Source organism: Vigna umbellata, chromosome 1, assembly GCF_029865625.1.
Source record: "Vigna umbellata cultivar VRB3 chromosome 1, Vumbellata_1.0, whole genome shotgun sequence".
NCBI classification, from domain to species: domain Eukaryota; kingdom Viridiplantae; phylum Streptophyta; class Magnoliopsida; order Fabales; family Fabaceae; genus Vigna; species Vigna umbellata.
The window spans coordinates 5,694,978-5,767,066 of NC_142165.1; the positions used below are offsets into that span (position 1 = coordinate 5,694,978).

The 72,089-nt window shown below is 32.9% G+C and overlaps 2 protein-coding genes and 3 pseudogenes across 3 annotated transcripts; 4 read left to right on the forward strand and 1 right to left on the reverse strand.

Annotated features, from left to right (window-relative positions):
- The first annotated feature begins 5,416 nt into the window (after nucleotides 1–5,416).
- On the forward strand, nucleotides 5,417–10,392 carry LOC124830238 (disease resistance protein At4g27190-like; annotated as a pseudogene).
- Nucleotides 10,393–16,924: 6,532 nt separating this feature from the next.
- On the forward strand, nucleotides 16,925–18,496 carry LOC148204472 (uncharacterized; annotated as a pseudogene). Its single transcript, XR_015784889.1, has 4 exons — nucleotides 16,925–17,704; nucleotides 17,817–17,937; nucleotides 18,048–18,128; nucleotides 18,357–18,496. The product of XR_015784889.1 is annotated as an uncharacterized LOC148204472 (transcript).
- Nucleotides 18,302–20,824, forward strand: LOC148204473 (uncharacterized). Its single transcript, XM_088109099.1, has 7 exons — nucleotides 18,302–18,512; nucleotides 18,615–18,652; nucleotides 19,245–19,340; nucleotides 19,501–19,545; nucleotides 19,624–19,713; nucleotides 19,792–19,836; nucleotides 20,520–20,824. Exons 1-7 carry the CDS (start codon nucleotides 18,302–18,304, stop codon nucleotides 20,763–20,765), a joined length of 771 nt encoding a protein of 256 aa, XP_087965225.1. The 3' UTR covers nucleotides 20,766–20,824.
- A 1,152-nt stretch (nucleotides 20,825–21,976) lies between these two features.
- Nucleotides 21,977–29,824, forward strand: LOC124830241 (disease resistance protein At4g27190-like; annotated as a pseudogene).
- Nucleotides 29,825–37,256: 7,432 nt separating this feature from the next.
- Nucleotides 37,257–40,926, reverse strand: LOC124830235 (trans-cinnamate 4-monooxygenase). The gene is made up of 3 exons (XM_047303890.2): nucleotides 40,029–40,926; nucleotides 38,971–39,104; nucleotides 37,257–38,078 (listed from the first exon to the last, which is right to left on the reverse strand). The coding sequence occupies exons 1-3, from the start codon at nucleotides 40,811–40,813 to the stop codon at nucleotides 37,480–37,482; spliced, it is 1,518 nt and encodes a 505-aa protein (XP_047159846.1). The 5' UTR covers nucleotides 40,814–40,926; the 3' UTR covers nucleotides 37,257–37,479.
- Between the last annotated feature and the right edge of the window lie 31,163 nt (nucleotides 40,927–72,089).

Sequence of the window (72,089 nt, forward strand, 5' to 3'; positions counted from 1 at the left end):
TAGAGGAAAAATTAGTAAATATATGAGGATCACAAGTCACATGATCAGTAGCACCTGAATCAATTATCCAATCACTAGCCTTAGTAACAGCAAAAAGATTAAGGGTAGAGTTAGATATACCTGACTTGGTCACAAATCCGACAGTAGTAGAAATATAACTCTTGGAAGTCACGGAAGTTCCAGAATCATGTTTCTCCGATTGATTTTTATCGGAAGAAGCCATCAGAAATATTCAATGAAAAAAAACACTGATTCCTATTTTGTATAGACACACAAGGATCCTATAATTCTTCATCTATTAAAAGAATGACAAGTGTACAAATCTACGCAAAATATAATAATATCTAAATTATAACTAACATAATATTTAATTGCCTAATATCCGTTAATAGAATATTTGGCATATCTTAACACGAAGTTGATAATTAAATCCATGATGTTGTTGACTTTTGCCAAATTCCAATGCACATATTCAAGTGTAGGAAACAAATATTGTATTCATTTATTTATCAATAACTTTGAATTTGTAAAAGAAACAGTAATGTGGTAGTTTTAACTTTTAATTTGTAAAAGAAACAATGATGTGGTAGTTTTAACGAGGATGAGCATGTTGGATTGAATTTTACTAATCTTTTTATAGCGATATTGATTTACTAAATATCAAATCATTATTCAATGTTTATAAAAGTATTAATTTATTTTTAAATCAAATCTTAGACTTTAAAACCTAAGAAATTCAAACTTAGTGTGATTCCTTACTTCTAATTGAATGAATTCTTGCATTAAGAATTTTATAATCAACTAAAGTATCTATTCATAGCATCTAATAACATTAAATGATCTGATTGAATCTCAACTTAGATCAACTTCTTAACTCAATCTTAGTTGATGAAATACGATGAGTGATCAGTTGATCCAAACATTTAACATAAATCAAATCATTAACATATAAATAAAACATTTAAATAAATATAAATCAATATCTATATAGAGAATTCAGAGGAGGTACATTTAATCCCAACAGAAAAGAATTCAACTTCTCATGATAAATCTAACAAAAAAATTATAAGTTGTTGTTCCTCCCTCGTGTCTCTTTAAAAGACATTTAATTTTTAAAAGAAAAATGTCATAAAGGAGTCTTATGAAAGGAGCTAAGAAAATTGAACATAATAAATAGAGCAACACTAGTAAAAAAACGTCTTTTTAACGCGCTATATACGCCTCGGTTTTACTAAAACTGAAGTGTATAAAAGCACGGTGGCATTTTTGTAGTTTTAGGGAAGTTATATGCCTCGGTTTAAAAGAAACCGAAGTGCAAGATGTCTACTACCTCGGTTAAGCCAGAAACCAAAGCATAAAGTTTTGCCATTGTACCCTCTGCTCCTCTGCAAATCATCTGACAAACTGAAAAACTTTTTGAAAAACACATACTGCCTCGGTTGTAATCAGAACCGAGGCATAAAGGTCATCGGTTTGGCACCAACTGAGTCATATAGGTTCAATATATTTTCAAAATTGCCATTATAATTTTCATTTTTTATTATTTTATGATATAATAGGCATTGGTTAAGTTGAAGAACCGAAACCGTATAGTTATATTACCTGTTATATTTTGAACCGAGGCAGTATAGGCCTAGATCCTCTTCTCTTTCTGATTCCAAGTGGGCTTGAACTAGTGACCTAATTAAGGGTTCAACTTTTTTTCCTTTCGGAGCAAGCCCAGATCCTCCTCTTTCCCTTGAACGCGCACGAGCAGCGAGGCAGTATAGGTTGAAGCTTCTTCCCTTTCTCTTCTTCCCTTGAACGCGGACGAGCAGCGAGAGTGCTGTGATGGAGGTGAGTGGCCAGCGAAGACGTAGAGAGACGCAGCGAGGCGCGACGAGGTCGCGTCTAATAGCGGCGAGACGCGGCGAGGTCGCGTCTGATAGCGGCGAGGCGCGTCGAGTCGCATCTGATAGCGGCGAGATTGCGTTTGATAGCGGTAGCGCTTCCGCGAAGGTTCCAACTTCGACTTCTTTGATGGTGACGACTACTCGAGGACGTTGGCCGTTCTGATTCGCGGCGCAAGTTTCTTTCTTCTCCTTCTTCCTCTGTTTTCGTTTGAGTTTTAGGGGTTTCCTGTTTCGTATAAGAACGCGTGTTGGGTGCGAATGAGGATGCGATGACGGACGAAGGCAGCGGTGGCGCGTTGCGAGGAAGGCGACAGCGGAGTGAATCATTTTTCGATTTGGTATTTTAGGGTTTTTGAAATTGAGAATTGAGGAATTAGGTTTTTCATTTTTAGATTTGGGGTTTCTGTTCTTGTTTCTGCGACTTAGGGTTTCAGGTATTCATCTAATTTTGGGGTTCCATTTTTGTTATCTGAGTTTGTGAAACAACGTGGTTATGTCCTGAAACAAAATTCCTAGCTTGGGAAAATCAGGTATAACTCGGATTGTAGAGGAGATTCTCTCCAAGCGCGGGTCTTGTTCATCTTTAACGTTTTTCATAGCCATTCTGGTCACTCGTTTAGCGGAAGAAGTGGAATGGCGGAGGACGGTGGACGGAGGGTTGAAAGAAGGGCGTGAGAAAGGGAGGAGCGTAGGGAATCTAGAAGAAGGGCGTGAGACAGGGATTGTCTTTGCAATCTTGATTTTTTTCAGTTTGGGGGTTTGAAATTAGAATCTGGAATTGAAATCAGAACCGAAGCACAAAGGTGGCTAAAGAAAAAAAAAGATCCTATTGCCTCGGTTTAGGTCCCAACTGAGGCAGTAGAGGGAGACAAAGTAACTCAGTTCGGAACTGAGGCAAAGAGTCTACCACATTTTGCCTCGCCTGAATATGCCTCGGTTCAGGAACCGCTGCCTATGGACGAAAATAATCGGTGTCATTTTCTCTGAGTGCAGTAGTGCAACTTTGTTGTCCAAACTCACATTTTTTTAGCCGGGCTGATCGTTTTTGTCATCCTCACTAAAAATAATTAATTATTATACTAATCAATTTAGATACAAATTTATAAACTAAAAGTTATTGATAACTAGAATAATTTCTATTATGAATAAAAGTTTATAATTAGTTTTTAAATTGGTAACTAAAGTAATTTCTGTCATGAATTGATATCTAAATTAGTCACACTAATTTCTAATTAAAAAAATAGTTTTTAACATATTTTTTGTCACTAAAATTAATTATTATTTAAGAATTTTCTTATAATGAATTAATTTAAATGAACAATGTAACATCCCAAAATATAGTAATTACCATAAATCAGAATTAATTACAATTAACAGTAAAACCATGCAATCTTTACATTAATAGATTAAGGTTCAAAAGTCGAACGGCTTGGATACAAAATAACGAGCGTAACACAAAAACAGGAAAATAAACTAGAACGAACGGTTTTACAAAAGAAATAACCGAACGTCCAAAACAGAAGAACAAAACGAAACGAACGTCTAATCAAAATGAAAGACGGACGTCCTACTGCTCCGCTTTCACTTCCACTTCAACTAAGTTTTCTTCTTGAATGACGTCCTCCAGAGTGGCCTCACCTTCTGCTCACATCCACACGGATGATCATTGCAAAACAGGACGAACGTACATAACAGTGGACAACACAAGGAAAAACGAAAGGGTAAGCTTATATAATTTAAGATATACATCAACACATACAATGGACATATCATTCCACACAATCACATAGTTTAACATATAACATCATGTAACATTGTATATATATATATATATATATAAGACGACCGTCCGGACTGTATGAAACCGTGTAGCTACAGGCGTCCTCGCACCCGAGTGATGTAATAGCCGGGATATACCTAATCAGCTGTCACTCGAGGTTAGTCCGTTCTTACGTCGCCCATGTTAACTTATGGACTAAGGACCTCCTGCCATTCCCACACATGAACTACTCCCCTCTACGTGAAGATGAGTGTCACGGAATATCAGGATGGACCAAGCCTGGCGTAGCTTATCCACAGTCATACTTTACCAAATTTAATATTCAAATATATATATAAGAGACGTTCCTCCATGGAACGCTCGTTCAGATTCCATCATCATAAAATCACTCAATATAGTGTTCGCTCTGTAATTTATTATCATTTATCATCATTCTCATCTTTAACTTTAAGAGCATAAAAGGACGAACGTTCAGTCCTTTGAAGGATTAGGACGAACATTCAAATAAGGCACTGGATGGACGAACGTGACTATCTGTTTGGTCAGTTAAATGAAACGACTCAATTTGAAGGAGTACTGATACTTAGAAAATTTCATAATAAAGATTTTGAACCAGATTCAATATAAGAAGGATGGTTAATAATACTTAGAAATTTTCTTTGAAGAAATTTGCACATGGAAGACCGATACTAGTATTAGAACGAACGTAAGAATGTGAATATTCAAATACTTGAACGAACGCTATTTTATCCAAGTGGTTATTCAATAATACGAGCGCTTAGTATGTGACCGAGCACTGACTATGACGAACGCTAGGTAGATGACCGAGCATCAATTGAGACGAACGCTTGGTAGAAGACCGAGCGCTACTCAGGACGAACGTTCGATATAAGACCGAACGCTATTTAGGACGAACGTTTGGTATCAGACCGAACGCTATTAAGGACGAACGTTTGGTATCAGACCGAACGCTATTAAGGACGAACGTTCGGTATCAGACCGAACGCTATTAAGGACGAACGTTCGATATAAGACCGAACGCTATTTAGGACGAACGTTACTTATTTTAGTATTGTTTAATTTAAGGCGTGCGATAACTTTATGCTGAGCCGAACGCTCAAACATAGTAATTCAAATAAGGACGCTCGTTCTCCAACCTAATTCTTCCCAAATGAAAGAATTCTACTCTAAGTCTTTTTCAGGGAAAAACCGAACGGTATAAGACCGTACGATTGACGAACGTAATTTATCATAGGGAGAGTTTATCATATCCAGATTTTCCAACTTTCTTAACTTTACATTTTTCATAAGATTCATACTCCATAACTTCACATCCAATATTAATCTACAGATCTTATAGAATTTATCACATTAATAACTCATACATTACATTAATCATCCATCTTCCATACATATCAAACCAACATGCGGATCAACCAAATAAGAATTCATATTCATCCATACAATCAGTATTCGTTCATGCATACTCAAACAGCCCACATACATATCTTCATAACATTCTTTCATACAACACACAAGTATAAATTAAACATATAAGCTTCCCTTACCTGGATAGCAGTGTACGTCTAACAGTATAACTTGAATTTGCCCAACTATGGCTTTCTACTCTCCAAGATCTTTCTTACGCTCCTTAACTAAGTCTAACCAAAGAAAACTCAGAGAACTCAGTTTATATCCTTGCATGCAACTGAAATAGGGTTCGCAGGAACTCCAGAACGAGCGTATGGTTTGGAAACTTACCGGTTACAGAATCGGAAGAGGTTTGGTTCAAAATGAAGCTCACTGGTCCGTGTCCCTACAGTCTCTGAAAGTTGATCGGAGTAGAAAGGAATGAGTAATAATAGAGAGAAGTAGAAGGGTTTCTAGAGAGAAGTTGGAGAAGAAGAAAGGTCAGAGTCTTGGTGGAGAAGAAGGTGTTTGCAGAGAGTGGGAGAAGTATTTTAAGAAAAATTTGTTTTCTTCCCAAGGTCAACCGGACGTGCACTCTCATGTGGACACCTGTTTTCCACTGCAGACTCAGAAGGTTCCAGCGTGACACTTGGCGGACGGGTGGCAGAGAATGTGAATGGATTTTAATGGTCTGAGTAATAACATGGGTACGTCTTTCAATGCACGGCAGAGTGGTTTAATTGCATTAAATCTGATTGGACAGGTGTTTTGTAGAGATAATTATCTAGGGTCTTACAAACAAGGTTGTGAAGAAAATTAACTTCTATGCTGAAGGTCTTATAGCGGAAGATGAAAAGAATGAAGTTTTTTATTAATGAAATCATCATAACTGCAATAGTTTTAGTAAATTGAATATTAGATATTTATTTTATTTTATCTGACCAATATCAATCTCATATCCCATAAATACACGTGTATATTACACACACACACACACACATATATATATATATATATATATATATATATAATATTATTAAAGAAGTAAGATTAAAATATTTTATTTTTGGAATAAATTTTTTCATACATATTTTCTTGACTTAAAAGAAAATTAGAGTTTTTTTATACTATGATAAACGTACAAGATTGGAATCAAATCAATTCAAATTTTCAGTCCTTCAATTTTTTGAGATTTCACTAACACAATTTAATCCCAAAATGTAAAGAAGAAACTTCTTGCACATATGTTAATCCTGTTCATATTATATAATATTATAAACACAATCCTATCGCAAAGGACTCAGTACATATCCGGGCTCGATGCCTTAGTGACCCAGTTTGAGATGCCAAAGTACAATTGAACTTAATCTGAAGCTTGGACTTTGTTCAGACATCATGCAAACATAACTGATGACTCCTCAGAAGCTTTGAAAGGTGTGGCAAGAAAAATTGTTAATGAATGTAAGGGATTGCCCATTGCAATTGTGACCGTGGGAAGCACGCTAAAGGATAAAACTATTATAAATTTTGAGTTAGCATTATCAAGACTAGAAATTTCAGAGCCACTAGATATTCCACAAGGCTTTAGAAGTCCTTATGTTTGTCTTGAATTAAATTACAATAATTTGACAAACCCATTTGCTCAATCCTTATTATTGTTGTGTTCTATGTTTCCAGAGGATTGTGAAATAGATTTGGAAGATTTGTTTCGATTTGGAAGGGGATTTGGCACAATTGGGACGATGTTTGGAACGATGGAGAAAGCAAGGAGAGAGATGGATGCAGCTATTGACATGCTCAAGAATTGTTTTTTGTTAATGCATGCAAAAGAAAAATACAAGGTAAAAATGCATGATTTGGTTCGTGATGTAGCGTTGTGGATTGCGTCTAAAAGTGGTCAAGCAATTTTCACTCGTACTGAAGTGGATCCAAGAGTGTTGGCAGATGATGAAGTCATGAAGGATATGAAAGCAATAACTCTATGGGGTTTGAAAAATGACCATCTTCTCAATTATAAAATCAACTGTTCAATACTTGAAATTCTCCTTCTTTCTTTTAATGTGAGTGGTAGCGTAAAAGTATCAGATGGGTGTTTTCAAAGTTTGGAAAAGCTTAAAACCTTAGCAATCTTAGAGTCAGCTTTATGGAATAGAGGTGCTTTGCCTTTGCAAGAGTCATTGAAGTCAATAAGAAACCTTCGTACACTATGCTTGAGGGGTTATGATTTAGGTGACATATCTTTTGTGGAACGACTGCAAGCACTTGAGATTCTTGATTTACGTTTCTCTTCTTTTGATGATTTGCCTCTTGGGATTGTAGATTTAAAAAAGTTGAAGCTTTTGGATTTGTACCAATGTTGGATTCAAAAAAAAGAAAATGTTAAACCTTACGAAGTGGTGGGGAAATGTTTGCAGCTTGAGGAACTGTATATGCATTTGATCAATTATGAAGCCTTTCCACATGATGTCTCTTTCTCCAGATTACAAAGGTATGTTATAGAAAGGGGTTATTATCAATCTTTTGAAGATAATACTTCGATTAAGAAAAAATATGCACAATCTAGAAGTTTATCAATGAATAGATTTGATGTTGCTGCACAAAGTTTTATATCATTACCAATCAAGGATCTTTTTATAAGAGCAGAGTTCCTTTGTTTGATAGACCTTGAGGGAGATTATAAAAATATAATCCCATCCATGGATCCACATGGAATGAATCAGTTGATTGCTCTTAAACTCCAAGATTGTTCAAAGATAGAATGTCTCGTTGATAGCACTATCAATACCAGCACCAGTTTTGGTTTTCTTCAAACTGAAGTAATTGCGTTCTCCATGCTTGTTTACTTAAGTTTGGAAGACTTACATAAACTTCGAGAGGTGTTTTGTGATCCCTCTTCGCGATGTTCTCTTAAAAATTTAGAAGAGCTCGAAATAAAAAATTGTGGTGAATTATATAGTATATCCTTTCCAAGGAACTCAAAACTATGCAATCGGAAAGTCCTTTCAATATAAAAATGCCCGATGCTAACTTCTCTCTTCTCCTCATCCGTTGCCCAAACTCTAGAGCTGTTAGAGGATCTAACAATAAATAAATGCATATCATTGAGACACATAATTGAAGAAGATAATGATTTCCTTTCAAGCACTCAAAGTCATTCTTCTTTGATGCTCCCAAAATTAAGGAATCTTTTCATTCAAGAATGTGACAATTTGGAGTATATTTTCTGTGTTTTTAGTCGAAGGGCTTTTAAGTTTGAAAAGTGTGAAGATATTTTGCAACCCAAAGTTGAAGTATGTATTCGATAGTGCAAAGGAACATAATGTTTCAGGGTACCCAAGTTTCCCGCAGACTAATACGAGAAGAAATTTGTTTAATTTGAATACTTTGAGGTTGAGTTTTTTACCAAATCTAATTGCCATTTGGCCTGAATATTGTCGAGCACATCCCAAGTCTTAATGATTTATATTGTCATCGTTGTCCAAAATTGTCCATACATAAGGTGATGAATGCTTCAGATATCCAACAACAGACAACTCCAGCGGTAATATATTAATTATTATTTCATTAAATTGATTAAAAATAATGTTTTAAACATAAATTAACCTTTTTAATATATGTGATTAGAAATCGGTATAGTTTCTCGAGTTATGTTGTTGAAATACATTAAGTATAACAATCATATCGCAGTACTGTTTCTTTATCATTACTTTTAATCTGATCAAGATTATAATTTATTTTCTTATTATGTTTGAGTTGAAAAATATATTTATAAAGTGAATTAGTCATAACTATGTGAAAGATATTATGTCTTTCAGTAAACAAGTATTTATCTATTTGATCAATTATTTTTTATGAGTTGTATTCAGACTCACTGATAAATAAATTATGTTGAGTTGAGTGATGAAGTTAAAAATATTAACAGTGAATTGTGTTGAGTATATAGGAGAATGAAATACTATGGTTGATTACCAACGCACTCAACCAATTGGAGGATGATCCATTGTCTCACCCCCAACTCAAAGTTGTCCTCAAATTTAGAATACTACAGTTGAGTGATTTTAGAATAAAAGGTATCTTCCAATTCCAAATGGGAGAACAAGGGGGCACTACAGAATTGGTTCCCCTAAACTTGGATATAGAGTATCTAAGATTGTGGTGTCTACCTGAGCTCAACTTCATATGGAAAGGCCCCACAACTTTTCTAAACCTCCAAAACCTTTATGAAATTCGCATCCTGAAATGTCCAAAATTGAAAACCGTCTTCTCCACCACAGTTGTTACAAGTTTACCACGGCTGACACATATGGAAATACGTATCAGTGATGAATTGGAACATATATTTCATTTGAGTGATGCACATCAACTCAAGAGCCCATATTCTTCCCAACAAGTCTGCTTCCCAACACTCAAAACAATTTTTGTTGAAAATTGCAATAAGTTGAAATGTCTATTTTATAATCTCTTGGCTAGTCATTTTACCGGTATGAGATATTTGGATATAAAAGAGTGTTCTCAATTACACAAGGCTTTTGGTTTTGAACATGAATCTGATGATGGTGGTTTAGAAGATATGGGTAAGGATGAAAAACAAGTACTATTACATAACTTGAAAGATATAAGACTCATAAATTTGCCAAACTTCGAAGAGATTCACCACAGATTTAAGTTAAATGAAGATGCTAAACAATTCATTGAAGAATGTTCTAGGTATTCTCCAAGTTTATATCTACATCCAGGTAAATTGATGTCTTTTTTCTAGACGCAAATACAATGTCTTTGGATTATTATGATGTTGTCAAGTGAAATATTTTTTTTATTAGGAAGGTTTTGGTTACACTTTGATCTATGATGAAATCCTGTCAGGCACGCACGTACTTAATAAAAATAATCCTGTTTTATTTCCTTACTATTTTCCTTTTTTACCGTAACTATTGCAATTTTCATCTATCCTTATATCTTTTATCATTTGTGTATGAATATGCAAGTTTTATCATATCTGACTAAAGAAGAGTACAAAGATATGTAACAGTCTTGCACTTGATAAACATGCTCCTCAACTACTTGGCACCAGTTTCAACTCTTACTCATTTTTTTTCAAATAATATAATGACCTTTCTGTCATCTTGCTTTATTTTCCAAATCTCCAAAACTAGAAAAGTAATGAAACTCTTGAATTTCAGGTGACACTTGAGACAGATTAAAGTATAAATCAAATGTTACATTCATTCTGGAAACAGGTGTCTACAATACGATGTATAAACAATTGCTGGAGGGAAGCAGAGTGTAGTGACGAGTTGGGTGTGGGGGTAATGTTGAAATCTTTACATAAATAATCAATAATACAAAGACAGAAATACAGGTGATCTGCTATCATATATATTTATATGAGTGTTTATTGTCTTGTTTATGGATCCAAGAATTTGATAGGGAATTGGATATTACGAGATGTCTTAAGTCTTATATCATGTATTGTTAATATGATATGTTTAGTGATGTATTTAAGTATTTGATTCTTTCCTCTTTGAATAATTTTTTAGTGTGATTCTCCAAATATTTAGATATTTATAAATTCGTATCATAGCTAGTTAGCAATTCTATGTAATGATCACGGAAGTCAAGAACTTGAAATCCTGATTGCCTAAAAGCCATATGATTGGTACTTCAAAAATACGTGCAATGCATAGGTTGAAATCTAAACGTGACTCTAAATCTCATGATAGATAGAAATGAGAAAGTAAAATTTATTAACCCATTGTTTTAAGATTTTGGGTAAAGAGTGATATCGATTTCTTATATGGTTGGGTTCAGATGTCATTGGTGTTTGTGTCTCTATGGTAAACTTCCTCCTCAATAAACCCAACACCATGTTTTATATAAAATTACACTACAATATATAGAAAACTACGTAACTTCTTCGTGTGTTGATGGCTTTAACAATCAAATATTAATATGTTTAACAAATATTAGAATACTTTTGTTTGATATTGCATTTGTGGTTCTGTAGACTCAAAACTAAGCAAATATTAATATCTTCTTCGTGTGTCAATTTGTGGTTCTGTAGACTCAAAACTAAGCATATACTGCATCAATCAAATTAATATATTAATTAAGTAGACATCTAACAATACATCTCTTACCTTCAAGAACCACTAAAAAAGAAGATATATATTTTCTTTCATCTTATAAGCTCTGAACTAACTTTTGAGTATATATAGTATAATTGTCTGATAAATTGAAACTTTTTTTTCCTTAAATCAAATTATCATGGCCAAGGTTTTACTTTCATCATGAACTCATTTTCTAAGGTAGATAAGATGATCCTTTTCTTATAACAATCAATTATAATCAATATTCATTCAGCTAAAGTTCTATAACATAAACTCTCCCGAATTAAAACAAATAACTTATTAATTAGTATGATAATTTCATGTTAAAGAAAAGATCTATTTTTTTTTCTTGAGAGTTTTCTATTAACAAACTAAGATAATATATAATCATTGAAAAATCTCCTTTAAATTAGGATTCAATGATCACATGCAAATGTTTAGTGTTTATATATGTAAATTATTGAATACTTAACATTCATCAAATAAATGCTATCACATTGGTCAAGATTGAATCATTATTATCCTATTTATTATAATCTTGATAAAGAACTTATTAAATTACAATCATAATAAAAATCGTTTCTCATTGTCGTAATCTCTATTATGATAATAAAATTCAAAATTATAATTAAGATCTTTATAAAAAGTTATTATATTAAATAATATAACCATGATTAAGAAATACAGTGAAAAATGAATTATCTTATCTGAATTAAGAATTTTAAGTTTAAAGAAAATTGGATTTTTATGTTGAAAAACGTAGAAGATTGAAATCAAATCCATACTTTTTGAAATTTTAAAATATGTAATAGTAACACGATTTGATCCAGAATCTGAAGAAGCTATTTTGACAAATGTTGAGCGTGCCAATGAAAATCTCAGTGGTCTACTGAAAATCTCATCTCTTTTATAAGTTTTATGATATAAGAAAACTTATATTTTATAAGTTTTAATAATATGATTTCAAGTAATGAAACATCTTGTCCTGATTTGTTGTATATTCCTAACTTGTGGAGAGGTGACACCACAAACGCAACAGAATTGGAAAAAGAATTAGTTATTAAAAAAGAAAGGAATAAGTTGCCTCTTTATGAATTCTATACCTTACTTCCAAACTCACCAACTTTACTTCTTTCTTTATCTCTTCTCAGTTTTTTTCATTCTCTAAAATTGTAACTCCACACCTTTCAATTAATACTGTGTTTGCTAACAACGTTGCTCCTAAATTCTTCTTCTTCTTCAAATTCTATCTGCACAAATCTTGAGGTACGTTTCTAATCCAAATCTTCAATTCAGTTAGATTTTAATCTTATCATCACTTCTATCTTATATTCATGTCAATATTATTATTGATGTCAAATTACTTTCCAAATCTTCGATTATCCCTTCTCAATTCTTTTCCATTCTTTAAAATTCTGTTTGGCAGCAAGATTTCTCCTAAATTCTCTTCTTCTTCTTGCCATTGTGTCTTCACAAATCTTCAGGTACGTTTCTCAATTCATATCATCAATTTAGTTAGAATTTGATAAATTAAACTCTTCCAAAGTTTTATTCAATTTCATGTGGAATGTTAAATTAAACCTTTTCGTCTATCATTAATTGAATTTTTTACATTCTTTTTTGTGGGAAAACCTCAAAATTTATAATTTTAAGTTTTATAAAACATAAAAATATACAACCTTAAATATACCTGAAACAAAAGTGTTTTCAAAATTCTACAATTTTTTTTCAGTTTTATTAGTTTCAATATAATTATTTGTTTTTATATGAAAACATGTTTATGTTCATAAAACATTCATTGAATATAACGGTGATTATTCAATTAACATGTAATAATCAATATTAATACATGTATAGTTATACATCAAGACAAATGTTATTGATTTAATCAATAAAAGAAATATAATTATTCACTGTTTCTAAAATGTTAATACTACAAGAAATTATTCTTTAAAATTAAGGAATGAGTTGCATCTTTATAAATTCTATACCTTACTTCCAAATTCAGCAACTTCATACTTCTCTATTAACTTATATGTCATCTTATATATCCCTTCTTAATTATTTTTTTCTTTCTTTAAAATTCTGTTTCGTAGCAAGGTTTCTCCTAAATTCTTTTTCTTCTTCTTCCGATTTTGTCTGCACAAATCTTGAGGTATACGTTTCTCAATTTGCTTTGAATAGCTTTCCTATAAACAAGTTTCCATACTACTTGATCTCAATGAATAATCCTCTCCGAATTATAACACATACAAATTACAAAATTCGATTCTAACTTGTAAAAAACTTTAACTCGTTATGGCTTCTTATTCATTTCTTCTGTAAGTGTTTATTAAAAATATTATCTAAACAATGCTTAAGTGGTTATCTTTTCTTATTTGTATTGTTTTGCAAATTTTGTCAAACCATGTTAAGATATATCAGAATGTGACAGTGAGAGACAATAATTCCTCAATCGTGTATCCGAAAAAATAGGCCATATTGGAAGAATACGACACTTTTATATAATTATTTAATAATAAATTATCATGATAAATTGGTTGGTTTTTATTATAATTAGTTAAATGTTGCACTAAAAGTAGTACCGGATATAAATTAGGGACTTTTTCCATTTGTACTAAAGGATGTTCCCTGATTCTGCATTAAGTTGCTGCTTGGGTACCTTATATGTAGCAAAACACTCATATCATCTAGTCATTTTAGAAGGTTTTAGCTAAAATTATGGTATTCACTTCAATCAAAATGGTAATAACGGAAATCCAAAAATTCTAGCATTTTAATCAACCAAAATGGTAACAATTCTATACAATTTTACTACCTAAGAAATAAAAAAAGAAAAAAATATATACACACGTATAACCATACCAGTAATCATTGAACCAAATAATAATGAAAATAATAGAATCCAATATAGCAAAAATCTTGTATTAATATGGACATAGGGTGTATTTTGTAGAAAATAAACGTGACACATACGTTAGGACATAACTTTTCAATTTTCATTGAATCTTGACCGCAATTAAATAGATGCAAACACGTTCTTGTGTCAAGTACAAAAAAAAAACAACTAATTAATCTATCTCTATTTTATATCAATCAATTAAAATAATATTGTACTACACCTAAATAATTGGAAAATCAAAATTACCTATCACTGTTTTATTTCAAAATCAAACTAAATATTACTAAACCCAAACTAATAAAATAAGACTCAAACAAAATTACTAATAAACCCCTTAGATTTAAGTTTATCATAACAAAATTTCCTCATAAACTTAAATCTTAAGGTGAAAATTTGTTGGAAATCCAAGTGTGAGTTTAAGCCTCACATTCAGTAGAACTGAGAAAGTGGAGCATCATATAAAGAAATGAGAGTGATATTAATTTCTTATGTGATTGGACTCAATTCTCATTAATGTTGTGTCTCCCTAATGAACTCCTCCCTTGATAAACCTAATAGTGGTATGAGACCCAGATTAGTCTTAGTGATCAGCTAAAATGAGTATAATATGGTTTCCTATCGAAAGTCTCGTGCTTGGGAGTGTACCAATGTAGAAGTGACTCAGTCTTAAGGGGAAGACTTGTTAGGAATGTGTGAGTCTAAGTCCCAAAGTGGAGCACCGTATAAAGGTGAAGACCCATTGCCTTAAGGTTTTGAGTTGAAAGTGGTGTTAATTTCTTATATGGTTGGACTTAGGTCGCATTAATGTTGTGTCTCCCTAATGAATTAATCTCCTCCTTTGATAAACCTAACATATTTATAATAGAAGAAATATAGACTAAGCCCAAAATACAAATAAATAATAATAACAAACTAACTAAAGATAAAAAAAATATATTTATTAAAGGTATTTAATAGTGTTGTCAAAACGGGCTACCTAGCCCAACTTGGCTCGACCCACCTCAAAAAGGTATATAAGTGTCATTTGAGTGACACATCTAAATTGTAACTCTTTAAGTAATTGTTTAAGCCAAATAAACTCACAAGTGACTATAGCTCTATATTATGCTTCTACATTAGATCTTTCCACAACACTTTGTTTATTGTTTTTCCAATAGATCAAGTTACCTCCAATGGAGACACAATATCTGGATGTAGACCTTCTATCAGAAGGAGCTCTCGCCTAATCAATATTTGAACAACAAACCACTCTTGTATGGTTATTGGAACCATATAACAACCCTTTTTCAAGAAATCTTTAATGTACTTTAATATAGGGATAACTACATTCCAATGATTTTCACACGAGGAATTAAGAAATTGGTTTACCATACTAACTGTAAAGGAAATGTCAGGACAAGTAACTGTAAAATAATTCAATTTTTCAACTAGTCTTCTATATTGTTTGGGGCCTAACATAGGCTCCTCCTGTTTTGATAGAAGTTTAGTATTAGGATCAATAGGTGTATCAACTTATTTTGAATTCATCAACCCAGTTTTCTCTAAGAAATCACCGTGTGTAGCATGAAATAAGAAATCTTATTCCCTCACCGAAATTCCCAAGCCCCAAACCTATTTGAAGGAAACCCCATAACCAAAGTCAGTGGAATAATCTCATTCACACCTAATTAAAATAATAGAATTTAAATAATATAAAATTTATGGCAACTAAAATAATTGATATAAACATTCTTATATTTTAGCAGTTTAATATAAATGCTAAAAATAAATTGCTAATAAGAAATAAATTCTTTGTAGTGCATTATAAGTGGTAAACTCGTTCTTATTATTGTACCGATGCCAAATTCGTCGAGTGACACATTGTCAAGGTCAATCACTTCTCAACTGAGATATTGTATGCTTTGGACATGTGTTCCATTAGGGTTTTATGTTAGAAACATAAGCCTCTAGTTGAGGTCTAAGGGGAATGACGGTTCATCCCCAATGGAAGGCTCAAGGGAATGATAGTAACCTAAGCAAAGTCGTCAAATGAGGCCCCAAGTTACTTAGACAGTAACATAAGTAAAACCCTCAAACAAGGTAACAAGTTATCTAGATGGTAACAAAAACCTAAAAACATGACATCCTAGTTACCTGGACAACAACATAAGTCCACAAACGTGGCACCCGAGTTACCTAGACAGTAACACAAGTTAAGCCCATTCAGGCGACACCCTAGTCTGCCTAAGTCAAAACCACACACAAAGCTTGCTCAAATAAATGACATCAGATCTTATCCAAGTCAACAATTCAAAGCACTCAAGACAACATCCATGGTCAAAGACGACCACTCACAACTCAGCCAAACATCTAATCTACCTATAAAATCAAAGAGGACCACCCACAACTCGGTCAAGAACTACCTAAGTTAACAACAAGTTCTTGCAGTCAAAGACATAAAGAAAATTAGGAAAAAGAATTAAAACATAAAGAAAAAACAAAAATAAATAAAATTTATTAGAATTATATGTTAATTTTTATTATTTATTTATTGAAAATATTATAAATTTATTTAGTTTTATTTATTTAATAAAATTTGAAATAAATCTAAAGTATTTTCCTGAGGTAAGAGTAAACTTTTAAATAAAACAATCCAATAATTCACTACAAAAATTATTAATTTTAGTAGAGGTTTTTTTCCGGCGGTTTTCAGAACCTCGGAAAATTTCCGACGATTTAAAAGAAACCGCCCGTAACATTTATAATTTTTAATTTTTAAAATAATGTTTTTGCGCCTTCATTCTTTCTGCTTTTTTTCCCCAAACCACTGTCTTCTTTTCCCTGATGTCTTCATTTTCTCCCAAATCACAATTTTCATTTCGCTGCACCTCTCCGCCACCGCTGCCTGAAGCTTAATTCCATTCTCCGCTGCTCCTCTTCCTTCTCCGAGAAGCACCACACAAACTCCCCCAACTCCGATGACGTCGTCGAGCTTCCTCTCTTCCCTCTCCCTCTAGTGCTCTTCCTCGGCGCCATCCCCCCATTGCAGATCTTCGAGTTCCCCTATTGCATCATGATGCACACACTCCGCTTCGGCATCATCTACACGGATGCCGTCTCCGGAACTACCGTCGTTGACTGCGTCGGCGAAGTCATAAAGCATGAGAGCCTCATGGATGACCACTTTTTCCTCATCTGTAAGGGCCAGGAAAGGTTCTGAGTGAACAGTGTGGTGCGCACGAAACCCTACCTGGTCTCGCAGGTGACGTGGCTCGAGGACCGACCATCTCCCTCCATCGACCTCGATCTGGACAGGCTGGCCACCGATGTGGAGACCTACATGAAGGAAGTTATCCGATTATCCAACCGGTTGGGAGGGAAACCAGAGAAGGAGGTTGGGGATTTGAGAAGAAACTTGTTTCCAACGACATTCTCGTTCTTCGTTGGCAGCACCTTCGAGGGCGTGCCAAGGTGCAAAATGAATCTGGAAGCACCACAAGCGCCACCACCAACACTGCCATGGCAACAGAATCCATGGTGTCAGCATGCCACTGTTGTTGTTTGGTGATGAGACTGATGAGGAAACTGAAGTGACGTGGGCGCACACTACGACCGAAAAGTGTGAGTCGACAAGGTTCGTTCCAATGCCGCTATGATCCGTTGAGTTATTCCTTGAACTTTGATTCCACTGGATGTGGCAACTTAATGGATGAAGATTACTACAAGTTCTACACTTTCTCTTCCAGGTTTGTGGCAAATCCAAGAACAACTTCTTCATGCCCTGTTCTTCAACTACAATCAGGGAACTCCCATTAACCACCACAATAAATCTCTTCACTTTTTTCGTGCGTAAACTCTGCTTGCCAAGTAAGAGAAAATTCCATTAATATATCTCCTTTCAAAATGATCTTGTACATTAGAGTTCTAATTACAACTATGATGGAACTAAAAGAGTTATATGTTTGTTGTTTTTGCAGTCGTATATTTTCAGAGATTATTGGGAAGACATTGGAACAATAAAATCCTTTTATGATGTTAACTTGGCTCTTACTGAAGAGGTAGGTTCAAGATGTTTACGGCTATGATTATTCCCATTCTGTTTAGTATAACTAATAAGCAGGAGTACCTCCATTATGGTTCATCATGCAGAGGCCTTACGGAATCAGAATTAGTATTTTACTTGATTTAAGATGATGATGTTTAATGCAAATCATTAAGAAATTATTTGTTAATGTTTCTCATTTTGTTTGTTGTAAATCATTTACGTTCATATGAATTTCCAACAGTTCATCGTGATGTGATCAAGCGCCTTGTGAAAGACAAGTCAGAGAAAGTAGCAGCTGGTGTTGATGATGATTTTATTTCAGAACTCAAGCCTCTATCAAAAGAAGCTGTTGAAATACAAATGAAAGACCTTCAGTTCTTTCAACAAAATAGTGAGACTTAACAATGTGGTGAAGCCTGTAATTTCCACTTTACAATATGATAGTTGAAAGCTTTTGCTTTTCTTGTTTAAATGATTAAACAACTTCTAATGGTTTCAGAGTTTACTGTGATGATGGCATTTAGGGGTCTTAAAATAGTATGTTGTGATAATTTATTAATCTCTAGTTATTGCATCGTGTAGATTGGGATAATTGCAACAAATGATGGAGTTTTACTAAGAAACCATATTCCACGCATTCTTAAGAACCATTTCACGGGAAAGCCATATTAAGTAGATCTTCTTGATTTGTTTAATGAGGTAGTACAAATGTCAAAGTTTAAATTATATGGGACTATTCTAATCAATATACTAAAATGTGACCATCTTGCTTTTTTCCTTTAGGTTGAGTTCCAGACTGCTTCAGGACAGATGATAGATCTAATTACCACAGTGCAAGGAAGAAAAGACCTGTCCAAATACACATTAACTCTGTGAGTACGGGAAAACAAGGAGAACAATTGGAGAGAAATTATCATTGCTTAACCACTTTTTTGACAAACATGAAATCCTGTATCATATGTAAATGTGACTAAAACAACTATAAGAAAAAAAAGTATAAATTCTTCTGCCAGAGAGTAAATCACGTCCTTTCTATAGAGTGCAATCAAGTGTATTCCGTAAAACCTGACTGGAAGCTGACACCAGAAGAGAGATAACTGCTGCCTTTTCCTAGTTCCTTCTTACACAGGTTACATGTGCATTGCTCATGGCGGGTGAGAATCTGGAAAACCATGTTGATGTGAAGAACATTCTTGTTGAGATGGGAACCTACTTTCAAGTACCGGTAATACTTTGCTAGTATAGTTTTGATCGCTTCTCTTAAGACCATTTAGACTCTAGAATGATGTTTGTCTAGTGTATACTTTCACTATCAGCTTAAAATATTTCATAAAAAATCGTATTTTGACGTATCTTTTCCCTTCCCCTTCCCCCTCTAATTTTAGGATGATTATTTGGATTGCTTTGGGGATCCTGATACTATTGGAAAGGTGAGAATCCTGGATAATTAATGGATACTGGAAACATCAAGTTCTCTTTAATCTCATTCTAGTTATCTATGGGACCAGATAGGTACAGATATTGAAGATTTTAAATGCTCTTGGTTAGTTGCGAAAGCTTTGAAGCTTAGCAATGAGCAAAAAAAGAAAGTTCTATACGTAAGTGATCATCTTAATATATCCCGCATTTATCCTATGATAACACTGCACTAAATCACTAATTTTTGCGGTTTGCAGGACAACTATGGGAGTGCAGATCTAGAAAATGTTGCTATTGTAAAGGTCCTGTATAACGAGCTTAATCTTAAGGATTGAACTTCATCTACATCTACCTCATTAATAATTTGAGGAGTATGAGAGCAAGAGCTATGAGAAGCTTTTACTTCCTACTGTATTGTTTTACAAATGCTTTACTTATTAATTATATCACCCAGTCTCATAGTCTGCAAAATTATAATCTGTTTGATTTTGAAAATTCCTCATTCTTGGATAGTAAATAAAACCTTGAATCTTCTTTACTATGGCAACCTGTTTTAATGTATGATAGAACAACAGAGAATGATAATCACTGTTTTGTTGTAATTAAGAACAATATGATAGCTACAATCTTTCTTTGATCTCCGCTTAGTTTTATGAGCCATAAACAATATTATTTCTCACAATTCTAAATCATCAAACTACAATATGCCATAACAGACTTCTTTTAGTTTTTGTTTGATTAAATTGTTCGTTGAGTCTTTAAAAGTGTGATTCACATTTAATTATGCACGTATTAAATGTTGACACTTCACTTCCTATTATTATTAATTAATGTATCTTAATTTGAATTAATATTGAAAGTGTTATGACATGTTTTCTAAGTTGGTTACGTAGTTTCTAATATATCATATTTTAATATTTTTCAATTATGAATAATTTAATAATTTTTTTAATATATTATCAATAATTATTGTTTTATATTATAGGTATTTGAAAAAGAAGTGTTTCAAATAAAGTATCAAATGATGAAGACGATAAAGAAGTATCAAATGATGAAGACGATAAAGAAGTATCAAATGATGAAGACGATAAAGAAGTATCAAATGATGAAGACGATGAAGAAGTATCAAATGATGAAGACGATGAAGAAGTATCAAATGATGAAGACGATGAAGAAATATCAAATGATGAAGACGATGAAGAAGTACAAAACTGATTATTATTATTCATAACATGTTTATTTTAATTTTTAGGAAATATTAATTGTATTTCTAATGTTTATAATTTATATAATAATATTTTGGTATATATTTAATGTTTACATTTTCTTTTGGTTTCATATTATTTAATTTTAGTTTATTTATGATAATCAAATAATTTGAATAATAAAAAAAAATTATTTATATTTCCGGCGGTTTTGGAAATCCAACTATGTAAACTTAGTAATTACCGGCGGTTTTGGGAAACCCTCACAATTACCGGCGGTTTTGCTTAACATCGGTTAGTTCCGGCGGTTTTCACAAAACCCCCGCTAATACCGGCGGTTTTCGAAAAACCTCCGCTAATACCGGCGGTTTTTGAAAAACCCCCGCTAATACCGGCGGTTTTCGGAAAACCCCCGCTAATACCAGCGGTTTTCGAAAACCCCCGTTAATTCCGGTGGTTTTTCAAAAAACCGCCGGTAATTATTTAGCGACGCTGCTTTTCCCATGGGTTTTGCTAACCGCGGGTAACGTACTTTCCGGGGGTTAAAACCGCCGGAAACGAAAAAAATAACCCCCGGTAAAATTGTAAATTTTTGTAGTGATTAGATTTGTTCTTGAAATTATATTAACTTCTGATAAATGATTTCTGTTAAATGTGATTTTTTTTAATAGATAGCATGTAAAAGTTATATTCTGCACGTAATAGATGATAGAAATAATATTTTATATGATTTGTATAAATTCTAAAAATATATAATTTATCTTAAAGACAAAAACAAAAAATAATATTTAAAACCCAAAATATAATATCTACAATAAAGACCGTGGAAAATTTGAACAGAAAAATAATGAGTATTGTAAAACTGACTGATACTCATAGTCTTGAAAGAATTTGGTTATTAGTTAATTGGTATAAATTCACTTTTTTTAACTGAATTCTTATACAATACAGTTTATATATTGTATTAAATAGTTCAGTTCTATTAGTTTATTAAAAATATAGGTAACTATAATTTAGTATAGTTTAGTTACTAATGCCCAGTTCTAATTTTAATTTATTTATTTTTTAATTGTATAATCTCTTTGCTAGAATACATGACATGATACTATTTTGTAGTTAACTAATTTTAATTAATTTATTTTTTAATTGTATAATCTCTTGCTAGAATACATGATACTATTTTGTAGTTAACTAAAGAGTTGTGAACTCATTCATGTTTAGGAACGTGTCTATTCAAATGGCTTCATCGATCACAGCAACGATTCTAAGATATGTAATTTTATGTCATGCCCAATACTTGTGTTGTTTCAACAACTTTGCTTTGAATCTTTCAAATGTCAAAGAAGAATTGGAATTGACTCGAGACAGAGTGAAGGAGCAAATTAGAGAAGCCATCAATAAAGTTGAAAAAGTTGAGTCAACTGATGTGAAGTGGCTGAAAGATGTTAAAAAAGTCTTAGAAGAAGTGCAAGTGCTAGAAAAAAGAATAATGAGTGTGAACAAAAGCTATTTCAGAAGGCAATGTCAATATTCTCTTGCAAAAGAAATAGAAAAAAAAAACAATTGAAATGATTGATTTTAATAGCGAGTATACACAGTTTTCGAGGATTACTAAACTTCTAGGCATGGAGTACTTTTCTTCCAATGATTTCTCTATGTTAAACCCTATAAAAGCATCTTACAAGAAGCTTCTAGAAGCATTAATGAATAAAAGTGCTTCCATAATTGGATTAGTTAGATTAGGAGGCTCAGGGAAAACTACTTTGGCAAAAGAAGTGTGCAAAAAAGCTGAAGACATGAAACTCTTTGAGAAAGTTGTCTTCGCAAGAGTGTCTCGACTTCCAAATATAAGAAGTATCCAAGATCAGATTGCTGATCAATTGACTTTTGAGTTAAAGGAAGGATCGGAAATAGGTAGAGCACAAAGACTATCAGAAAGATTAAGGAAAGGTACAACTCTTGTAATCTTGGATGATGTATGGGAAAGACTGAACTTTGAAGCTTTAGGTATTCCACTTGATGAAAGTAGTAAGGCTTGTTGCGTATTGATAACTACTCGAAGTAAAGAAGTATGCCCTTCTATGAAATGCCAAAGTATAATTGAACTTAATCTTTTGACTCACGAGGAAGCTTGGACTTTGTTCAAACATTATGCAAACATAAATGATGACTCCTCAGCAGCTTTGAAAGGTGTGGCAAGAAAAATTGTAATAAAAATTGATAATGAATGTAAGGGATTTCCCATTGCAATTGTGACTCTGGGAAGCACGCTAAAGGATAAAACTATTGCAAATTTTGAATCAGCATTATCAAGACTAGAAAGTTCTAAGCCACTAGATATTCCAAAAGACTTAACAAGTCCTTATGTTTGTCTTGAATTAAGTTACAATAATTTGACAAACCAATTAGCTCAATCCTTATTATTGTTGTGTTCTATGTTTCCAGAGGATTGTGAAATAATTTTGGAAGATTTGTTTCGATTTGGAAGGGCATTTGACACAATTGGAACGTTTGAAACGATGGGGAACGCAAGGAGAGAGATGGATGCAGCTATTGACGTGCTCAAGAACTGTTTTTTGTTAATGCATGCAAAAGAAAAACTCAAGGTAAAAATGGACAATTTGGTTCGTGATGTAGCGTTGTGGATTGCGTTTAAAACTGGTAAAGCAATTTTCACACGTACTAAAGTGGACCCAAGAGCTTTGGCAGATGATGAAACCCTGAAAGATATGAAAGCAATAGCCATATGGGGTTTGAAAAGTTATGATGTTCTCAACTATAAAATAAATTGTCCAATACTTGAAATTCTTGTGCTTTCTTTCAATGTGAGTGGTGACGTAAAAGTATTAGATGGGTGTCTTCAAAGCTTGGAAAAACTTAAAACCTTATCAATCTTAAATTTAGATGAGTGGGATAGAGGTATTTTTCCTTTGCCAGAATCAGTGAAGTCATTGAAAATTATTCAAACACTGTGCTTGAGGGGTTATGATTTAGGTGACATATCTGTTGTGGAACAACTGCAAGCACTTGAGATTCTTGACTTACGTGGTTGTTCTTTTGATGATTTGCCTGTTGGGATTGTGGGATTAAAAAAGTTGAAACTTTTGGATTTGTACAAATGTGTGATTAAAAAAAATACAATTGTTGAAGCTTACAAAGTGTTAGGGAAATGCTTGCAGATAGAGGAATTGTATCTGTATTTGAGCAATTATGTAATGGACTTTCAACATGAAGTCTCTTACTCAAAATTACAGAGGCATGCTATAATAAACACTGACTATTATTATCATGGTTATGACTTTGAGGATAATACAATTATGAAAAAATATGCACAGTCTAGAAGTTTATTAATAGAGAGGTTTGATATTAGGTTTAAACCCTCCGTTGGTCCTCAAGTTTGTATGAAAATCTCAGTTGGGTCCTCAAGTTTTTTTCTGTCTCAATTGGGTCATATTTTTTGTAAAAATGAACACATTTTACCCTAACCGTTAAATTGTAACAAACGGCGTTAGTTGGTGCTGACGTGTTGCATAGTTACGTGGAATTTTTATTACGTGGAATTTTTATTTAATTTGAGAAATTATGATATGGCAACGTTTATGACGTGGTGATGTTTTGACTAAAACCAGATCTTCTCCTCCCTCCCCCTCTGCTTCCTCCCCCATTGGCAACACCGGACTCAACTTTATTCTTTATGGGCGGTTCTCTCTGATGCTGATGCAGTCCAACACTCACTCACGCCATTGCCTACTGTCACACTCCATATGTCTTTCCATCTTCAAGTGCATTCTTCGATGGAAAACGACGAGCATTCTTCGGTGAGGCTTCAAGTGCCTTTGGAGGTGCCAGCGAGGTCCACTTTGATCAAGAGTTTGAAGAAAACGACGTCGGATCATAGAAGTGTGAACCACAAGCAGTTTGAAGCAACTGTTCAAGATTTTAAACCAAAAATGGCTGAAAGTGAAAGGCCGCGTCGTGACTCGGGGGAGCTCGCCGATTCTACTGAGCCCATTTTAACAAGATCACGTGCGCCTCGCGTTCCCAAACCGCCACCGAGACCATCGTTGTCTTCTTCATCATTCCCCTCTCACTTTTCTTTCTTTTTATTTTCCTCACCACGTACGCCAAACCTGTGTCGTTTCTCTCTTTCTCTCTCACAGCCTTTCATTGACATTAATGCAGAGCTGTATATTGCAGTAGCAGCATCTGCAAAACCTGACAGTGAAAAAGAATAACACCTTTTTTTACACCTTTATCAATAATATATATTTCATCTAAACAAATGCAAAAGATATACAATAAATTATATAAAACATATAAGTAACTTTCTTTTATTATATTCACTGAAAAAATAATATTTAGAAAAAAGAATGATATATAATATATCAAAGTAAGAATTTAAAATAATAAATATACATGGATTATAATATTATAAACAAATATAATAATAAAAATATAAATTAATAGATCAATAAGTAATCAAAGATAATTAAAATAAAATAAATAAACATAATCGATAGATAAAAAAGATAAATTAAATGAAATAAATAAATACTACTAATGCAGAGATAAAACAAATAAACAAAAGTATTTCATAACTAAATATAAATTAAAAGAAATAATTAAATACGGTCAGTACATAATTAAAAATAAAATAAATAAGATCCGTAAAATTAAAACTAAAATTAAATAAAATAAGTAAACATGTTCAGTTGTAAACGGATATATATTACAAAATAAATAAGAAAAAACTATGTGTAACTGAAGATAAATTAAATAAAAAATAATAATTAAAAATAAGTTAAATAAAATAATATGTAATTCAAAATAAATAAATAAATGAATAATACAAAACACATGAATTTATTAAGATTAATATAAAAAGAACTTAACATCTTACTCCCTTATTGACAGGACAGCCAATAATACTTTAGCTTATTATTAATATAAATTAATTGATTGACAGGACATCAATCAATTTAAGAAAAAAAGAAAAATAAAATAAAAAACAGATTCTCTAGGTTAAAATTTGATTGAAGCTACAAAACATGTACAGTACTCAATAAAGAAGAAACCAGACTGAAAAATTTATGACTGGAGGCAATGATCTTGTTTCCAATGGTGTGGACACCGAGGGATAGAACTCAAGGAGCAAGGTGCACTGCCCTCAGCATCGTGATTTTTTTTAGGGTAAGGAACGCCCACAACAGAGAAAGCAAAAGGAAGGAGATGAATCTTTGCGCAGGATAGAAGACCAAAACGAAGGAGAAGAAGAGAACGATCGCCATGTCATAATCTCTCAAATTAAATAAAAATTCCACGTAATAAAATATTTTGACATCAGCACATTAATTATGCAACACGTCAGCACCAACTAACGCCGTTTGTTACAATTTAACGGTTAGGGTAAAATTTGTTCATTTTTACAAAAAATATGACCCAATTGAGACAGAAAAAAACTTGAGGACCCAACTGAGATTTTCATACAAACTTGAGGACCAAGGGAGGGTTTAAACCTTGATATTACTACTCAAAATCTTATATCATTACCAATCAAGGATCTCTTTATAAGAGCAGAGTACCTTTGTTTGAGAAACCTGAGAGGAGATTATAAAAATATAATCCCATCAATGGATCAACAAGGCATGAATCAGTTGATTGCCCTAGTACTTGAACATTGTTCAAAGATAGAATGTCTTATTGATAACACTATAAATACTAGCACCAGTGTTGATTTTCGTCAAACTGAAGATGTATTCTCTACCCTTGTTTACTTAAGTTTGAGAGGTTTACATAACCTTCAAGAAATGTTTTGTGATCCCTGTTATCGATGTTCTCTCCAAAATTTAGAAGAGCTCTTGATAGAAGATTGTAGTAAATTCAACAACATATCCTTTCCCAAGAGCTCAAACCTATGCAATCTCAAGATCCTTTCAATATCTAAATGTCCAGTGTTAACTTATCTCTTCATGCCATCCATTGTACAAACTCTATCGTTGTTAGAGATTCTAAAAATATCTTCCTGTAGTGCATTGAGGCACATAATAGAAGAAGTGGAAGAAGAAAATTATGTACTTGCAAGCACTAAGAGACTCCAAAAATTAAGGATTCTTGAGATTGAAGATTGCAACAATTTGGAATATATTTTCACTATGATTTTGGTCCGAGGGCTAGTAAGTTTGGAAAGTGTGAGAATTGCTAGCAACATGAAATTGAAGTATGTATTTGGCAGTGAAAAAGAACATAATCTTGCAATGTATCAAAGTTTCCGTCAACAAACTCTAAATTTGCTCAATTTGGGCACTCTAAATTTGATGTTTTTACTAAATGTGATTCGCATTTGGCCTGAACATTGTCATTTACGTCTTCCAAGTCTTGAAGAGTCACTCATCATTTTTTGTCCTAAATTGTCTAACTCTTCCATACATATGGCGGAGACTGCTTCAAATCTTGAGCAACACACAATTTCAATGGTAATGTATTATTTCCAAATGAAAATTCTTTTAATTCATTAAATTTATAAAAAATAGTGAATTTTAAACATGTATTATCCTTTCTATAAAGTTTGTAATCACTATAGTTTCTGGAGTGATGTTTACATATACATTAAGAATAACATTCATATTGCATTAGTGTTTATATTTATTGTGTATCATTATTATAATTTATATTCTTTTTAAGTTTGAGTTGAAAATTGTATTTATAAGTTAACCATAATTATTTGAAATGGATAATCTTTTATCTGGTTGAACAAACAATGTTTATCTATTTCATTAATTATATTGTTATAACTTGTATTCATAGTTGTTGATAATCGATTTTTTTTTATTACTATAGTCACTTTATTTTTTTTTTTATGTTTTTCATATGATTAATTTTGCTTTTCTTTGTTTTTTCAATATGTTTTTAGGATTGCAGTGAATTGAACGACGTATATTTTTTTATGAACTCAAAGCTATGCAATCTGACAGTCCTTACAATATCAGAATGCCCTGTGGTAACTTCTTTCTTCGTGTCAACCATTGTTCAAGCTCTAGAATTCTTAGAGGTTCTAAGATTATCTCATTGCAGTACATTGACACACATAATAGAAAGAGGGAATGACGGTATTTTAAGGACTCGAAATCATTCTTCTTTAACCCTCTCAAAATTAAGGATTCTCGAAATTGAAGAATGCGACAATTTGAAATATGTATTCTCTCTATCTTTAGCCCAAGGGCTAAAAAGTTTGAAAAGTGTGAAAATAGTTGGCAACTCGAAGTTGAAATATGTATTTGGCAGTGAAAAGGAACATATTCTTATGTATCCGAGTTTCCAGCAAAATATTGTCACTTTCCACAAATTACAAAATTTGTTGGATTTCAACTTGAGCAAATTAACAAATCTGATAAACATTTGGCCTGAATATTGTCATCCACATCTCTCAAATCTTGAAAAGTTACATTGCACTTATTGTCCAGAACTGTCTGATTTATCTAAGGTGATGACGGTTTCAGATCTCGGCCAACTTACAACTTCAATGGTAATTAAATGACTTATATATATATATATATATATATATATATATATATATATATATATATATATTTATATATATATATATATATATATTTATATATATATATATTTATATATATATATATATATATTTATGATTTGCTAACTCATGTATGTTTATTGTTCAGTTGGTACATTTTAGTTATGTGTACCGGATTTTAATAGACAAAAATAGTCTTATATATCATGGATTCTAAAAGTTTTAAGGTTAAGGGTATTTTAATAATTTTTATTATCAAAACTAAAAAAAACCCAAACTCTTACTCACTTCTCTCATTCCTCTCAACTCTTCTTCTTTCGTTTCAAACATTTTTACAGTTGAAAACTAAATTAAATCATAAATCAAAATTTTAAAGAATGATTAATATATATTTTAACAAAGAAACAAACATATATTTAACTAGGTCCTTTATTAAATTCAGTTGAGTTTGATTTATAAAACTGTATTATATTAACAATGAATTATGTTATGTATGCAGAAGACTGAAATACTATGCCTGATTACCAACATATTTCAACCTCAACTCAAAGCTTTCCTCAAATGTAGAGAGCTTTGGTTGAGAGCTGTTAGAATGAAAGGTATCTTCCAATTCCAAATGGGAGAACAAAGGGGAACTACAGAACTCATTCTCCTAAACTTGGATATAAATTATCTAAGATTGGAGAATCTACCTGAGCTGAACTTCATATGGAAGGGTCCCATAGGTTTTCTAAACCTCCAAAAGCTTTATGATATTCGTGTGGATGGATGTCCAAAATTGAAAACCATATTCTCCACCACAGTTGTTACAAGCTTACCACGACTAACATATCTAAGTATAATTAATTGTGATGAATTGGAACAAATATTTGATTCAGGTAATGCACATCAACTCAAGAGTCTATATTCTTCCCAACAAGTCTGCTTTCCAAGGATCTCAACTATTAAAGTTAAAAAGTGCAATAAGTTGAAATGTCTATTTTATAATCTCTCGGCTAGTCATTTTACTAGTCTGAGATATTTGATAATAATAGAGTGCTCTAAGTTACATAAAGCTTTTGGTTTTGAACATGAACTTGATGATCGTGGTTTAAGAAATGGATAAGGATGGAAAACAAGTACTATTACAGAACTTGAAAAGTACACAACTCATAAATTTGCCAAACTTCGAAGAGATTCACCACGGATTTAAGTTGAAAGAAGATGTTGAACAAACAATAAAGGAATGTCCTATGTATTCTCCAAGTTTATATCTACAACCAGGTAAAATTCATGTCTTTTTTTCCAGACACAATTACAATGTCTTTGGATTATTATGATGTTGCTAAGTGAAATATTATTTTGTTAAGAAGGTTTTGGTTAAACTGTGATCGATGATGAAATCCTGTCACGAGGCACTCACGTACTTAATAAATATAATCCTGTTTTATTTGCTCTTTCATTTTTTACCGTAACTATTGCAATTTTCATCTATCCTTATGGATGACATTATTTGCTTACACATTTTAAATAGTTATATTTTGTTTATCAGATATGCAGATAAAATGATACAATTAAGCTACACGTATGTCTGGCAAGTATATGGTCTTGATTTTAAAAAGAAAGGAGTGGTATGGAAAATGAACCAATGCCTGAAGTTAGCACCCAATTCATCTGCATTGCAATAAATTGGTCAGGTAACATTTATTTTGCTAATTTAGCAATAGGATTATGTGGATAATATTTCAGCCTATTTAAATCGGTAATAAAAAAGAGTTAGAGCTGCTTAAATATGTTTTGTAAGAATATGCAACTTTCATCATATCTGACAAAAGAAGAGTACAAAGATGTGTAACAGTCTTGCACTAGATAAACATGTGTTGGAATAAAAAGAAAAATGGGATCCATCCACATGCTGAAAAGAAGGGTCAATGTTTTTTGTCCTTTCTTAATTGCTCCATAAATTGCTCCAATGCACCAACTATGTTTCTTGTCCTTTCTTCCTTCATTCATTATAAAATGAATGCAAAATGTGCAGCAAAACATCCCTCACCAAGAATCAAACGGTGAAGAAAGAATTCAAGAGGAGAAAGAGAGAAAGCCACGGGTACTACCGTGAAGAGAGAAACATCACCGAGAGGTGAAAGACACTGTGTAGTAGAAACTGTGAGTGTGCAAAATGTTGGGAATCAGACATGTAACACAAGCACTCACAACAGAAACAAAAGATGAGAAAATATCTACTAGGCAAATAAGTGGAAATTTTATACTAAGAGGAGAAATTACAATACTCTCTTCTATACTCAAAGAATTTCTCAATTGCTTAAAAGCAAGAGAAAAATAGAAGGAAGAGAAGAGAATGGGATGAGGAAAGGGGAACCTTAACCTCTCTTTTATAACCAAAGGAGGAAGTCCCTTACAATGTTTTACTAGATGTAAGACTTCTCTCCTTCACAATCTCCCACTTCAAGATTTTGATCAAACTAATCAAATCTTCACACCATATTTGCCATCCATGTTGCTTATGTTTCCAATAGGCCGTAATAGGATCGAGTCTTCCTAAACTTGTCAGTATTAACCGGCTTTGTCATGACATCTGCTAGGTTTTCATCTGTGTGAATCTTTTGCATATCAACACTTCCTTGTTCCACTACTTCCCTCACAAAGTGATATCTTATTCCTATGTGCTTTGTCCTGGAATGAAAGGCTGGATTTTTTGCAATGTGCAATGCACTTTGACTATCACAATACACAACAATTTGTTGTTGCTTGAGCCCAAATTCTTCCATTATCCTTTTAATCCAAATAGCTTCCTTACATGCCAGGGTTGCTGCCATGTATTCAGCTTCTGTATGAGACAGAGCTACAACATCTTGTAACTTGGATAACCAACTTATGACCCCTCCAGCAATTATAAACACATAGTCAGTAGTAGATTTCCTCTTATCCATATCACCTGCAAAATCTGAATCAACATATCCTCTAACAATTGATTCTGATCCTTTATAACATAATGCAACATTTGAGGTTCCTTTGATATACCTAAGTATCCTTTTAACAATATTCCAATGCTCTCCACCACAGTTTCCCATGAATCTACTAACCACTCCCACTGCTTGAGCAATGTCTGGTCTTGTACAAATCATGGCATACATAAGGCTTCCTACTGCTGATGCATAAGGTACATGAGACATTTCCATCCTTTTTGCTTCACTGCTAGGTCTCATACTTAAGGATAACTTACAGTTGATAGGAAGTGGGGTAGAAATTGGCTTGAAATCTTGCATGTTGAAGCGTCGCAAGATCTTCAATAAATAGTTCTTCTGTGAAAGCCAAATCTTCCTATCTTTTCTATCTCGGTGTATTTGCATCCCTAAAATCTTGTTTGTTGGTCCCAAGTCCTTCATATCAAACTCCCTAGCCAATTGTGCCTTCAGTTCTTGGATTAGAGCTTTGTTGGGGCCTACCACCAACATGTCATCCACATACAACAATAAAATGATAAAATCATTTTCTGTAAACCTATTGTAATAAGTACAATGGTCTGAACTTAGTCTGTTGTATCCGAGGCTAATGATGAAGGAATCAAATCTCTTATACCAACACCTTGGCGCCTGCTTTAGACCGTATAGAGATTTATTCAACCTACAAACCAAGTTTTCTTGTTTTTCAAAGCCTTCTGGTTGGAGCATATATATTTCCTCTTCAAGTTCTCCATGAAGGAAAGCAGTCTTTACATCCAATTGCTCTAGATGTAAATCAAATGCAGCACACATTGCAAGGACAATTCTGATCGTTGTTAGTCTAATAACTGGGGAGGAAATCTCATTAAAACCAATGCCTTCTTTTTTAGCATATCCTTTAACTACTAATCTAGCACGATATCTTTCCACTTGATCATTGCCATCTTTCTTGATTTTATAAATCCATTTGCAACCAATGACTTTTCGACCCTTTGGAAGTTTCACAAGATTCCATGTCTTGTTTCTATGAAGAGCTTTAATTTCTTCTTGCATAGCAGCCATCCAAAGTGAAGCTTCTGAACCACTCACGGCCTCTTGAAAATTTGAAGGTTCTCCTTCTTCACTTAGGATACAATACGCATCATGACTTGTCATCACATATTGTGAATGCCAAGATGGTTTGACTCTTTCTCTTGTTGTTCGTCGGAGTTCTCCATCACCAACCTCATTTGGCTCATGTTCTTCTTGCTCCTCTTCTGAATCGGAAGAATTTTCCGAAGGCTTCTTCTCTATCTGTACTATAACCTTGTCCTTCTTTTCGCTGTCATTTTTCTGCTTACTTTGCTGTTCATTTTCTGTAAAAACTACATCTCTGCTAACAATAACTTTGTGGGCAGTAGGATCCCACAAGCGATACCTCTTTACATTATCAGCATAACCCAAGAATATGCATTTCCTGGATTTTGGATCCAACTTTTTTATTTCTTGGGAGTTGTACATCACGTACACAGGACAACCAAATATACGTAAGGATGAATAATTAACTGCTTTGCCATTCCACATCTCCATTGGAGTTTTCAGCTCAATTGCAGTTGATGGTGACCTATTTATCAAGTAACAAGTAGTTTTAACTGCTTCTGCCCAAAAGGATTTAGCTACACCCGCAGTTTGCAACATAGCTCGTGTTCTTTCTAGAAGAGTTATGTTCATCCGCTCTACTACACCATTTTGTTGCGGTGTGTGTGGTACTGAAAATTGTCTGACAATACCTTCTTTCTTGCAGAATTCTTGAAAATCTCCATCTACATATTCTCCTCCGTTATCTGTTCTCAAGCACTTAATTCTTTTTCCAGTTTCAAGTTCTACTTGTGCTTTGAATTCCTTGAACTGGGCAAACACATCGGACTTTTTCTTGATAGGATACACCCATAATCTTCTAGAGTAATCATCAATAAATGATACAAAGTATTTTGCTCATCCGAGGGATAGTTCTGGTGATTCCCACACATCAGAATGGATCAAGTTCAGTATATGTTTACTTTTGGTAATCATTCTAGCAAACTTCAACCTATGTTGCTTGCTTGTTACACAATGCTCGCAGAAAGGTGAATCAACCTTCTTGAGCCCGGGTATGAGATTACGTTCCGCAAGAATTTGCAATCCTCGTTCTGAAATATGCCCAAGTCTACGATGCCACATTAGTACCGCTTCTTCTTGGCTTATCAATGCAACCGTTGTGTTAGCTTCTTGCAAAGTATCTCCCATAAGCACATATAAGTTTGCCATGATTTTCTCAGCTTTCATGACTACCAAATTTCCCCTCACTGCCTTCAAGATCCTTCCTTCAATATGGATCTTACATCCGAGGTCATCTAGTTGCTCTATAAACAATAGATTCTTCTTCAAGTCTTTCACATGTCTTACACCTTGAATTGTGCGAACGGTACCATCATACATCTTTATTTTGATTGTACCAATTCCAGCAATTTCTAATGCATGGTCATTTCCCATGAATACATATTCACTTGAGACAGGCTCATAAGTGTGAAACCAGTCCCGGTGAGGAGTCATGTGCCACGTTGCTCTTGAATCCATTATCCATCTATCATGACGAGTCTGGTAAGCTTTGAAGTAGAAGCTCTACACGCTCATTTTCAACTATGTTGAAATCTACTGCTGATAATTGGGCAAACAAGGTGTTGAGGTGGTTGATATGGTCCGTCGCCGAAATGGACTCACTCATCCGGAGTAGAGTTTCCTCAGAAAATATCTACTAGGCAAATAAGTGGAAATTTTATACTAAGAAGAGAAATTACAATAATCTCTTCTATACTCAAAGAATTTCTCAATTACTTAAAAGCAAGAGAAAAATAGAAGGAAGAGAAGAGAATGGGATGAGGAAAGGGGAACCTTAACCTCTCTTTTATAACCAAAGGAGGAAGTCCCTTACAATGTTTTACTAGATGTGGGACTTCTCTCCTTCACAAAAAAGAGAGTGTTTTTGTATACCATCTAAGAGGGTGAGACTTATTGAGAGATCCTCAGAGAGTGAAAGAAACATTGTAATCCTACTTTCATAGTGGAGATAATTTTTTGGACTAGGTCCCGTGGTTTTTTCTGAGAGGATTTTTCACGTTAAAATTTCCTGTGTTATTTTTTCCTATGCATACACAACTATTTTTATGCTTCAGCATAGTGTCCATTTTGGGTTAGCAGAGGAGAGAACAAATACCGCTGTTTCCCAACAACATGTTCCTCAATTACTTGGCACCAGTTTAAACTCTTACTCTTCATGTCATCTTGCTTATTTTCCAAATCTCCAAAACTACAAAAGTAATGAAACTATTGAATTTCAGGTGACACTTAGACAGATTAAAGCTTAAATCAAATGTTACAGTCATTCTGGAAACAGGTGTCTACAGTACCATGTATAAACAATTCCTGGAGGGAAGCAGAGTGTAGTGACGATTGTTTGTTGTCTTGTCTTTGAATCCAATAATTTGATAGGGAATTCGATATTATGAGATGTCTATGTATATCGTGTATCGCTAATATGATATGTTTACTGATGTATTTAAGTGTTTGATTCTTCCCTCTTTTCAATAGTTTTTTTAGTGTGATTATCCAAATATTTAGATATTTACTTCAAATTTTACGTAAGAACCACGGAAGGCAAGGACTTGAAATATTAACCTTATATAAAAAAGTAAGAACGAAAAGATTAAGGTCATTCTAAGATAAACTTCTTAATAAGCACTTATGTGGAGAAGAAAATAAGAAAGTGAAACGAATTATCTTCTCTTTTTAGATAAAGTTAGCTTGTGCAGAGCTTAAAACAGGTTGACTCAATTGACCGTTTTTTTAATTGTCAAGAAGAGAAACCATAACATACCTGTCCAATAATATTTTCACCATGAAAGATCAGTGGCCTCGCAGTCAAAAGTAATCTCAATACTATAATTATGCAAAAAGATGTTTTAAAAGTTGCTGGTGTAAATATTTGCTGGGGTAGTTCTATTATGCTTTTGCTGGTATAATGAGTAAAAAAGGTGTTGCTAAAAATTCCCTAATACTGGTTAGTGCAAGTTTTAGACTATAGTGAACTTTCATAGAAGACACTCTTTAATATTTTAAGAGGCTGGAAACGGACTTCCAAACATGTTTATTGTTTATATAAATTTCTACTTGAAAAATCACTTGCTTCTGCTCTTGGTTTTCTGAGATGAATATATGATTCAAATTTGTGGCATGACACTGCAATTAACGGTTGCTATCTGTTAATTTTTAGAAGCAAAACAATAACGCACTTGAAGCCAAAAACGTCTGTATTATTAATTGAAAAAGAATGAAAAATGTTGTAATATTTAAAACTTGAAAAAATACTACCCACTAACATTTTGATCCTAATTTTAATCCATCATTTCAACGCATAATTAAAAAATTAACTAAATCCTAATAATAATCAACACACTTTGACTCAATTAAATTAAAAATAAAATACTCCTAAAGCATTTTCTTAATAGGTTTTATTGACAGAACTGTAGCCTATAAAGATGCATGATGAAGCTTTTCTATCAAGCTTGTCACACTTACTCTCTAGAACATGAGTGAAACACAAACAATCAAACACTTTAAAAAATTTTAGAGATGGTTTATAACCATATCATGACTCAAATGGTGTCATTCATTTCATTGTGTTTGTGGGAAGCCTATTTTGAAGAAACACAACTCTATTTGTTGTCTCTGGCTAAAACTTCTTTGGCAAATTCTTCTCATACAACATGCATCTTGACATCTCCATGATGTATCTATTTCTCTACTCATTAACTTCATTTTGTTGAGGTGTGTAAGGGGATATAAGTTGATGCTCTATGCCAGAATCTTCAAAAAGCTTGTCAAATTCTACTAAAGTATACTCCTTTCCCATTATCAGATCTTACAATCTGAATTTTGCAGTTGCTTTCATTCTCAACTCTTGTTTTAAACTTCCAGAAAACTTGGGTTACTTTTGATTTAAACTTCAAGAAAAAAATCCAACACATTGTAGTGAAATCATCAATAAAGGTAATAAAATAGAGATTACGTTTTAAGAAAGGTGTTCTGTGAGAGCCTGAAACATCTGTGTGGATGAGTTGCAATTTGTGAGTGGCTCTCCATGTTGACTTCGAGAATGAATTTCTTTTTTTCTTTTCAAATTGACACGCTTTGCAACTTAAGATTGTATCACTAAGCTTGGGAACATCAAGTGCCAAACCCCTGTTTTCTTAATTGCAACACCCTTGATGATGATAGTGTCTTACTCTCTTATGACAAATCTGAGTGACATTTTCTTTGAGAAAAAAACATATTGCTTCTCCTCTAAAGGATTGAGTGAGAAACTTTTTCCTTTCATGTTTACTTTGAAGATATCTTGATTAGTTGCATCCTTAATCAAACAATACTCATCTTTAAAAATAACTTTAAGGCCTTTTTCAAAAAGTTTACCAACACTCAGCATATTTCGATCCCCATATTTCGATCAATGTCAGGAGCAAAGAGAATATCCTCTATAAGTTTTGTAACAACACTCAATAAATTCAAATTAGTTTCTCTTTTGCATAACAAGAATTTAGAAAACCTTTCGATCATTAGATCAGTTTCTTCCTCCTCTGAGCTTTCGATAATTTCAACAGTAGATTTCAAGATGTTGATGTATCTTTTCTCCTATTGATTTGGACTCTTTGCTTTTCCTGTCTTGATAGGCTCATGAAAATTGTTAATCACAACATTTCAAGCACCTTTGCCTATTGAACTAAAAAACCATCGTCAATTACACCTTTTGCGTAAAGCTACATATAACTTAGTTTTCATACTTTCAATAAAATATTCCTAAGAAAATATCTACTAATTCATATTGAGTAAAAAATTAGAATCAGTTTTATTTTCTTGATTATTTTTCTTCTATTACGTTATAATTCAAGGAAAAGAGTGACATCACACCCAACATGGAAAGTACAACGAACAGTGGTGAGAACGAGAGATGAAAAGTGGGTGAAGTATTAGGAGACAAAAGTGTAAGTTTATTACAAAACCATCTCAAAATCATTCATGAGTTGAAGTTGTGAGAGAATTACAATGGGACCAACAGATACATCACCACCTACCCATCAGGAGGCCAATTATACATGGCATGGAGCAACCCCGTTTTGAAAGATCGATAATACAGGGAGAGTAAGAAAGAAAAAATAATAAAGGGGATTGGTAATGATGATGTGGTGAAGTCTAAAAGGACCTTGGCTTTGCAACAATGGTGGAATGCTTTAGTATGTGCAAGCTAAACTGTCCTCCTTTCTCACTGGTGTCAATCTGGGACTGCCCAGGGGGAGGCAAGAGCTCAAAGTTTTGGACCAAACGTCCCAAAGTGATGCCAAGAATGGGCAATGCAAGAATGATTCCGGGGCAGCTTCTTCTACCAACACCAAAGGGAAGGTACCTGAAGTCATTGCCATTCGCTTCCACATGCGATTCCTCTTCGAAGAACCTCTCAGGCCTGAACTCTTCTGGCTTCTTCCAGTGTGCAGGGTTGTTCGCCAGCCACCATGCATTCACCAAAATCTTGCTTTCAGCTGGGATGTCAAAGCCACCGAGCTTAGCATCGTGGAGGTTCATGTGTGGGACAAGGAGAGGGATTGCCATTCTGAGGCGAAGGGTTTCCTTCACCACTGCTTGAAGGTATGGAAGCTTTTGGATATCTGGCTCAGTCACCTGATGCCCTGCTCCAAGAACTCTGTCAATTTCATCCCTCACTTTCTGCTGAATCTCTGGATGGTTCACAAGCTCAGCAATACCCCATTCAATTGACCAGAGAGTTGTTTCAATTGCTGTTCCATAAACACATTCCATATATTAGAAAAAGAAAATTCAACGTACATGTACCAAGTTAAACTTTACAGTATATAAAACTGAGTTAATCACAGTCTGCCTTTCTTTTTCCCTTCCCTCGTGAGCACCCGACCTTTATGCGAAAATTCAATCATTATTTTTCTTCTTTTACCTTTTGGCTAATGTAGGCCCACCTATCAAATTTGGTCATAGTTGTTACCTACTACCGCTACCACCATATTACCATTACCCCACTTATACTTAGGACCACTATTAAAAAATCATAAAAAGTTAGCTCAGAAAGAAAGAGAGAAAGAGATAAGAACAAGTCTCCATATAAGGTGACACGTCAGCATAAATAAGTTGACAAAATATATAAGACTGAGTCCCCACATAGCGTGGGAGAGGTACCTGCAGTTCAAGCTTCCACCTAACCTAACCCATTTGATAAATTCAATGAATACCTAAATGTCTACGTGTAACGTTTTCACACCTTTAAATCACGACGCAAGTTTTCCTGTGTGCTTATTAAATAACGTTATGTTTGGTACCTCTCATAAATGAAGAAGAATGAATATATTAGTATGTCAATTGCTCTGTAGGTTGTAAAAACAGAAATCAGACATTGAACCAAAAGATTAACGCATTTGAGAGCGTTTTTTTCATTGAATCCGTATCAATCTCATACTCTTTTGTTCGTAGAGAATAAATAAGCTAAATTTGCGAAGAAGAATCGGTCAAATTGTTGTTGTTTAGTAACTTTCGAAAACAACAAATAAGTTGGGCGTTAGTTGACGATGCTGAAAAGATAACTAATTAGAGGGATAATAGTAGCCGAAGTTAATATATTTTAGTATTTTGTGAGAAAAGATAGAAGGGAGAGCATCTTACCAGCAACGTTGATGTTCTCAACAATGTAAAGTACGTTGTCTTCGTTGATCTCGCCCTTTTTCTCAGCATCCAAAATGTGATCAATAGCACATTTAAGTCCTTCGTTGTTAGTACTCTTCGTGCTTCCAATATTCCTGTTTTAATTCACATTCATTTAGTTAATCACAAATAAATATTAAACTTTTAACTTCCTGCTATGCTTTTAATCCGTAACGTCCAACTTTTATCAGTAAAATTGACTATTTAATTTTGCACCGTCTCACCAATGATCCCACTGATAAAAAGCAAATAACTTTTTACTGGATCACGTCTCCCTCTTTCATTGGTATGTATATTTGAAACTAGATTTGAAACAGACTAATCAGAAACTATTAAAAACAAAATTAAAAAGACATTTTTCAAGCAAAAAAGCATAGGAAGTTCTTTTCAAGTAAAAAACAAATTTACTTTCCACCTCACATGAAGATAACTTTTTGTACCCATTAAAAGAATATTTTAAATCAAGAAAGAGAGAGTGTGTGCAAGAGAGAAACTAGTTGACTCAATCAAAGCTACTGCCAATCACCGAGATGCAAATCTGGTTAAGGATTCTGTCAAAAGGACCAGGGAAAGTACTAAAAGCATGGGATTGGGCAAACGATAATCAAGAGAAAAATATATTTCGGCTATATCTTCAAATTTTATGCAATGTCACACTATTAATTAACAAATCCCAGAAACTTGTACGAATTTTTATTTTTCCTTCTCTCAACCCTCTTCTACCAAGAATTACAGTTAAAAATATAAAATATACTGACAAGCACTGTTTCAGATATTAACAAAATTTAATTAAAAATCAGAAACATTAACCTTTTTTAGAAAACTTTTTATTTTAATCATCTTTAGAAATTATATGAAAGTGTGGCTCTGAAAACTTTGAAGGGTAGACACACTGTTACTACTGTGAGTCGTAAAACCAAAATGAAATCATATTTATGAAGCGGCACCCAGTTAGAATTTGACAGAAAGGGGTGTTGACAGTGCAATATCGAAGGAAGAAAAGGAAACAGAATACTTACTTCCTCTCGTCGACGAAGTAATCCTTGAAAAGCTTCAACCTGGTTTCTTTCACCTCCTTGCAAATCTTCAAGTAACCCTTCAAGAAGGGTCTCAAGATGGGAATGAAATCGCCATAGTTATACTCAAAGCTCTGAGCCAACCGACTCCTCTCGCCGTTCAGCGCTCTGAGACGCTGGAACAGAGGGTCCTCCTCGCTCTCGAATCTCCGGTCGAACATGATGCGGTACATGTTGTTGTACATCATGAGCTGGAGCCTGCGGCGGATCACCACGCCGGAGACTGCCGCTTCGGGATTCTTCTTGACGTCGTCCACAACGGCGGCGGCCTCCGCCTCCCAACCGTGGCGGTACTGCTGGACGACCTTGTTGGTGAAGAAGGGCACGGTCATGATGCGTCGCATCTTGCGCCAGTGCTCGCCGTAGACGGTGAAGACCATGTCCTGGCCCTCGCCGGTGAAGATGTCGAAGACGACGTTGCGGGTGCGGGAGCCGAACTCCACTCCCTGAGTGTGCAGCACCTCCTTGGCGAGGTCCGGCGAGGAAACCACGACCAGGTTGCGCTGCCCCATGCGGAGGAGGAAGATGTCGCCGAAGCGCTTGGCGAGTTGAGTGAGGTTGCGGTGGTTGAGGTCGTCGCCAACCTGGAGCCAGTTGCCGAAGATGGGAACAGGGAGTGGGCCCGGCGGGAGCTTGAAGCGCTTGCCGCGGAGCTTGGAGACAACAATGGCAACCACCGCCGCTAGGAAGAGGCCGAGGAGGGTCTTCTCCAGGAGGAGGAGATCCATTTTGGTGACGTGACGGTGGTGAATTGAAAAAAAGTGGTACGGTTTGGTTTATTTGGTTTGTTGAGTGATTTGGAAAGCGTGGCGCGGTTGAGGATTTTATAGAAGAGATTGTGACGGTAGCTGGAAGGGTGTTAGGTGGAGCTTGTGGTTCGTGTGTTGTGTTTCTTACGCACGTCCTACGACTATGTCTCGTTTTATTTTCTTTCTAACAATTTATTAACCAAATAAATATTTTCAATGAGTGGACGTGACCATTTTTTATATTAACTATTTTAATTGTGTGATTATACTAGTTGTATTAAGTAGTGGATGTGATGTGAGGAGGCCACGTGTCTAATTAACTATTAGCAGTGAAGCCATTATTATTATTTTTAAAACGAAAGATAAAGTTTAAGAAATGGAATGGACTATTTTTACAGCTAGTGTATTTTGTTAGGTGAGATGGTGAGAGAAAATAAAATAAAATTAAATGGACAAGAGCAATTTTGTGAGTCTCATTGAAGTGAAAAGGAGGTTATACTTATTTTGAACTCACATTGTAAGTCATTTGGGTTAGAGTGTAACGGTGACGGCGTTAAATGACGCTGACTTTTGGGAAGGTGAGTGGATGGTATAGAGAGAGATGAAGGTTTTGGTTGTAGTAGGTGAGAGGGTTTGGTGGCCGCCACAGCCTTTTGCATTTCAATCAAACCAAACTGTGGTATTTCTCATCTTCCTTCTCCAATTATTTCATTGATGTCTTTTAATTTTTTTTATACAATAACAAACTAAGACTTTCTTTAAATTTTACCACCATATACTTTACATTATTCATGTATTTGCCCTATAATATTCTTTTCGTATTTAAAATATTATTGACGATTCTCATGTTATTGTTAGAGAATCTAAATTTAATAAAAATCGAAAGGCAATTTGCAAATTTTATTTGTCTGACATATCAGTTCAAATGATAAAACATGTTTGATATATTTTGCGAAGTCCCGTAATACTTCTAATTCCTTCATAGCACACATGCGTAATAATGATCTCCACGTTGTAGTCAACAAATCTGTTTCCAATCTCCACATTGTTTCAAAAAGCTTTGAAATTCAAGAAATTTCTTGAACTGAAACAACAGCCAAATGTAAGGTTTTCAATATCACATATCGTGATTCTTCGACATCGTTTTCTTCCACTTTGAATCTAACTCATTTCATAGAGATTGGAATTGACATGGACGTGGACAATTTCAAGTATATTCTTATCTTAGAGGTTATTTTTGTGTTTAATGTTTTTTTTAGTGTATGATTATACAGCCTAGTTATGGCTTTGAAAATAGACAGGTTTACATAAGACAGTAATATGATGCTTGATATGGTTATTTGACATTGGTTAATTAATGATTTTGTTGTCCTTAGAGAGGAAGAGAGAGTTGGTTTCGAGTATATATTTATGATAGGATTCTCTTAGTTTGGTTAATTTCAAAAGAATGTACTTCAATAAATAAAAAGTGACGACCAAGATCTTACGTGGATGGATAATACTTGAAGTTGTAAACACATCGTGTTTACTTTGAAATAATGATTTGAGAGAATGAGTGAATGAATTTGAGAAAATTTGATAATGAATTAATTATTGTTTATTTAAGTGGATTTAGAGATATATGAGAGTGAATTTGAAAGTAAAATTTGTAAAAAGATAGGATTTGAATAATGTGACAGATAAAAAATTGTTTAATTAATAAAAAATTAAAAATTATCAAAATATCTTTAATAATAAAATTAATATTAAATAATATTCATTAATAATATATTTAATGGTAAACAATATTTTAATTAGTGAAAAATAAATATTAAAAAAATATTTTATTTAAGTAAAATCAAATTACTTTGTTTAAAATTCATCTTAATATTGTTTTAAAATCAAATATTTCTACTTACCCAATAAGTTATGTTTTCCATATATATAAAATTGGAAATTATCAAATTACAAAAGGAGTGAAATTCATATTAAATTCTTTTAAATCTTTCCATATCATCTGGTGATAGAAAAATGTTTATCCTACAAATTATGACGTTTCATTGCTTGCAATTCTCTCAAAACGAACACCATTTTATTTAATCCATCTGCACAAATTAGTTTGAACAATATATTATATAGAAGTAAACAAAGCTTCAAAGATTGATCTCGCCTTAATATTTCATTCGTAGATGAAAATCTTATTTACTTGTCTGAAGTGTATTTAAAAACAAAAATACATAATTATACACTGTTTAATATAAATACACAATCATATTACAAATACATATATTTTGTTTTTGTTATTTGATTTCTTTGTATAAAAAACAAGCATTCCTTGCATATTTGCTAATGAAAAAAAATAAACAAGGATTGGATCTCCAAGAAAGAAATCCATCACCACAAATCACACTGATAGAAAAAAAAAAGTTTTAGAATTGATTATTTTAAATATTAAATTTAATTATATATTCGAAACATTTTCAGACGAAAAAAAAAAAGATGACTTTTAAGTTTTAGTTATTAGACAATACTAACATATACTTACTTATTAATGACAAAAAAATTATTAATAATTTTTTACGAATATAGATTAATAAATTTTGACTGTTGATTACTAATGAAATTTTTTATTTATTAATAAAATTTATCATTCAATATTTTATCAACCGATTTTTAAGTACTAATAAATAAAATCACCAATAATTTCTATTTATCAACTGATTTTAGTAATTAGTAACTAATTTTATCTGAATTCATTTTTTATTTGTGTACAATAGTTAGTATATGGGATGTCTCATCCTGTTAATGATAAATTGTTGTGATTGTGAGAGAAAGCCGAGGAAGGTTAATCAGAAACACGAGACAAATAACATGGTGGGTTTAATGATAAAGGTGTCACTCTTAATGAACCATACCCCATGACCATGACTCTCTTTTACTCAACTTAAATTGCAACATTCAGCCTAACACGAACAATGTATACTTATGTTAACAGTATAACAAATACAATATAAGAAAGACAGCAACATCAATATAGCTAACTGTATTTACTGTAAACAGATTTCAATTAATATATAACTCAAATCCTGAAACTATGTATTTCGGTTATTTTTGTTGATAATCATAGATACTAATCCGAATGCATCAGAAGTGGAATATAATATAGCATTGAAAACTCAGTTTACGATGTTAGACAAAGAAAGACATAATATGCACTGTTGTAAGTTAGATGATAAATTGTGCTGCTGTCAATGTTTATAAAATATTGGCAAGTGTCAACCAAAGTGGACTATGAATCCAACCAGCCATTGTTGAATATTCTTTCTTCCTTTTGGGGTTTGGCATCCCAACACTTCACCCACTACAACTCCTACTCAAGTGACAATATATATATATATATATATATATATTGTTAGAAATCTAAGTGTTCACATTGAATAAAAATGAAAAATTATAGTATTATATAAAATAAAAAAAATAAAATATAATTATCAAGTTAACTTTTATTTTTTTATTTTAAATTAAATATTAAAATTATTACATATACTTTTGGCGACTAGCGTGCATAGATGTATTTATTTAAGTATATATATATAGAGAGAGAGAGGGGTAAGGCCAATCTGGGTTTAGAGTTAATACATTAATTTTGAATGATTATTACTATTTTTATTTATTGCGTTAGTTTTCACTCGGTATAAATTATTCTTTTATGATTTTAAAATTTGAATATACATTTATTTAAGTATTAAAAATAGTGTGTCATGTATATCGATCTTAAATTATTAGAGCAAAATTACTTCCTACAAATAATGTTATAAAGTGTACGATCTTCAAATAAAGAGCTAGATGTGATATTATAAACATTAACGGTATGCTTCTTCGATCAATTTTATAGTGTTGTCTTCATAATATGTGATATATTTAATAAATGGTATTTATAAAAAATTATGGAAATGAAATTCTAAATTGAAGAACTGAATTAAAAATGCCTGTGTATATATAAGTTTTGTAAAATATATCATGTTTATTTGTTATTTTATTACAAATACATTTTGTCAAAAGAATAATCATTAATTCTTAAATATTTTATTACTGAGTTTTCCTCTTTCTTTAAAAATTAAAAGAAGAATCTCAATAAAAATAATCGGTGCTAACAAAATGTTATAAACGTGTGTTACTTCCTCCTATCGTTTTGGCTTATTTGTTTGTGCAACTTCCATTTAGACAATCGTTCAACTGTGGAGCCTATTAGTTTGACCCGAAAGATTTGACTTTTCAGTGAACTTCTATCAAAAACAAAAACTGCTTTTTAGAGTTCAAAATAAACAGGCGCAGATATAGCCATCACCTGAATTCGGGTTATATAGCATTGGCTGACATGCTATTCAGGTTAATTTCTCCTTGTCGGTAATTCAACAACATATCAATTTAGTCTTTTCATAACATTGAGTCATGATATTATAAAAAGAAGAAAAAAAACAATGTAATTACTTCTTATTTGCACATGTATTTCTCTTTCTAAGCAATAAGAAGGACATAAGAAAATAACTTTAAATAATTACTATGTGAGGGTTCTATAAAGAAAGACATAAAGAGAATTCAATACCAATATGTTTTGAATAAATTTATATAAAATAATTAAGACAACATCTTTAATTTAAAATCTTAAAACAATGAATTTATGAGATCTTAATTTTATATAGAAGTTATTTTTTTCATTTATATCCAATGAGAGTTCTAATTCATGGTAAACTTATAATAATCTTTATTTCTCTTTAGTGTGAGTCTCGAATACTTGTCTCTTTGACACGAGTATTTTAGAGGTAACTAATCCTTAAACTGTAGGATCATTCACCTATTTTATAACATACTTATCAGAGTCGTCATCACTCTGATATCACATTGAGCTTTTTTCATGAAAAGAGATACTAGAGATTCAATAACAATAAGTTAGGATATATAAGATATTAGGACAACTTTCAACTCAAAATCTTAAAATAATGGATTTATGAGTTCGTCTACTTATATAGAAGTCATCTTTTTTATTTTTATCTAATGTTGGACTTCTAACTCACCTTGAACTCTTAACGTTCTTATATATATCATTTAACAATTTTCCTGTTAATTTACTCTTTATTAGAAGGATCTATGATGTTGAATTTTGATGGAAAAAACAACAAAACAACAATAAAAAATGTCAAAGTATGTAGAGAAAATAATTTCCCCGAAAACTTTCAATAATCTATTAGGAGCAACAATAATAGAAAGAGACGATAACAACAACAAAAGAGAACATTAATATTTTTAATGTGGAAAAACACTCTTAATTGAGAAATAAAAACTCACGGGCACAATTCAATAAATCAAGCTAATACATCAAGTATGGGTATAAGAGAGTAAGATCAAAATAGGCAGTCAAATCAAGAGCACAAACAAATGTCAACAACCAGTCAATACATCAAAGCAATAATGCTCTCAAATATGAAGAATTAAGAAAGAAAAACCTAAAATAGAGCAACAATACGAGGCTAATTTCTTTAACTACAAACATCCAATTAAGGATCCCAACAATCAAATGAAAAACCCTATTTTGTCTAAGTTTCAATCTAATGCAATAGTGAAAGAAGCAAAAATTTTAATTTTATTGATGCAACTCAATGAATATACCAACAAATTAATTGTTTGTCATAAGAACGTTTGCATATTTCTCCTTGTAAAAGTTGTATGAGAGAATTTGTAATTTTTTATAAAGAAAGATTATATATTGAGTAATAAAATATTTTGTTGAGAATTATTGAATATTGGACTTAAGATGCTAGCAGTTACACCAAAACTAAAGTTTTAATCAAAAGAAGCAATCCTCACTAAAAGAAAATTATGTACTACTGAAAGACACCATATGTCAATAACAGCAAAATTCTATAAGTATTTTGAGTTTACCATCCATTGATAATTATCAACAATCTCAAATCCATCAATAAATATCAATTGAGCATTACCGACTAATTTTGACCATCAATATAATTGATAATGCTAATTCTTACCATTATCTAAGCATCATTTTAATAGCAAAATGAACTCTTTTTTAGCTTGTAACTTGCTTAATCCTCTAATTTATCTTAGTTTTATGAATAATTGTGTTTTTGGCTACTTTGATGTAATTTCATCTATAATCCCTTATTTTGTAGCTAATAATATGCTTGGAAGAATCTCCAACAATGTATAGAGTTGAAACAACCACAAAAAGCAAACACATCTGCAGAAAAAGAGAAAAAGATGCAGTGCAGAAAAATCAGGCCGAGCTCCCCTGGTTCAGGGGGGCTGAGCGCCACCTCACAGAAGCCGATTTCTGATGTGCTTGAGCCGGGCGCTCCAGGAAGGGGGCCGGGCACTAGTATCCGCACAACTCTCGCGCCCGGGCGCCAGTCTCGCTGATGTGGCAGATTGAACTTATTTAACCCTGAAACGCGAAGGGGTTTGGGTCTTTGGTGGTTTGGAGGCGCGATTTCACTCAGAGGACACCTTGGATGCTAGGGCTTGTGGGAACACTCCCTTCTTCCTCTTTAGGTTCTTCTTCTTCTTCCATGGCCATTTTGTAAGCTTAAAGGCTCTCCATGGAAATGGAGAGCCAAACCCATCTTGTTGGGGTTAGTTGTAGCCTTTGAATCTTGTGTAATTGTTGAATGATATGAATATATATATATATATATATATATATATATATATATATGTGTGTGTGTGTGTGTGTGTGTGTGTGTGTGTGTGTGTGTGTCTTTTCTATCAATTGCTAGTATTCTTGTTTCCAATCTTAAAGCTTGCATGTAATGGGCACATTCATGACTTGATTTTTGGGTTTCATGGGTTATGGGGATGTAAGATGGAACCCAGAACCTAAACAAGAGTCCTTGTGGTTCATTGATTCTAGGGATGGAAATTGATTCACATGTTGTCTTAGATCCTAATTCTTAATACGGGTTTTGCTTGTTAATTAGTCAAGGGATTGATAATTAATAGGTAAAAAGTTAGGCTCTTTCACCTAAGGGATTAGGGCTAGAGTAATTTTGTGGATTGACTTTAGTTAATTGATGGAAAGGAGATGAAATTGTGTATGCACAAGAGTAAATTGGTGAAACCTAACCTTAACAATGTTTTTTCATATCATTTCTAGTCTATTCCATTTCTAAGTGCCTTCAACACCAAAGTCCAACCATTGTAAATACTTTATGTTAAATTTCTTGCACACCAACTGTTTAATAAAATACCACAAAGAGTTTCTTGTGTTATTTTGTGCACTTTGATGTCTAATTGATTTATGAATGGAAGAATTATCATGTGTTGCACAAGACCCTTGGGAGAGAATGATATTTATCACTTGTTACGCTGCGACCGGTGCACTTGTCGTTGGTTTTGCAATTAACAATAATCAGTAAGTAAATTTTGCGATTCAATCTTTTTCTTTCTCCTCACCTTCCTTTTATTCTTCCTTTTTCTTCTTCTTTTTCTCTTTTTCCTTTCCTCTCTTTTTTCCTAACATTTTCTTCACCTCCTCCTCCACTCTTCTTCCTCCTACTCGCCCTGCACTATTGTTGGCCCCATCGCTCCGTCTGTCATCACCACCCTCGGCTCCTCCTCTTCCTCTTTTTGTTCTCTTCTTCTTCTCCCACCTCCTTCTACTCATCTTCATCCTCCTTATAACGCCCCAATTTCCAGGGTGTCGGTTATTCAAAAACCGGTAAAATTTCAAACTTTAACATAACACAGAAACGTAATTTAAAAAACCTCAACATTTAAAACGTGCATAACATAATAGTTCAAAAACATTTGTCCAATAAAAATAACGAAGGAAATAAAATAACTTCAATTACATTGTCTCAAAATTCAAAAGTAATAACTATAAATAAAATCTCAAGTTTGTCTCATGTCATCTCTCAGATCTATCATGCCTCAACACCATCTGCAACATCATCTACTCACGTATAACATCACACATTATACGATCATCACATTCACATGCACACACACAAACATGTATGGGTAAACTACCGGTAAAACAATCATAATAACATGATATAAATATATTGATTAAATCAACAATAATCAAATACCACATAATAATAATAATAATAATAATAATAATAATAATAATAATAATAATAACAACAACAATAAGATTCCTAGTCCTCTAACATAACAATTCAATCAAACGAATTATTCGATCCTCGATCCCCGATATCTAACCTTTGATGTCATCACTAACATCTCACACTTAGACTCTTGGTCTATCCAATCCTTAGCACCTATGCTAACTACTTACTATATCCTTATAGTAACACCGCTATCACGTAGCATCACCTAGAGCATCTCAGATATCTTGATCACCATCATAGATACACCACCTTCATGACTATCCAGTCATGAAAAATACCATGAGCATCACCATACCATAACATAACTGTGAAAAGAATCAGTTACACTCTTGTACCCTTCCTCACCCGACTGTAGCCGCTCCTACAGCCCCATCTATAGATTTCCCGTATAGATACATTCGAGTAGTCCCGCAATCCAGCTAAGGAACATATAATCCTGCTACACAAGGACAAGGAAGACATTGTTGAGATTGTTGACAGGAGAGCATTGTTTTAGCTAAACCTTACAACCTCAGAGCTTCTGGTTTTTTACGATGACAACACATTATTAATAACACAGGTGTTTATGTGTTACATGTTCATAACTTTCAAGTTTGTGATTATTTGAGAACATATTTGTGTTGATTCTGTCATTGCTGCAATTCATTGTATTTTACATGAGATCTTATCTGTGAATGCATGACATATATTTGAGAAAAGGAAAACCACATGCACTTTTGTTGAACTTCTAATATGTGGGAAAACAGCAGTTTTAAGTCGACTTCATTATGAAGTAAGTCAATTAAAACTCGTGGCTTTACACAAACTTTTTGAAAGTGTGCTGTGAGAATTTTTGAAGATAAAGTTTTTCAAAACTTTGTTTAACTGTGTTGTATAGTCGATTACATGCAACCTGCATTCGACTAAGTCTGTTACAGTTTTGAAATTTTGTTAATGCTTGAATTAAATGTTACAACGACTATATTTTTAAATATGTTGACCAATCATTTATTGTGATTCGACTGCATTAATTGTCCATTCAATTAACTGCATTTATTGGTGCTAACTGCTTTGACTAAAGTGTTGTATTCGACTGCATTAATAGCTAAGTCGATTAAAATGCGTCAGAGTTGCGAATTGCTATAAATTGACACGAATTTGATTTCTACAAGAAATTTTATGATTCTAACGATTTGATTGATTTCTTTCAGATTATTGATCTCTTGCAGAAAGTGTGAAAGCTCTAAGAATTCATCAAGAAGACTGTGGTGTTCATCTTTGGTGATTGCTTGACGAGCAAGAATTTGTGTGCTTTTATTGTTTGATCAAACTGCACTTGAGGTGTTTATTTCGTGCTCAGTTTCTATCAATCTTGTGAAGATTGGAGTTGTCATGTTGTGATTACAGGAAGAGAACGTGCGGCGTTCTGGACTTTGAGGATTGTTCAAAGTGTTAAAGACTACAGGAGAGGGGACATCTTGTTGTTGTTCTTTGTTTGTATATGCCTATATTTTGATTAGAGGGCTAGAGAGGTGTTTTATATTTTTGACGTGGATGTCGCTATAAAAGCCTTGTTGTAAAAACCTTGATCACTATAGTACATTTGCTTCTTATGGTGGAAGGACACTGGATGTAGGCTTGGCCGAACCAGTATAAAAACTCGGCGTTTGATCTTTCTATCCCTACTCTGTTACATTCAGTCGACTTTACATTTTACGCATTCGATTATATTCCGCTGCACTACAAAGTCTTTTTCCTTGCGTTTCAAGAAATCTTTTAAAGGCATCTACTTTGCGAAAAAGATTTAAAGAAAACATTATTGTTGTGTTTCACCAATTCACATCCGCCCTCTTGGTATTGAAACTAAGTCATTCTATTTTCAACAGACACCTTCACCCCACACAAGGAAGGCTCAATACTTGAATAACCCTTCCAATGCACACAAGGAAAAAGGAAGCCCATATCCGTAGATAACATTAGGATTTACTAGGTACAACAAGTAGACTTATCCTCCACTCTCATGCTCATCAATCACATAGTCCAATACATCTCAACACTCATTCATGCTCCAATTCACAATCACAAGCCAAAATTGACCCTAAACATGACCATTACTCTCTTTCCTTGAGTACCAACGCGTTCCACTGCTTCGTAAGCTTGGTCCACGTCCATTCTTCATCAAATTTGCCATTTTTCACTAAAATACATTGTGATAATTGATTATCACTTTTGATAATTGATTATCTCAATGAAAATCACCTAGAAACAGCACGCAAGAAGGGATAATTGATTATCATAAGTGATAATCGATTATTCCTGCAACCAGACAATATCGACGCGCAATAATCGATTATCACTATATCTGTGAAACAAAACACATCCTTGACATAATTCGAGTATGCAAACACACATGCAACAACCCTAAATCACGAGGAAACTCCCCCAAAACAACATTCATGAATTCAAGCATCACATACTCAAACACATATAATACATCACTTGAATCATCCAAATCCAATCATTTACATGTTATACCCAATGAAACTTAATTATAATGCATATAATTATTACAACACCTTTATAACATATATTTACATGGAAAACCCCCAAGCCTCATAACTTTATTCTCCCTTAGCATCAAACCCTCCGTTGAGATAACCCAACAACCATACATACATTCATAGGGAAAATCCAACACAAATATTACATAAACCCTATGCCCATGCATACATAATCTCTTGCCCAACGAGAGCAACATACAATCATAATCATAATCATATAACATATATCAACAAGGATCATTAATCAAAATAACCAAGAATACATATAATCATACAATAAATAACAATAAAGGTAAGCTCCTCATACCTTGGTCAATCTTAGGGCTTTATTTAACTTCAAAAATACAACAAGTCCTCCTTGCTCTAGGGTTTTCTGTATCTCTTCCTCATCTCTCCTAGAACACGTCTCTTCTCTCCCTTAACTCTCTAATTTTCATTTTTTATTTTAGGGTAGCAGTATGAAGTTCCCTTTTTATCTTCTCCTTTTTATCTTCTTTTATTCTATCTCGATCTTTTTAATTAAAATAATATCTCTCACTTATTCTACAAAACCACCAAGATTTCCTCTCTTATTTTATCTTATGTATTATTTAAAATATCAACAACCACAAAATATTTCAAAGATTCAAATAATCTTTTTATTTTGCTTCAGATTTTTGTTTTTATTTTTTTCCTTTTTACACCCCCATAATTTAATTTTTGCACCATTTAATGAGGATAAAATGACTCTTTTGTCCTTGGGTCCAAAATAAAATTAAAACTAAAAGTTTACCTATTCAATCCTAAATCACTCTCCTATCATTAATCCAACACATCATATTGGTAACAACACACTACCCAAATCATTCCAATAACAATATACCAATCATATGTTTCACTTAATTAATAATAACATTAAATAGGAATCATAATAATTATAATTTTTGAAAACAATTAATCATCAAACACCAATTATCAAACAATAATCTCCAAGTCTTATAACGACATTATTTTCTAATTACCACAGTTTCCTAGGGTCTTACATTCCTCATTATTTTTCGCTCATTTTACTAACAAACTTACCAACAAAAACATTTGTCAGTAATAGGAATCACAAATTACTAACAAAATTTATCGACAAAATTATTAACAAAAGAAATATCCGTTAGTAATATAAATTTTAATTTACTTACAAATCAATACCGATTGATTTTACCAACATAATTTTTAGTGATTGAAATATTAATCAATAATTTAAATTTTAAAATTTTTCAGTAAAATTCTTTGGTAATTTTTTGTTTACCGAAAAGTTTATTTTTTTTTAGACATTCAATAGTAAATACAAAATTTCTTGTAGTGTTTGCATGTTAATCAAAGTCAACATTATTGTTGATGCTCTCATTGGAAGGCATTGAAATTAATATTAAGGAATGTGAAAGGAACAATATTGTATGGATTGTTTTATACCAAGTTAAACAATTACCGACTTAGTGAGTACTCGAACAGTAACTGATGTAGAGACATAGATGACTGAAATAACATGGTGGGCTATGTTTTCTTTATGGGAAACACCAACCTCCACCTGACTTTCAAAGAAAAGTCTATTATGGCACTATCAACATGTGAAGTTGTGTATGTTGCAACATCTTAAAGTGTACAACACACTGTTGGCTTGGAAACCTTCTAAGCACGCTAGAGTTAAAGCATGAAGAGAAGGGGTGATTCAAGTAGACAACAGATCGATTATTGAGCTAGCAAAGAATCTAGTTAATCATGAAATAAGCAAACACATTGATGTGGATTTCATTTTATCCAAAAAAAATTAAAGTAAGGAAATGTCGAGTTAGAACATGCGGGAAGTATGTCCACAAATCCACTCCTACACTATCGTTTTCGGAGTATAGGTAGCTTATTGGGATGAATGATGAAAAAAATTTAAGTTTATAGATGAGTTTTGGTGGAATAAACTTAAATTTAGGATTTATTTGTAATTATGTTTAAGTTTTAATTTTTCTATTTTTCTGTTACCAGTTTTGATTTGTTTAGTTGCTACATATTTTTATGTTTTGGTTGTGATGTATCTGGTTCTATATTTATTTCAAAGTAAACGGTCAATGTTCTTTTCATGTACTCAATTCAGTTCCTGATACACAACTACTTAATGGCCTGTTCAATTCAATAGAAATTCACGAAAGCCAATAAATCACATTTTAATTTTATACTGGTTCACTCAAACTAAGCTATGTTCAGTTCTCTCTTAACAACTTGTTAAGAAGTTTCATTAAAACGAGTTTAATCACTCATGGTTTACAACATTAACCAAACTAGTTAGACGATTTTAACCACTTTTGGTATCAACACTAGACCAACAGGCTAAAACGTTTAACTCTATTGAGTTAAAGTTTACAAGTATTTGAATTCACTTATGAACTTTAAACAACAAAGTGTGTTTGAAATCTTATAAGACAGAAGAAAACTCTCTTAAAGGGGATGTAAAAACAATACAAAGAACTTCTGAAAAACTTGTAAATGATCTTTCCAAAGATGAGTCTTCAAAGAAATAACTGAGAGAGAAGCAGTGAGTAAATATTGATCTTGATAGACATCTTCAAAAAAGATCTATTACTCAAAAAATTTTACTTTTCTTCTAAGTATGTAGCCTTTATGGAACTGTCAGAAGTTATGTTTCGTCTTGGAAAACAATTGTGTTGTGTACGGATGAAACAGGCAGAAGGCTTATAGAAAGCATTCCTGTAAAATATCTGTGTTTCTAAACATTCTTTTGATTCTGAAGAGGCTTTTGAATAAAGTTGACAATCTGCACAGAAAAAGAGAGCACAACACAACAGACAAAAGAGTACTTGAACGTATATGCGTTAAAGCATTAAACTACCTAAATGTTTAGGCATGATACTTGTACTAGCGTTTAGCGCGTGTCTGTTTTAGGATACCTTAACATTTAGTGAGGTTATATGTTTATCCTAGATGGTCTAACTCTTTTATTAAACACTTTAGAGATTAGACGTTATGTTATGAACTTTATATTGTTTAGTAGTTATTAGACATATAGACATTTTAAATGGTTTAGGCACTTAGATATTAGTGCTTAGTGGTTCTAATATATATCTTAAGCAATTAAACATTATTTCGTTTTAAATGTTAGATTAAATTTCAAAACAAGATTTATTTAGATAATTTTATAGAGCCAAGATTTGAGAAGGCTATCCTCTTGTCCGAAATTTTCATATGCAAGTTTGACGATCTTTCACCTCATCTTCGGTGGCGAGAATTTTCGAGAGAATCATCTCACTCCCAGCAATATGGTGTTTCAAGCGATAGCCTTTAATGGTTGACTAGCAAGTTGCATCATGTGAGGAAATCATAATAATCATTCATTCAATAAAATACGTTATGCATTATGAATAAGATATATTTATAATAAACTAAACCTAACTTCTATGACATAATAACCAATGGGAAGTTCTTGCCAATTATTATGGGAAGCTATTGCCCTTACAATTTCAAATATAAAAATTTCGAATTTAAAAATTATAAGTGTTAGTTTATATATATTTTTTTAATATTTTAAAAACATTATAAGTTTAAAATAAATATTTTTAAATTTTAAATTAAAAAATAAAATTAGTTTTAATATTTAGGTGCAATGATTTAATATATAAATTTTAAAATATTATTTTAACACTTATATATAAATTCTAATTAGGTTTAGTTACTAATTTGATTTCATTTTAGAATAAATAAATTTATTCTATTTTAAAAAATATTAAAACTCAATTAAGTTAAATTTTAAATATAATATTTTAAATTAAATTAAAAATACTATTATGTTGATATGATATTAAGACATAAGATTGATATTAACACATGTCATCAACATTATCATGTAATATTGACATTGTCATATAACATGATAAAAACTTGACATATGATAAAAAAAAACTAAAACTAAAAATTGAAAAAAACTAAAACATAAAAGTAAAAGTAAATTAAAAAATATTAAAAGCACTATCAATTGATACTTGATATGTAAAAATAGACATTGAGTTGTTTTAAAATAATTAAAACTTAATTGAAAAAATTGAATAAATAAAATAAAAATTAAGAAGAAATAAAGATTTTAATTCTTTAATTTAATATATTTTATTTTGTGTTTCAAAGTAAAAGGTTTTACGATTTTATTTTGTATTTGAAAATCTTTATACGAGTACAAAGTTAGGCAATTTTATTTTCTGTCAACAGTACATGTTTTTATTTTTCTTTAGTTATACATCAACGTAATATGTTAACTTAAATAAAAAGAAGGCAGATGTAGAACACAGTTGATACCCATTTAATATGAAAATGCCGTTTACGTAATCACTTCAGTGAGGCCTTCGTATATTTTCTGGTTTTATATTTAAAGGAGCAGCATGTGCAATCCTCAACATGTCTTTAGAAAATTAGTCGTACATCTACATTTCATAGCCTCCTATCCTTCCACCACAATCTACTGCCAGTAAGCTACTGCATAACTTAACCTTTTTGCAACCACATTAATTCACATTTCTTCCTCCCAACGGTTGGAATTTTTTTCATAGGAGATTCACATTAACAATCAACATGAGAGTTAAATGTATCAGACATTATCAAATTATCTATTTAAACAAAACACTTAATATTTGTGTATTTTTTTATTTGAAATTTAACTTTTTTACTTTAAATTATGGGTGAACAAAAATATAAATATAAAATCCAATTCATTATAATTCAAATTTATATTATTTTAAGTTTATATAAATATATTTATCTAAAATCTAAATTTATATTTTTAGATTTTAAGTCAAATTCACTTCACTACATTTGGATAATATTTAGATAAGCTATTTTTTTAGATTTTGAAAATTCAAAATTAAAGAGTATCTAAATCGAGACAACACAACTAATAATAAGCTCGAATTAAGTTGGTCTAAATCCAAGATCGAGTAAAGTTAGCCTAAACATAAGATTAAGTTAAGTCGATCCAAAGGAATGTCGAGCTGAGTTGACTTGGATCGAAGAATCAAGTTACATTGGTCTGAAGGTCAAGAGGAGTTGATCTAGGTCAAAGTTCAAGCCAAGTCAATCTCGATTAAGGAATCTAGTCAAGTTTACTTGATATGAAAATCAATATAAGTCAACATGGATTTTAGAATTGAGATGAGTTAACCACTTGAAAGTTGAGTAGAGTTTTTTTAAGTCGAAAGTTAAGTTGAGTTAACTCGGATTAGAGGTCAAGATAAGTCGACTTAGGCTAAAGGTTGCGACAAGTAAACATAGGATGAAGTTTAATCCGAGCCTAAAGCAAAGTCATCCCGAATTTATGGTCAAACCAAAGCACAAATCTTAAATCGAACCAAGTCAACTTGAACCCAAATCAAACTAAGTTAATCTCAACATAAACTTATCTAAATTTGATAAATCAAATAGTTAAATATATTAGTTTGATTTTAATATATTAATCTAGTTAAAAAATATAAATATAATTTATCTAGTTAAAATGAATTTTGATTACCGGTCTAATTTATTTTATTATATTTAAATTAAATGTAAAGTAGAATTTGAAAGATTCCATCTATAATCACCCTTTCTTTAAACTTGTATCATCTTTCCCAAATTTTTTATATCTAAACACTATTTTTTACGAATACATCAGTTTTACCAAACAGTATCATTAACCATCAGAGTAGTGGCCTCATTACAGGCATTTGACTTTGGCACTCCCTCCCCCAAATTTATGTGTGTATTATATATATATATATATATATATGTCTGAACCATTAAAAATACACTAAAAACCTCATTTGAGTGGAAGACAAATGTCGAGCAAGGGGAGCTGGAAATCAGAAAGTGGAAGACAGGTGTGAGCAGTTGAATGGTCGTTCGGTTTTGGAGGGTAGAAGTAAAACTTAGTTTTTCAAAATTCACGCCACTTTCTGCATGCAACCATCTTCTTCAATCTTCTGAAACTCCATTTTTCTCCTCCTTCTCTCTAAAAAGCTCTTACTTCTCTCTACAAAATCTCACTCTTTTCTTCTTCCAATCATCAAACAGACCACACCTGAGCATTTCCGGCGTCGAGGACATTTGTTTGACCCGATCAGTTCCGGGTTCTAAGTTGGTAAGTTCTCTCTTCATTCAGCCAGTTGGTTTCCTTGTACATGCAAACCTAGTTTATGGGTTGCATGCGTTAATCATCTTGTTCTGAGAGTTTCTGGATTTCTGTTTGGTTTAGTTTCTTAAGGCGTGACTGTAGAACGCTAAGGTCTCTAGTAAAGGTGAACCCGTAGTCTGAACTGTGAACGTTCGGTCGCGCTTAGAGGTAAGGGAAGCTTATATGATTTGATTAAGATTCTTGTTTTGAATGGATGTACGTTGGTTGATTTCTGAATGAATATGAAGTATGATTGTTGATATGTTTTGACTGTATGAAGTGTGAATATTTACTATGATATGGATGTATGAATGTATGAAGATAGATGTTGAGAAATGTATTGATAAGATTATGAATTCTAAGTCTAGAGTTTTATGTGAAAATTTATGTTCGTCACTGAAGATCTTTGACCGTTGGGTTTTCCTGTGGACTCGGTTGGAACTGGATTCTTTCATTTGGAAAGAATTCCAGTTGAGAACCGAGCGTCTTCGTTCTGTAATATCTGTATATAAGCGTTCAACCAAGGATATTCGTTCCTTGGTGTTTTATGGTAAACTTAAGTATATCTATATGTATTTGTATATTTCATTCGTTCGTGAACACTATTTAAATGGTATCTTATTATATTTATCAAGTCTTTCTTCTATAATTTTAGTAGTGCTCGGTCTTACACCAAGCGCTCGTACTAAGTAGTGATCGGTCTTACACCAAGCGCTCGTACTAAGTAAGTGTTCGGTCTTACACCAGGCGCTCGTTCTCGTTTCCGTAATCTATCTTTATAAAAAGAGCGTTCGTCCAAACTCCATAGAGTTCGCTCTCTACAGTGCTCAGTCTTCAACTAACATTCGGTTTCCTTGAGGTTTAGCTCATTAAGAAGCTAAGTATTTATTGGCGATCAGTTTCTTCATATGATTTCGTCAAGTACTATTATTTGGTGTCCTACAGTACCTGTCTCAATTGGTTTCGGCCTAGAGTCCTAGTACTCGGCCTAGGCTTTACGGTGTTCGGTTTGAACTCTCAAGAGTCAGTTCATTAAATTAGCTCACTTGGTAAACAACATTCGATTATATTAGTTTCTGAGAAGTATTATTATATTCGGTCCTTTTCACAACTAGTGAGTAACTCTCTCAATTTGATTATGTTTGAGTTGGAGACATCTCGGTCTCACTCCAAGTGTTCGGTCTTGTTCTAGATTAAAAACTAACGTGCAGTATTTGGTATCCTAAGGGATCATTATTCAAATTGGTTCAGTTGAGGTTTTAATAATGAAAGATGATACAATACGATATGGATGAAATGACTTTGGTTATGGAAGAGTGTTCCGGGGAGGAATATCTCATGATTTGATATTGGAATGGTAAAGTATGAATGTGGGCACGCTAAGTTGGCGGTTCATCCTAATATTCCGTGATTACTCGTTTCTCACGTAGAGAAGGGTAAGTCATGTGTGGGAATGGCAGAAGGTCCTCGTCCTTATGGTTAATTTGGACGGAACGGACTAACCTCGGGTGGCAGCTATTGAGGGTATCCCAGTTACTACATCACCCGGGTGTACGAACGTCGTAACTACACAGAATTCATACAGTCCGGACAGTCACAGTCTAGTATTAGGCTTTGCATGAAAGAGTTAATGAGTTATCTTGTTTAAATTGATTGAGTGAGATATATGTTGATAATTGAATTAAATTACATAAGCTTACCCTATTTCCTGTCTTGTCCGTTTTGTACGTTCGGTGGTTGTCCTTCTGTTGCAATGATCATCCGTGTGGATGTGAGCAGAAGGAGAAGCTTTGCTGGAAGAGGCGCTGGAAGAAGAAAGTTTGGTCGAGGTAGAAGTTAAGACCGAACAGTAGAGTCGTTCGGTCAGTAGTTAGTTTCTTTGTGTGATAACCGTTCGGTCATCTGTTGTTTTCTTCTTTTGTATGACCGTTCGGTACGTCTTCTGTAAATCGTTCGGTCTAGATTGCATATTTGTACAGTTTTAATTTCCCCGTTATCTTGTAAGGTCGTTCGGCCACAAGCGTACGTCTCATCTTTTGTAAGACTGATATGGAATATTATTAATATGTGATTATTCCCTTATATAGTTTTTATATTGTATTTTTGGGATGTTACAATATATATATATATATATATATATATATATATATATATATATAATTTTTTAAAATTTTAATATATTTTTTATTTATATTTAACATTTCTAGAAATTTTTATAAATTTATATAAAAATTTTAACATCTAATATCTCAATAACATTTGTTGAAGATCCCTGAGTAAAACCGATATTTCTTCTATTGTTTTAGCAGTATTAAATAGTACACTATGACTTTCCGACATTGTAGGTAAGTACATTTAAATATACGAATTATCTACAATAAAAATTAACATATATTCAAATTAATTTAAATTATGAAACGGTCCACAAAAAAAAATAATAGGAAGTGGTGTGCAGTTGAATGAATTATAAAATAATCAAATTATAGCAAATAAAAAATTATCCAATAATGATGAAAATAATAATAAAAAAAAATCATTGAACAGAAAAAAAGAAAAGGAAGAGTGTCAAATGTAACGGCGTCAGTGGTGAGTTAAGAAAAGAAGACGTGATAGAAGTGAAGGTTGAAAGATGGTAGTTTGCACGTGCAAGCTGCCAACGAATCTAACAGCAAATTATAATTATGCAATTTGCAATTTGTATATATAAGTTACGCGCACTTTACGTTTCCTTTTCATATGATCAATGGATCACCAATTTTCATTTTCATCTATAATATTGGTATTATTGAAATATATGTCACCAATTTTCACCTATAACTAATTAATATAATTAATTAATTCACTGCTTATAGAATGAAATTTGCAAATCTGATATGGGGAATAACTATGCATCACTTATCACCAAACAAAAACAAATAAAAATTTGTGGTCTCCTATCCAAACAAAACCTTGTTAAATGGGAGGATTTTTTTCTTTTCACTTTCACATCCACACACAACGAATCTCATTTATTAGAAAAAAACAAATATATAACCCATTTTCTTATCAACATTACCATTTAATTAGCAAAGAATTCTAAAGAAAATCAAAAAATAAAAATAAACGTATCCAATTTGATATATTTTATTTTAAAATAGATTCGCTCTTTAGGTGCATATTTTATGTGTGTCATAAATTTACTAAATAAGTAATAATCATAATGGAATGGACGAAAAGGAACTATACATTGTTTCTTAAAATTACTTTCTACAAATTTCTAAGAGATTAAAAATTAATTATACGTTTAGATAACTAATTTTTATAATTAAGTAAGTAGTGATGTAATTATGTGAGAGTGTAAATTTTGAAATATTATTTGTGGTATGTGGAATATTTATGTATTATAGTTCTTGTATATACTAACTGAGTTGCAGGTGCTCAAAACAAATGTGATGTTATCTTTTTGTGTTTATAATTATAGTAAATATGCTCTTAAAATTTCAGTAGATTTGTATACAACTAGTAGCATCCATTTGTTTTATATGCGAGGATGTATTTCAAAAAATATTCTTTAACACATAAATTTTTTACCGATATTATTTTTTATTACTTTTTATTCTTTTCTTTCTTAAAAAAATACAAAAAATTATATTTTTATTATCATTTTATCCTTATACGGTATGTTAAATGAATATAAAAATATGTTATAATACCATTTTTCATGTTTTTTATATACTATATCGGCTCACTTCTACAGCTTTAGACCTTAAACAAAATTTAATATGTTAAATAAATTATTTATATTTATAATTCTTTACCTCTCCATTATCATTTAAACTCTGTTATCATTTAAATCATGGCAAATAAAGCTAATGAGTTGAATATATACTTAATAGAGATATTTTATAATGTAGACAAAGTACTTCCCATTGACACTTTATTTGCTTAATTAGGTGTACAATTTTTAAATTAAAGTTAATTAATTTATAACTTAATTGATAGTAATATTATTATAACTAGTTGACACATTTAACAAGTGTTAGAAATTATTCTTTATTAATTTTTGATTGCTTTTAGGTAGTTATTGTACCACAAACTAACACTTTAGTATTAGGAATATAATATATTCGTAAGTTTTTACTCTTTTTGTTTTGTTAAACAATTTAATATTGATAATTTAATTATTAATATAACTAAATTTACGTTGTTTTCGATAAAGCTATACAAGTCCATTTGCGGTTATTAAATCTAAGTTATTTGTTTAATTATTATTAAATTGCTGTACATTTTTACATAATAAATTTGTAGTGCTAGTGCATCAACCGAAGAACCATAAGTGCGAGTACATGCGTATAATTATACTCGTCAACATTTTGTATTTATGGACAATGAGATGATATAGAAATAACTTAATTATTTTACTTAATGAAATATAAACTTTACTTTTATTTGATTAAATAAAATCATCATTTGTATTCAATATCTCATTCTCATTATTGAAGGATTAAAATACAACACGACATTTAGATGTAGTGTAGTCCGTAAGTAATAAGACACAAACTTCATATATTTACAAAATATTTATAATTGTTTAGTAACTATGTCGCATTATATGTAGGTCATTAACTTAAGGAGGAAAATCCACTCATTTGAAAAAACTTTATGTCACAATCAAATCAGTTTTAAATGAAACTCTGCATGTAAGATAAATTACTTACATCAAGCTTGTTCAAAGCTCAAAACAAAGTTTTTGTATTAAAATGATAATATCAAAGACTAAAAACTTATTAAATGTTGTGAATCTTTTCCATATTATTTATCATTTTTAAGTTTGAAGTTACTCGTATAAAATATAGCAAGATATCTTCTTTCAGTTTCTTTTAGCCAATCAAACCATGTTAGAAACAGCATAGTTTTTTACTATTGTTGGTTATTCTGATATTTAAATGATTATTATTTGATAGCCTCTGAAATTTCAACTTTATGGGACCGTTCCTTATTGTACCTCGTCTGTCTCATCCTATCTCCACTTCCCAATTGACAGTTTTTTCTTTTTTATTTAATAAAATAATAATTTTTCAACCATAAATTTTATATACACCTCATCTTATTAACAAAATTAAATTTAATATACTAAAATAGTATTTCATACATATATTTTTTAAACAAATTTAATATTAAAAATAAATATCAAAAATATTAAATAATATATAATATCTAAAATACAAATTCTAAAGTTAAAACAAATCAAATAAAAACTTAATTAAATATAACAAAGTAAAAAAAAGAAAAGCAATAAAAAACCCTAAACCCCAGTTTCAGCTCCCCGTAGTAGCTCCAAGTGCGGAGTAGCTTCAAGTGGAAGACAGACCGCACTCCAAGTGCGAAGAAGGAGAAGACGAACCGTACCTTCAAATGTGGGAAGGAGAAGACAAACCACAACTTCTGTAACATCCCAAAAATATAGTTTTAAACTATACTTAAGGGTCCTTACATTTACAATAAAATAGAATAGTTACAAGAATAAAATTTAACTTACAGTTATCCTGAAATAACCATAAATTTAAAACTTTAAAGAAACCTATATTGCTACTATTACCAGTACAAACCGAACGGTCATACAAGCATCGTATTAGAACGAACGGTCTTAAACTATTACAGAAATAGGTACAAGACCAAACGGTCTTACTTTAATAGAAAACATCCTCTCCTGCCAGTGCTTGTTCCAGAATACCTTCTGCACACTCTGTTCATACCCATAGGGTGATCATTGCAAGGACAAAACGATCGAACGGACAACATGAAAAGACAGGAAAATAAGGGTAAGCTAGTGTAACTTAATTAATTATGTTAACATACAATTCAGATACTCACATAATACAATCATACATATACAGAAATCATAAAAGCCTCTTATAACCGACCACTTTACACTAACTGTCCGGACTAGTATGAATATGAGCTATGGTCGTTCGTGCACTCGTGGGTGGCAATCTAAAAGCCTTCTGATTACCGTAGCATGGAAATCCCTTGAGTTGCCACACGAGGTTAGCCCATTATTTCTCACCTTAGGTCAAGGTAATACATACCGCCCAGGCTAGAGCCTCCTGCTATTATCACCACATGCATCACCATTCTCTACTTGAGACTCGATGACCATTAGAATGTCAGGATGAACGCCAATACTAAGCTTTCCCTATTCATACTTTTAACACAATACAACCAACCACTGAGACATTCCTCCTTGGAATTCTCTTTTAGATCCATAATATAATTGTCACATCATTCTTTCTCATCCCATCACAATTATCACACCATAACTTAATATCATCATACTTTCACATTACATTAGAATTATAATCATTCCTCATCCATCACATCTTTAAATAAATATCACATACAACAGTAGAACAATAATCCCACCTTTAATCTTATATCATATCTTTAAATAAATATCACATTACATTAGAATTATGAACAACATCAACCTTACCAATTTTATTTTACTCACCCAACTTCTAATCCTTCAATCTTATATCATATCTTCTTATACATTAATTAAGAGTACCTAAATCTTTCTAACATCATTACAAGAGTTTCATTTACAGATTTGAGGATCAATTCTGCAGAATCATGAACTCAATGACCGAGAACCAAATTTACTAGTTTTAGTACAGTTTTGAGTAATTTAAAGGCTCTAACCATTTCTAAACACTTGTTCATATTTTCCCTACCGACCAAAACCCAAACGACCACAATTTCCCCATTTTTACCATTTCACTTCCTCACAATTATCTCGGCCATGAACCAGAATTATGCAGAAAAGCATTCAACATGAATACAACACACATTATCAATGCCGAACACAAAATCATTCAAGTTCACATACATGCAACATCATCAAACAACATTTTCATGCATCAAAATCAAGTAATTAAATTAACTAGCTTCCCTTACCTCAAACAGACCAAACGGCTTCTATCCTCCATAAATTTGTGCCCAATTTCAGAAATTCTAAAAACACCAACTCTAAACAAGACCTTGAACGGTGGAGATTAAAGATCTTGACTCCTAAATTGCTTAGATGGTGGCTATTTGAGGAAAAGATGAAAGGAGATGAAGAATTTCTAGAGAGAATGAGGAGAATTGTAGAAAGATGAAAGAGAAAAGGAAACTTAGAAGATTGGAGTGAAACGGTGCATGCAGAAAGTGGCATGAAAAGTTGAAAACTTGACTAATATACTACTGAATGACACTTGGTTCACTCTCATGCATACATTTGTATCCCCCTTTACACATGTCATTTTCGGGGTTTGACATTCTCCCCAACTATAAAAATTTTCATCGTCGAAAATTAAGTCGAAAATTAAGACTTACTAGAGAACATATGAGAGAACAATTTCCTCATGACTTCTTCAAATTTCAAGGTAGAGTCACCTGTTCTCATATCTCAAACAACCTTAACTAGACTGATGGATTTTCCTCTAAGTTACTTAGGTAGGCTCTCTATAATGTTGACTGGCTGCATCTCGACTGAACGGTTATGTTAGAGAAAGGGCCGGATGGATATGTTTAAATAAAGAGATCATAACGCTGAAAAGAAGAACCGAACGGTAATGTTAATACTGAACAGGGAAAGTTATTATTAGGAAGAGTCACAAGTCTGCTAGGAGGGGGTGAAATAACGGAAAAATGTTGGTTAGTGGTTTAGGGGCAAGAGAGTGTAGATAATTTGTTGAGTGGATCGAGGATAGTTATCAAATATTTTAGGTTTAGGGTAGAAACTGGACCGTTCGTCTGGGGATGATAAGATGAACAAATCTACAACTGGTTGTCCAACTCTCTCTACAATGGTTGCCAAAGTTGAGAGAGAAATTGAGGATCCCTGTCTGAATTGCTACTAGACGGCACCCCAATCAACCAAACCACTTCTCTGATGTAGAGTTGAACCAATTTTTGACATTAGCTTCTCCAACTAATAACCACCAAGTAATCACTCTTGGTCAACCATCCCTTAACAACTCAAATAACATTATGGCCTTATGATCGAACGGGAAAAGTGATTGACTAAATTCCTGGTAATTCTATACCATTGTCGTTCGGTCTCTGAAGCTCTACCTCCACCTTTTTATATGTTAAACAATAACACATAAACCGAGCGACGTCTGCCTTCATACCAAACTACTAAAATGATTTTGATGTCCTTTCTCAAGAATTAATCTCTTAATTTTCCACTATCAAGAACACAAGTCCTTTGGCTGAATCTTCAAAATACCGACTGTTAGCAAAAATCAAAGATAAAGTTTTGATGATGAACAGATTTGCACAAGTCAAGATTCATAAAGACAAATTGAAGATCTCTGTATTTTATAAAGCTTTTATAATAATCAAAGTTGATGTAATAATGCTCAAATATGTATTAGGGTTGATTCTTGTAATTTATATTTGATTTATTTAGTTAATCGATTATTCCTGAGAATAATCAATTAACACTAGCCATTGGGGGTTTCAGATTTGAAAAACTAGCCGTTGGGGGTTTCAGATTTGAAAAACTAGCCGTTGTACTCATTATTAATCGATTAATATTTATGTTAATTGATTAAATGCGTTAGATGGCCCGTTTTCGAAGAATGGAAGGGTATTAGGCTGAGTCTATAAAATGGCTCACTCTTTATCTCAAAAATAACTCTTCCCTTGTGCAAAAGATCTCTGAACTCTTTGAGAACTCTGTGAGATTGTTGAAGCTAAGGAAACTCTTGTCTGCAAAGTCCTGAAGTGCTACTGCGGCGGTGACAGAGGAATAACTTGTTCATCCTTGGTGTGTCCGAGGAAGTGCGTGGAAGAGAATCATCCTTCGTGAAGCATTCGAAGGAGGTGGTCATCCTTTGTGAAGATTCAAAGGAAGTGTAAGTTCGTCTCTTGTGGTTTCAAGAGAGGTGGTATCATCCTTTGTGAAGATTCAAAGGAAGTGTAAGTTCATCTCTTGTGGTTTCAAGAGAGGTGGTATTTCTAAACTCTTACAAATTGTTTTTCTTTGTGACTAATATTTGTAAGTGTTTTGTGTTAGTGAAAAAGGTTTATCTTGTTTGAGATAAGCGACTGGACGTAGGATCCTAGTGATCTGAACCAGGATAAAATCACCTGTGTAATTTTTCTCTTTCCCTTACTCTGTCATTTATATTTAATCATTCGCCCAGTAAGAAAAATTAAGAGAAAAATAATAAAAGGCACAATAAAAGTATATAACCAATTCACCCCCCTCTTGGTTTGTTCCACGCTAATAATTCCGTTGCAGCGATTCTAACAATTGGCATCAGAGCTTGCTTTGATAGTCATTCAAATGGCAGGATCACATCAAACCTTTGCAGAGGGTGCATCAATCAATAGACCCCCACTATTCACAGGTGAGAACTATGCATTCTGGAAGGTAAGAATGCAAATATTTATTGAATCTATTGATTGTGAAATTTGGGATGTTATTGCGTCTGGCTCTTCTGTTCCTACTAACAATACACAGGAACCAAAGCCCCGTGGTCAATGGACCATTGAAGAAAAGAAAAGATTTCAGAATGACGTAAAAGCCCGGAATATCATTGCATCAGCATTGACTGTTGATGAGTTCTACAGGGTCTCTGTCTGCAAAAATGCTCAAGAAATGTGGGACGTACTCAGAGTGATGCATGAAGGAACAAATGATGTAAAGAGGGCAAGGAAGAACTCCTTAATCCAAGAGTATGAAATGTTCCGGATGAAGCAAGGAGAAACAATTTCAGACGTTCAAAAACGCTTCACCAACATTGTCAATCATCTCATTGGACTGGGTAAGTCATTTGATACCGATGAACTTAACATTAAAATCTTGAAGTCTTTAGACAGGTCGTGGCAACCAAAGGTGACTGCAATCTCGGAGTCACAGAACCTCAACACCATGACTATGGCGGCACTCTTTGGAAAGTTGAGGGAACATGAACTAGATCTTGGAAGACTTGATGAAGAAGAAGCAAAAGCCAAAAACAACAATAAGAGTTTGGCATTAAAGTCGGAGGTTGAAAGAAGCAAAGGTAAATCGGAAGATGAAGACTCAGACGAAGAAGAAAATTTGAGACTCATGATAAAAAGGCTCAACAGGTTCATGAAATCAAAAGACAAAGGAAGATTAAAATTCGAAAAGAAAGAAAATCAAGGATCTTCCTCACACTATAAATGTTATGGTTGCGGAGAAAGGGGGCACCTAAAGGCAGACTGCCCAAATCAAAAGAAGAGTGAAGACAAAAAGGAGAAAAGATTCTTCAAGAAAAAGAAGGCCTACATTGCATGGGAAGATGACAACGAAACAATTTCCGATTTGAGCGAATCTGATGAAGAAGCAAACATTTGTTTAGTGGTGAACGACGACGCTGGAAGCCAAGTAAGTACATCTAGCGATTCTGATAATTATAGTCAAATTAGTGAAGATGAATTGCATGAAACTTATGCTGCTTTAATAGTAGAATCTGAAAAATTAGATAAAGCTCATAAGAAATTGAAAAAGGATTTCAAAAATTTAAAATTAAATTTTGAAAATATTTTTGAAGAAAATAAAGATTTGAAAAATAAAGTTTTATTTTTTGAAAAGGGTAAATTTACTAGTAGTGATGAATGTGCTTCTTGTGAAAATTTTAAGAAACTACTAGAACACACAACCTTAGGAGAATGTAGTAAAAATAACGAAAATAAGGTTGTTAAAAATAAGTATGTTCCTAAAATTAAAAATAAACATAATAATAGAACCCGTAGAACATGGGTAGAAAAAGGAACAACTTATAGGAACACAAACTTTGTATCATGCTTTTATTGTATGAAAAAGGGTCATACTTCAAATAAATGTAAAATTAAGCATTATGGTGTTCCAAATGGTAGATATGTTTGGGTTGTAAAATGATTTCTTTTTTCTAAATCTAACCCAAAGAACCCATACAAGTAGTTGGGTCCCTATTGTTTAATATTTAGAATTTCTTTAAAACAAAATTTAAGAAAATTTTATTCCAAGGCCGATGAAACTATTTTTTTTTTATATCTTCTAATATACAAAGCATATATAGTTTTCAATCGGAAAACATTTGAAATAGAAGAATGTGTGCATGTTGTCTTTGATGAAATTGTAGACCTTGAGGCCAAACCTCTTGAGTCAGTTGAATTAGATGCAGGCAATGATGAAGATTTGTAGAAGACAACAAATGAAGCGAAGAATGATGACAATCCTCAAGATGAGGATCTAAACAAAATGTGGAAACAACCTAGAGGATTATCATTACGAAATTGGAGGCATATCTAACGGGGTAAACATTAGAAGAGATCTAAGAATCTTTAGAAATATCTTAGGATTGAATTTTTAAATGCTTTCCAGTTTTGCAATTTTGAAAATCTAGCCATATTTTTGTATGCTTTAAAAATCCTATCTTATATAGTTCAATGTATGTTTAAACAATGTTTTATAAGTTCTTCATCCTAAAATTATTTGCTTTAATTATCCTATTGTGTATGTTTGAATGAATCTTTAAATTTGAAATATTTTTAGCTCATATGCATACATGCTTTTATTAAGGCGAAGTATTATCTTAGGGGGAGAACATCAAACACACCTTTTTAATTATAATCAAAAAGGGGGAGAAAATGTTTAAAGCTTATTTAAGCTTATTTGCTTACTTGTGTTTATTCACTAATGCACTTTTTCTTCCATAAGTTGTGTTTTATCCAGATTATTACTAAAAGCTTTAAATCAAAGTAGTTTTTGATCATCATCAAAAAGGGGGAGAATGTTAGCAAAAATCAAAGATAAAGTTTTGATGATGAACAGATTTGCACAAGTCAAGATTCATAAAGACAAATTGAAGATCTCTGTATTTTATAAAGCTTTTATAATAATCAAAGTTGATGTAATAATGCTCAAATATGTATTAGGGTTGATTCTTGTAATTTATATTTGATTTATTTAGTTAATCGATTATTCCTGAGAATAATCAATTAACACTAGCCATTGGGGGTTTCAGATTTGAAAAACTAGCCGTTGGGGGTTTCAGATTTGAAAAACTAGCCGTTGTACTCATTATTAATCGATTAATATTTATGTTAATCGATTAAATGCGTTAGATGGCCCGTTTTCGAAGAATGGAAGGGTATTAGGCTGAGTCTATAAAATGGCTCACTCTTTATCTCAAAAATAACTCTTCCCTTGTGCAAAAGATCTCTGAACTCTTTGAGAACTCTGTGAGATTGTTGAAGCTAAGGAAACTCTTGTCTGCAAAGTCCTGAAGTGCTACTGCGGCGGTGACAGAGGAATAACTTGTTCATCCTTGGTGTGTCCGAGGAAGTGCGTGGAAGAGAATCATCCTTCGTGAAGCATTCGAAGGAGGTGGTCATCCTTTGTGAAGATTCAAAGGAAGTGTAAGTTCGTCTCTTGTGGTTTCAAGAGAGGTGGTATCATCCTTTGTGAAGATTCAAAGGAAGTGTAAGTTCATCTCTTGTGGTTTCAAGAGAGGTGGTATTTCTAAACTCTTACAAATTGTTTTTCTTTGTGACTAATATTTGTAAGTGTTTTGTGTTAGTGAAAAAGGTTTATCTTGTTTGAGATAAGCGACTGGACGTAGGATCCTAGTGATCTGAACCAGGATAAAATCACCTGTGTAATTTTTCTCTTTCCCTTACTCTGTCATTTATATTTAATCATTCGCCCAGTAAGAAAAATTAAGAGAAAAATAATAAAAGGCACAATAAAAGTATATAACCAATTCACCCCCCTCTTGGTTTGTTCCACGCTAATAATTCCGTTGCAGCGATTCTAACACCGACCGTTCCTAACGCAAAGATCTTTCCTTTGATCACTACCGATTGATTCTCTGAAAATCTACAACTCAACATTCGTCGACTACTTATCTTAGGTTTTGCCGAACGGTTCAATTTCTACCTCCAACTGATGCATATAATATCTTTCGGTTTTAACCTTACTTGTAATCCTAAGTTCCACAAACTCTCAACTTAACCCAAATCATGGATTATCATAGGCAACACAAGTCCTAGAATTTGTACGTCCTTCATCCAGAATTCATCCTTGAACAATTTAGCATCCAACACCTTTTTCCTCACCACACCGAACACTGCCCTCAGATGTCCCTCAAGCTCCCCTCTGGTTCATACTTCTCCGTTAGCAAAACTGGCATGCTCTATGGCAAAACGTTTGGTTCTAAACTGCTTCTTCAGCGAATCCTCAAAAATTTGATTCTTCAGATCCAGCAACTCTGTTGAAACCATCCCATAAGGCTACTGATATTGGCTCAGCACCTTGCACTAGATAAAAAGAGACGCAACCTCATGCTGAAGAGATAACTCAAGGCACCTCTTCATGAAACACACCCCAAATGCCCCTCATTACCGTTCGATATACATCACTTGCTGCCAAACAGTCTACATCAATAAAAACCGAGCGATTTACACACTACCTACTTGGAATAACTTCCAAGTGAGGCAATGCCAGAAAGTAACATGCTCACTCTACTACTACTGAGCATCTATCTCACGAACATTTAAACACCGCATGGTTTAACGAATAGTAAAAGATTGAGATTACCTGGGCTTCCTTGTTGGAATAGAAAAAGAACGAGGGTTTTGAACTGAGCGCCTAACCAATTGGTTTTAGATATCCAGTGTATTAAACTGAACGGTTAATCCCTTTGTATCGAACGATCAAGGAGAGAAGCAGAGATAGTAAAAACTCGAATATATAGAAACTTCATATTTTCATTGGTCTCCAATTCAGTTTACAAATACAAAGGTTTAGTATTATAAAATTGAAAAGCAACTACTAAGAACAATTAAGCAACAACTATTCTGACCATTAAAAATAACTAACGTTTGGCTTAACTCTAATATTAATATCTATGATCCTGACATGTCATTGACTCGGCTAACAGCCTAAGATATGCTAGTTCTCTTTTGTTGAAATCCCCCAGCATGTGGCTGTCGTGAACCAGCTTTCTTGTCCATTGGACAATCTTGTTCATAATGACCTCTCTTTCTACACCGCTTACACTTCCTGTATTTCGTCAATTTAGGACAAACTAACCTCAGGTGAGGTCCTCCACAGTTAAAACAACTTACTAAACCTTGTTGCCCCGACTGACCGAACGATACAGATGACTGTAAGAAGAAATCACTGGTTCTAGAAGAAATTGACTGAGAATAAGGAATATTCCTGGAACCGTGACTATCTCCAGACACGTTCGGTCCTCCAACTCATAGTGGTTGCATCTGTTGACTTTCCACGTCCCTCTTTGTCTTTTCTAATACTCTTGCTCTCTCCACAATACACAACCCGGTGACCAACAACTTGATATCACCCGTTAGCCCATTCTCAAACTTTCTGCATTGTCATTTTTCGTTCAATGCCAAAGTATAAAATCCCGAAA

What these genes read in the sequence shown, in the direction of transcription:
- LOC148204473 (XM_088109099.1), top strand. Translation starts at nt 18,302, where the DNA reads ATGTTTCTCATTTTGTTTGTTGTAAATCATTTACGTTCATATGAATTT. An exon ending in CATTTAGGGGTCTTAAAATA is followed by an intron (nt 18,653 to 19,244) that starts GTATGTTGTGAT and finishes CTTCTTACACAG; the next exon opens with GTTACATGTGCATTGCTCAT. An exon ending in GAACCTACTTTCAAGTACCG is followed by an intron (nt 19,341 to 19,500) that starts GTAATACTTTGC and finishes CTCTAATTTTAG; the next exon opens with GATGATTATTTGGATTGCTT.
- LOC124830235 (XM_047303890.2), bottom strand. Translation starts at nt 40,813, where the DNA reads ATGGATCTCCTCCTCCTGGAGAAGACCCTCCTCGGCCTCTTCCTAGCG. An exon ending in TACTTCGTCGACGAGAGGAA is followed by an intron (nt 39,105 to 40,028) that starts GTAAGTATTCTG and finishes GAATTAAAACAG; the next exon opens with GAATATTGGAAGCACGAAGA. An exon ending in TGAGAACATCAACGTTGCTG is followed by an intron (nt 38,079 to 38,970) that starts GTAAGATGCTCT and finishes TTTATGGAACAG; the next exon opens with CAATTGAAACAACTCTCTGG.